Source organism: Sceloporus occidentalis, unplaced genomic scaffold (assembly GCF_023333645.1).
Source record: "Sceloporus occidentalis isolate IW3139 unplaced genomic scaffold, rSceOcc1.0.p SCAF_1, whole genome shotgun sequence".
In the NCBI taxonomy this organism is placed as follows: Eukaryota; Metazoa; Chordata; class Lepidosauria; order Squamata; family Phrynosomatidae; genus Sceloporus; species Sceloporus occidentalis.
The window spans coordinates 4,718,875-4,770,088 of record NW_028316981.1 but is presented as its reverse complement, the minus strand read 5'-3'; the positions used below and the strand labels follow the sequence as shown (position 1 = coordinate 4,770,088).

General features: G+C 43.7%; 2 protein-coding genes across 8 annotated transcripts; both read right to left on the bottom strand.

Moving 5' to 3' along the window:
• Nucleotides 1-995: 995 nt before the first annotated feature.
• LOC149320442 (uncharacterized) lies at nt 996-16,976 on the bottom strand. The gene is made up of 7 exons (XM_089500771.1): nt 16,908-16,976; nt 13,399-14,037; nt 11,156-11,273; nt 10,430-10,533; nt 10,047-10,191; nt 7,578-7,673; nt 996-5,372 (listed from the first exon to the last, which is right to left on the bottom strand). The coding sequence occupies exons 2-7, from the start codon at nt 13,927-13,929 to the stop codon at nt 3,940-3,942; spliced, it is 2,427 nt and encodes an 808-aa protein (XP_089356897.1). The 5' UTR covers nt 13,930-14,037; nt 16,908-16,976; the 3' UTR covers nt 996-3,939.
• Nucleotides 16,977-21,453: 4,477 nt separating this feature from the next.
• LOC149320441 (uncharacterized) lies at nt 21,454-37,677 on the bottom strand. 7 transcript variants are annotated; one of them, XM_089500483.1, is made up of 10 exons: nt 37,570-37,677; nt 36,546-36,650; nt 34,840-34,952; nt 32,790-32,934; nt 29,931-30,253; nt 27,574-27,640; nt 26,632-26,865; nt 24,752-25,068; nt 23,059-24,584; nt 21,454-22,001 (listed from the first exon to the last, which is right to left on the bottom strand). In XM_089500483.1, exons 3-10 carry the CDS (start codon nt 34,858-34,860, stop codon nt 21,611-21,613), a joined length of 3,024 nt encoding a protein of 1,007 aa, XP_089356609.1. In that variant the 5' UTR covers nt 34,861-34,952; nt 36,546-36,650; nt 37,570-37,677; the 3' UTR covers nt 21,454-21,610. The 7 variants fall into 7 exon arrangements, with proteins under 7 accessions (XP_089356609.1, XP_089356616.1, XP_089356601.1 ...); XM_089500490.1 differs by having other exon boundaries at nt 34,840-34,933; XM_089500475.1 differs by having other exon boundaries at nt 34,840-36,650.
• Between the last annotated feature and the right edge of the window lie 13,537 nt (nt 37,678-51,214).

Below are 51,214 nucleotides of genomic sequence, written 5' to 3'. Positions count from 1 at the left end.
ATTAAAGCAAGGGTAGAAATGTTGCTGCCCAGTCCCACCAATAGCAAGTATCAAGTACATTTCGATACCGCTTATCAGTGCACTTAAGCACTCCCTAAGCAATTTACAATAAAGCTAATTGCCCCCAACAAGCTGGGTACTCATTGGAAGGATGCAAGGCTGAGTCAACCCTGAACCCCTGGCTGGTTTTGAACTCATTTGTGAGTGGCTTTAGTACAGGCATTTAACCATTGCGCCACCAGCACACTGGGTGACACCTTCCCATGCCATAGCTATAGTGGTGTTAAGCTGCATTATTTCTGCAGTGCAGATGCAGCCCCAAATCAATAGCATACCACATGCCTTTTCCCACTTCCTCGTTTGGTGGATGGGCTATTGAGACGTGTTGGCACCTGAGATAAAGAACAACATGGCATCCTTTCCCAAGTGCCAACTGGGCTAGTAGTTGAATCTTTTTTTCAACAATGGCAAGAGGAAAGTACTCTCCAGTGTACAAAGCAAGTGCAAAGCTATGTGGTACATGATTCTCACCTCCCAATATCTCTCAGCATCTGTTACTTGAGGCAGCTGCCTCACTTTGCCTAGTGGCAGGGCCAGATCTGTCTGGGTTTAGGTTTATTTTTATTTGTTGTTTGCTATATTTTATTATTTAAATGTCAATGTATATTAATATGTATTAAGTTTAATTATTTTTGTAGAATTTATGTCACAGGCAGATTTAATTTAATTTTATTTTTAACTGATCATATGTAAAGCGCTGTGTAAATATACAGCGCTTTATAAACCATAAGAAGAAGAAGAAGAAGAAGAAGAAGAAGAAGAAGAAAAAGAAGAAGAAGAAGAAGAAGAAGAAGAATATAAATAGGCAGATGGAGCCCCAAAGAAAACACAGCTTACCTGGAGGTTTAAAGGCCTTGAATTGGCTTAGCCTCAAAGGGTCAGGAAGGTCCGAAGGGACATTCTCAACAGAGTAAACAAATCAACAGCTAACATGGTTTAACAGCCAAGATAGTTTAATTTAAGTATAACTCCACAATGTTGACAGCAATAAGATACAAAAAAAAAAGAAAAAAGAGAGCACAAAAAATGTTCTCTTTCAAGGTATCAAGACATACACCAAATGACAGCATAATGAGATCCTCTCTTTTTTTTTAAATGCACCAAACTCTGGATTTCAAGACTCAAACCAAAGGTAAAATTAGGTTGCCTTGTAGAGTCTCATTGGTATGCACAATGCTCCCCAAGGAGGCACCTATCCTGACAGCTTGGGCTCAGATCCAAGGTGGGCAAAATGTCACCCACAAGTCATGTAGGGCCTCTACTACACACTTAAACAACTGAGGGTAAAATAAGTTTTAAAAGCATCTAGGGCAGTGATGGTGAACCTTTTAGAGGCCGAGTGCCCAAACTGTAACCCCAAACCCACTTATTTACTGCAAAGTGCCATATCCCTCTGGCTTTCTAGTAACAAACTCTGACAAACTCTGTGCTGGAGCGATGGCACATGTGCCCACAGAGAAGGCTCTGAGTGCCACCTCTGGCACGCGTGCCATAGGTTCGCCATCACTGATCTAGGGCTTCCTAAGGTCTGGGGGGGGTGTGTGAACAATTTCATATTTTGAGCCCCTTGGCCTGGAGGCTTCACCCTCCTCAAAACTGTAAACTTTCGGTCACTTTCTATTTGGAGAGAAGGTCCAAAAATGGGATTGTAGTGTGAAGGTCTTCTTTCTTTACCTAACTCCTCCTCAAATTAAATTAAATTAAAAAAAACAACACCCAAAAACATTTGAAGTATTTGCAGGGACTCGTGTGACCCTTGGCACTCTGGGTGGGAGGAGACACTTTCCCCCAAGACAACTGCAAATTGCCCACTTTTGAATGACAGTCACGGGTGGGCAAAGTTTTACCATAGGTCACTAGCCCAATTACTAGGGTCAAATTCTATGCTGTGTAAAACACAGGGGCCTAAAATTCTACCTCAGTTCTCACTAAATTATTGAAGCCAGTAATCAACTGGATTTACCTATGTAACAACTCAGTCTTCTACTATTGACTCAGTGGGCCTACTCTACTTGGAACTGACCGACAGGATTCCAACTACAGGCTGACATCTTGTTGGTGACTTACTTCTGCCGAAGGGCAGTATATGGGGACACATGTCTCAATTTGGAAATGACACAAAGAGCTATTCATTTGCCTTGTGCTCCGTTCTAAAACTTCCACTGCTCCACAGTTGTCAGTCCCTGGGAAGGACCCCAATGCTGTCACTTACTGGGTGGAGGAGGGAGGAAGTGATTCAGACCCATGAAGATAACTAGTTGAGGTCCTGGCAGAAGGAAAATGTGGGTGCACTCCTTGAAAACACACACTGGTGGGATACAGACCGGTGAAATGGCCGGCCTGCATACATACTAGGGTTGCCTCGGGGTGTTGCTTATATACTCCCCGCAACCCTAGTACGTACTCCGTACATCAAAATGGCAATGCCCTGTACACATGGGTGCCGCCATTTTGACGCGATGGATGCTTAGCGTCCACATGTCACAGCACGCTTGTGACATCACAAGTGCGCCATTTGTGCACTCAGGCTTTGCAAGCGCAACAAAAAAGAACCCGTTTTTAAGGGTTCTTTTTCCACCAGCGGGAAACTGCGGTTTATGTGCTGCAGCTTCCCACTGGTGGAAAAGGCGGCGGCAGCAGACCGCCCTTTTTGGGCAGTCTGTATCCCGCCACTTATTTCTTCCACCCATGACAGTACTGAGATCATTTGCATGATCTGAATCGCCTTCCCCAGCACCCTTCTTCATTGGTAAGCAATATTAGCAGGGACCCTTCCTGTGAGTTGACAATTGCCTGGCTATGGAAGATGTGCCTGTGGAGCTAGGCATTGATGCAGCATCTTAATTACAATGTGCAGCTAAAGATCAGCTTCCCCTCTCTCTAAACCAGCCTTTCTCAACCTTTTTACCCTGGAGTAACACCTTGAAATCATTTTCAGATCTCAGGGAAGCTCTGCTTAGAAACCTATTATATCTCCAGCTCAAAAGAAAGTTTATTCCCCCGCCCCCAATCATGACCTCTCACAGAACCCTTGGATTCCAGGGAACCTTGGTTGAGAAACCCAAGCTGAACTAAATGCACATAGCTGCAAACCAGTGTATGCAGTTGGAGTATGTTTCATTCCCACCTGCCCATCCCAAAATCTGCCCTTTTCTATATATTAATTCCTCCATACATTTTTTTTTTAAATGGAAATCCTTGTTGGTGCAAATGGAAGTTTGTTTTAATACCAATAAAGGAAAACCTTTTTAAAAGGGTTAACAACAAGCAATGGAGGGAAGGTTTAAATCTCCTGAAACTCCACTGGTCCTGATGAACATTTTAAAATGATCTTCAGCTGGATACTATGACCAGAAGCCTGTTGTTATCTTATGGATGTGTTAAGCTCCACTAAAGAAGCAGTGGGGCATTTTTATCTGATGTGGAATGGCGACAATCATTCAAGGCTGCAGAACTGAAGTTGCACATGCACTGCTTTTTTACATAGATAGGCACTGTGCATTGATGCCCACTGTACATATATTGGGTTACACATTTGGTGTCTTGGTTCAATTTCGTAATATTGGCATTCAGTGCAAGGGGTGCATTGTGCAATGAATGTGTAACTCCACATGTGATCACTTACACTATACAACCCCGGTGTAGGATTGGGACCTACTTGTTTTAATGTTGCATGTAACTTGACCCTGTGTAAGATTCTGGTTCTAGCTGATATTCATTGCTCAATTCAGCCATGCTGACAGCAGTTTCTGGTCCCTTGTGTGAATTACCTCTTGGTTATTACAATTTGCTTAGACAAATACACTCTACTCTAATTATTCACATGCTTTCTCTAGGGTTTTGAAATGAAGAGAAGACTTTAAACTGCCCATATTCTAGTCACTGAGATATTTTACTGGATTCCTCCTTCTTGTGTATTCTTTGATGTGAACTAAGGTGTCTGCTCTGATGGAAGCTTCTTCCGCACTCGGAGCACTTGTACGCCTTCTCGCGTGTGTGAATTCTTAGGTGAGAGTTGAGGTGTGTGCTCTGATTGAAGCTCTTTCCACACTCGGAACATTTATAGGGCTTCTCCTCTGTGTGAGTTCTTTGGTGTCTTTTAAGATGTGGGCTCTGGTTGAAGCTCTTTCCACATTCTAAACATTTATAAGGCTTCTCCCCTGTGTGAATCCTTTGGTGTACTTTAAGGATCCTACTATCGCTAAAGCCCTTTCCACACTCAGAGCATTTATAAGGCTTCTCCTCTGTGTGAGTTCTTTGATGCACATTAAGGCTTTTCCTAACACTGAAACTCTTTCCACACACTGAGCACTTATAGGGCTTCTCCTGGGTGTGAGTTCTTTGATGCATTTTCAGGCTTCTGCTGTCACTGAAGCTTTTCCCACATTCTGGGCATTTATACGGCTTCTCGCCTGTGTGAATTCTTTGATGAGATTTAAGGATCACACTTTGACTGAAACTCTTCCCACACTCAAGGCATTTGTAGGGCTTCTCCCCGCTATGGATTTTCTGATGTATTTTAAGGTTTCCGCTACTGCTGAAGCTCTTCCCACACTCAGTGCATTTATTTGGCTTTTCTCCCGTGTGAATTTTTTGATGCAGTTTAAGGATTATGCTTTGACTGAAGCTCTTTCCACAGTCCGAGCATTTATATGGCTTCTCCCCTGTGTGAACTCTTTGATGTCTTTTAAGGTGTGTGCTATGATTGAAACTCCTTCCACATTCTGAACACGTATAGGGCTTCTCCCCCGTGTGAATTCTCTGGTGTTTACTAAGATTTGAGCTCTGATTGAACAACTTTCCACAAACAGAACATTTATAGGGCTTCTCTCCAGTATGGATTCGTTGATGTGCTTTGAGTTCTGGGCTGCGACTAAAGGCTTTCCCACATTCTGGACATTTATATGGCTTCTCCCCAGTGTGAATTCTTTGATGTCTTTTAAGGCTTCTGCTATCACTGAAATTCTTTCCACACTCTGAGCACTCATAGGGCTTCTTGGCTGTGTGGACTCCTGAATGCAAGCTAAGGTCTGAGCTGTGATTAAACTGGATTCCACACTCTAAGAACTGACATGTTTTCTCTCCTGGGTGAATCCTTCGATGTTTAGTCAGGTATACTTGCTGACTGAAGCTCTTTCCACAATCGGAGCATATCAACAGTTTCTCCCCATCATGAATATTCTTTTTGTTTCCTTCACAACATTCCTCTGGCACTGTAATTTCATGGAAATCAATGCCCTCAAAAGCACTGTTCTCATCTTCAGTTTTCATTCTCTGTTGTGCAACCTCTTTATTATTTTCCCTCCCAGCACCTGAAAATAAATTTTTACAAAACTGATCAGTGAAGCACAGGTCCTCAAATCAAAGAATAAACCTAATCAATTCCTGGTTTTGGTGAGGAATCAAAGAGACAGGAAGCTGTAACTGAGCTCTGGCTTCTTTGCATGCATAAAATTAATACATTCAGTCCGTGGCAACTCTAAATAAATATACTTAAACAGCACACCTGGGAATAACTCCACCACCAACCATGGAGAGCCACTCTTTGTCCTAGTCAAAGTAGGTAACACCCAGAACAGTAATGGGTGGTGGGAATAACATAACCTATGAGCCACATGGGCCCCGTACTCATTTCCTCACTCCCCACCTGTGAGGAAAAAATGGAGGATTGGGGTAGAAAATGAAGAATTGATACTTTTGGAAGGTTCTAGGAGCAACAATTTCTTAAACAAGACACAGCCCCCATTGTAGTGAGCTGAGCCTCTGCCACTAGACAGATGGGTTTTGGAGTCTTTGTAAGATCACAGTCAAATGTTAAGAGTTGTCCAGAGGCATGAAAGAATTAACTTGTATTATTGGCCTTGCTGGATACATTTTGCATTCACTTTGCAGTTTGAGGCTGGGGGAAAACGGTGAAGGCCAAGAACAGCCAGAGGAGTGGATTTTTCTGTGTTCCTAACCTACTTGCATAGCTCTCTTTGCTACTGGGGTGGGGAGATGGGATCACACTTTCAAACTTTGATTTTCTTTGTTTGTTTCTGCACTGTACAGGCTGAGTATCCCTTATCTGAAATGCTTGGCACTGGAAGCATTCTGGATTTTGGAAATTTTTTTGGATTTTGGAATGCTTGTATTTGGATATACATAATGAGACGTAAAGAGGCTGGGAAGAGACTGAGGATATGTGAAATGGCAGAAAGTGTGGAACACCACCATTTCACAGATTCTCTCTCCAGCTGTGTTTCTTTCCAGCCTTACAAATTCAATACAGGCACTACACTATTTGTGTTTGTAGTTCAAAAGTTTTGGATTTTGGACAACTTTGGAATTTGGAATAGGGATACTCAACCTATGTAACCTTCGAGTCTTCCATTGGCCTCAGCCACTCAACTCAAGTGCCCTAGATGCCAGGAGATAGGGATTTTCTAGGGATTTGATTGTCGGCTGAAAGACCAGGTCTGACCAAAATTTGTTTGGGGACCCAATTTTACTTTGGCTGTGAAGGGTGCCGATGCCAATCAGTTAAACTGCAGCTTCTTTGCTGTGTATCATCTGCACCATAATTTGCCACAAATAAAGCTTATGCTGTAGCAGTAAAGTGTGACAGTGCCTGGCACCAAAAGAAGCCCAGGAGAAGCCTGGAATTATGTACAGTTCTTGAAGGAAACACTCACCATTGCCTTTTAATACTTCTTTTTCAAGTCAAGACAAATGACACTTTTCCCAATTGATGCTGTTCCTCCAGCTAGTTCCTGTTTTGACACTTGACCAAAATAACAGGAATGGGGAAGAGAGGGTGAGGAAAAAATGGGTGACATTTTGGTCTAATCTGAACTGCAGAAATATTGCAGATTGACTTTAACTGCCATGGCTCAATGGAATCTAGGGATTTGTAGTTTGTTATGACAACAGAGCTCTTTGACAGAGGAAGTTAAATCTCTTAAAGCTACAAATAGCAGCATTTAATAATAATTATTATTATTTATACCCCGCTCTTCACCCAAAAGGCTATCAGAGCGGCTTACAGTTTGTTAATTAGACATTTCCCTGCCCTCAGGCTTACAATCTAAAAAAGGAGAAGGGAATGGCAGTAAGGAAGGGGAAAAGTCCAGCAGATCTGCTCTCCCTCAGAGGTCTGTTGGAGCTGGGTTGCCTTCCTCTCCCTCAAGATGGTGGATAGAGGGATGGAGTCAGATGCCTTCTGGGAGGGTTCAGTTTCTTTAGGGAAGGCTTGATGATGTTGGGCCTACCTTCTCTCTCCCTCAGAGGCCAGGATGGAGTCAAATGCCTTCTGGGAGGGTTCAGTTTATTTAGGGAAGGCCTGATGATGTTGGGCCTACCTTCTCTCTCCCTCAGAGGCCAGGATGGAGTCAAATGCCTTTTGGAGCCATGGCAGTTAAAACAATGACAACCCACACTTTTTCTGCAGTGCAAATTATACCTTTACAAAAAGTCTGTCAGGAGAACTTAGGCCTGGGCATATTTGACAGAGGAACCCATCACACTTCCCCATTTACCTGCTAATTTCTCGCCTTCCTCAGAACCTTTCACAAATTGATCATCCTCTTCTTCATGCCAGCAGCTGAAGTCTGATTTGGAATCTGGAAGTTCTTCTAAGAAGAATGGAAAAGGGGGAGAAAATTATTACAGATTGAGTCTACCTAATTCAAAATGCTTGGGACCTGATGTTTTTTGGATTTTTGAATATTTGGATATATGTAATGAGATATCTTTGAGATGGGACCCAAGTCTAAAAGTGAAATTCATTAATGTTCTGTAAACATCTGATACACATAGCCTGAATACATAATATAAAGTTTCTGTACGTTGAACCATCAGAAAGCAAAAGCGTCACTATCTCAGTCACGTGGACAATTTTGGATTTTGGGGGATTTCACAATTCCGGAAAAGTGAGACTCAATCCGTACCAACTATAGCAAACATTTAGATGTCCAAAAGCAGTCTGTCTTGTCCTTGCCAAAAAACATTAGGAATAATGCGAAGGGTCACAAGTTACTGCTCAGCACACAGATCTTTCATCTGCCTAAAGAATGATGGCTGCCATGTTATCAAATCATGCTAAAAATGCAAGCCTGGAGAAGATACCAACACTGTTTTTCATGGCCACATCATAGGAAGAGGCTGTCTAGAATATCCTGCTTTCTCCAAAGGTGAACCAATAGCCTCCTTCCAACATCCAAGTCTGAAGCCAGGAATTCTTTTTAAAAACCCATCAGTCACAAAGTATGAAGATACTTTACAACCCTTTCAGTACAGAGGATGTGGGTGTTATACCATGAGAGCTTTATTGTCTTATTTTGACTTAAATAATAGAGTATCTCAGAAACGGATTCAACAGTTTTGTCTCCAATGGCATACTATAATGGAGGGTCAATCTGATCTTGCTGAATTGTGGGAAATTCAGGACAGATATGTACTTCTTCCTATAGTGCCTAGTTAAAAAATAGAATTTGCTACTATGAGCATTGTGCTCAGAAATGAACTAGTAGCCAATGAAGCTCTTTCAGCTGGTGAGTTATATCCATCACCTAGTTAGCAGTCTGGCCCCAGCATTTCTGGAGCCACTAGTTTCCAAAGGTAACACCATGTAGAGTGCATTGCCGTAATCCAAACAGGAGAATACCGTACAGGATATCAGTGCTTACTAGCCATGATGGCTACATATTTCCTCTGATACCAGAGGCAGGATGAGAGAGAAGGTTTTAATGCCTTCACATCCTGCTTTTGGCCCGACTGTAGGCATTTGATTCACTACAGATGCTGGCCTAAGCTACTGCCACACTGCAGAAATAAAGCAGTTTTTACACCACTTGGACTTCCATGGCTGAATGCTATGGAAGCCAACACATTTTAAAAACAGCTGGAACAGTGGCACAACAGAGGATTAACTAGAGGGCATGAATAGGGCTGCCATATGCCAGTCCCTCAAATCTAGGCATCTAATTTGCAAATTCAACACATTAATCATTGCACTTTTTCTACCACTATGTTTCAGCCTCAGTACCAGTACCAAGCTAACAGCAATTTGGTTCTTCTTTCCCCCCCAGAGGTTGTGAAGAGACAGAGGCTTCCGACCATCTTCAGAGAGTAAGGGATTCCCTTTACTCTCTTGAGGCTGTTTGGAAGTGAGGTTCCATTGTGCTGCCTAGCCTTATGCTCAAGCTGCTGACATAGTCACTACACAACACAGTATCTCCTTTCCTTTTCCACCTTCTGGGCCTGTCAGGGGATTGGGCAGGGGGAGAATAAGGTGGCAATGCCATGCATGTGCAGCAGCAACCAGAGCCTGCAGAGTGGGAATAAGCTCCCATCAGTGCCAGTCTTCTTGCACAGTTTCCTGCTTCATTGCCACTGCAGCATTTTAACCTACTCACTGGTCTGCAATGAAGGAGAAATCTGGGATTTACTGCTTCAACTGGTGCAGCTAGCCAGAATTTTTTTTTAGTTTCATCAGTCTGGGATTTTCCAGGTCTTCCGGGACAAATGGCAACCCTAGCCATGAAACAAATGCAGAGAGGGACTGGAAATGGAGTTATGGAGCCCTGATGGCACAGTGGCTAAATGCCAGTACTGCAGCCAGTATTGGAGCCACAAGGTTGTGAGTTCGATCCCAAAGCTCTGGGGTTGAGTCAGCCTTGCATCCTTCTGTAGGTTGCTAAAATGAGTATCCAGCTTGTTGGGGGCAATTAGCTTACAAGTTGTATACTGTTTAGAGACTATGAGTTCTGTATGAAGTGGTATAGAAATATAAATGCTATTGCTATTATGGGTTCAGTTTTGTGAGCTATTTAGCTTTGCTGTCAGAGAGTTCTGATGGCCCTCCAAACTACAAATCCAAGAATTCCACAGCATTGAGCCATGGAAGTTAAAGTAGTGTCAAATGGCTTCAGTTCGGCAGTGTGCAGCAGCCCCAGATGTCCATAAGGGGATTTAAAAAAAAATCTAAATCAGAGAAGAAGCATTACCTAGAGAGGACAGATTTCCACAGCTCCACAGATCTCCTCTGTGATTTACTTCTCTTGACTGCCACTGCCTGGCTCTAAGGGCACCCAGTCCTCCTCGGTGAAATGCAGTGAAATGCACAGCCATCTCCTCAAAGGTTTCTAGACCCTGAAATAAGGTGGAAACATTCTATGTTAGCAGGTTGTGAACCAATTCTTCCCTAAGACAGAGGCAGCTGGAAGTTCACCAAAGCTTTGCCAGCCGTGTTCAACAGCCCTTCAAGTGGGCCATTTTCACAGGCCAGAATACAAAAACACCAAATCGCCTTCAGTCTCAGGGAGACACTCACAGGAAAGAGACACCCAGGCTGTTCCCATATGAGGTACCCAACAATCTCTAGTCATACCTGATCTGTTTTCACAGAAACTGTGTCAATATCTCCACAAAGTGAAGGTGATCTAGATGGAACCCCTGGCATCATTCTGCTGTCTTGGGGCATCCTTCTGTTTCCTGCGAGAAGACAAAGAAGGTGGGAAAGAGGGTTGCTACATCTCAAGCCATCTATCCTGACTCTCCAGGTTTCATGGGTTACCTTCATTCTGGTGGCGTCAGGGGAAGGTGTGTGAAATTCTCTTGACTGGGAGAGCTTTCTACCAATCACATACCTGGATTTTGGTATCCATAAGGGGCCCTAGAACCAAAGGCCAATGGATACCACTGGAAGCCCTGCTGGCGCAGTGGTTAAGTGCTTGTACTGCAGCCACTTACTCGCAAATCGCAAGGTTGTGAGTTCAATACTCAAGCTCGGCTCAGACTTGCATCCTTCCGAGATTGCTAAAATGAGTACCCAGCTTGTTGGAGGCAATTAGCTCACACATTGTAAACTGCTTAGGGAGTGCTTAAGTGCACTGATAAGCAGTATAGAAATGTACTTGCTACTTGCTACCAAAGGCCCACTATATTTGAGATACAAATATTTTGAGAAAAAGCTGCTTTCTAAATGTTAAGAGAGGCTGGAGAGAATAACCACCTCTGAAAGAGACTCAAGAAGAACAATACAGAGCAGTCCGTGGATTTCAGGCCCATTTGCGGAAGGAGATGATGGGCAAATATGCCTTTCTATCTTCCTTACCTACAGAGGTGGAAGCTCCACTGATCTCCTGCCCAACCTGCCTTGACAGCAGTTTCCATGTGATGTCTTTTGGAGACTCCTCTGCATCTGAGAAATTGGTGGTTGCTCTTGACAGCTCCTGGAACAGAAAGAAGGATCTCAGGAAACAGAAAAATTAGGATAGGAAAGAAATAGGGCAAACAAACGGCACTAACAACGCTTCTCAATATAGAATCATAGAATTGCAGAGTTGGAAGAGACCACAAGGGCTATCCAGTCCAATCCCGTCATGCAGGAACTCTCAGTCAAAGCATATCCGACAGATGGCCATCTAGCCTCTGTTTAAAGACTTCCAAGGAGGGAGATTCCACCATTCTCCGAGGGAGTGTGTTCCACTGTCAAACAGCTCTTACTGTCAGGAAGTTCCTCCTAATGTCAAGGTGGAATCTCTTTTCCTGTAGTTTGCATCCATTGTTCCGGGTCCTGTTCTCTGGAGCAGCAGAAAACAAGCTTGCGCCCTCCTCAATGTACTTGAACCCCTGTCTCTTTACTGGCAGTGATATTTCTTCATCAGTGAAACGGACTACCTTGGAAGGCGGCAGATTCTCCACTGGAGGTCCTGAAACATAAGTCCAATCCACAATGCAGAAACAATCCAGTCTGACACCACTTTAATGGCCCTGGCTCAGGGCTAGGGAATACTGGTATTTGTTGTGGTCCCAGAGCTCTCTGATAGAGGCGGCTAAATTTCTCACAAAACTACAGTTCCCAGAATTCCCTAGTATTGAGCCAGGGCAGTTAAAGCGGTCTCAAACTGGATTATTTCTGCACTGTGTTTTGGCACATAGATGGATGGTTATCTACTTCAGATATGTTAGCTTGAGATTTAAAGGAGTTTGGTGGACATCTATGGCAGGTTCACGGACCACTTTCTGGGGTGGTCAAGTGCTTGAGGGATGAGCCCCTTATTTTTTTTTAAGTTGTAGTTTTGTGCCTTCAAGGCATTTCCAACTTAAGGCAGCCCTAAGGCAAACCTAGCATGGAAGCTTCTTGGTAAGTTTAGTCCAGAGGGGGGTTGCCATGGCCTTTGGAGCTGAGAGAATGAGACTTGCTGAAGGTCGTCCCTGGTCAAACAGGGATTTGAACACTGGTATTCTGGAGTCTTAGTTCAACACTCAGACCTCTATAGCATGTTAGCTCTTTACACACTACAAAACACCAGGCCTCAAACTACAAACCAGGCCCCACATTATGAATTAATAACCTTGAAACTAAGCTCCAAACTACCCACACTACTAGACCTCACACCACAAAGTTTGTTCTTATGTCCCTTCAAGTCAGCTCTGACACATGGCAACTGTATCATTTGGGGGGCGGGACAAAATTTATTTAGAGGGTGTTTGCCATTGCCTTCCTCTGAGGCTGAGAATTGTGACTTATCCATGGTCACCAATGGGGTTTCCATGACTGAGTAGGGATGTGAACACTGGTCTTGTGGAGTCCTAGTACTACACTCAGATCGCTACGCTATAGTGTCTTTTGGTTGTTTGTTGATGTTGTTATTTATTATTATTTTAAGTTCTTATTTTGTATTTTACAAAAAAGCAAGTACAAGCAGCCCCTCTTTTTCACAGATTCTTTATCCTCTGGTCCAAGCACCTACAACCTGAAAATATTAATATTTTATACCTATATAACTTCAAAAAGTGAACCTTGATTTTGCCATTTTATAGAAGGGAAACTATTTTATTATCCATTGTATTTAATGGGACTTGAACATCCACACATTTTGGTATCTACGAGGAGGCTCTTGAAGCAAACCTCAGTGGATTCCTAGAGCCTACTATACATATGACTAAAATCACCTACATCTAATTCTGTGTGTTATGTGCCTTGAAGTTACCTGTCAACTTATGGGATTCCCCCTGAATTTCAAAGGGTTTCCTTTCTTGGCTCGATAAGTAATCTTTCACTTCTTTTTAATAAACTGAATTTTGTATTACACATTTGTTCCTCTGAGAGCGCTACTCTAGTATTAATGGTCTAGATGAGCCTGCGGTGGCAGCAGTGTTTCAAGGGTGGTGGGGTTATATAAATAATGTCTCAGAAAGGAACCACATGGACATCAGAAAAAACTCCTCCATTAGGTGCTGTAGTGGTGAGACATGTGGAGGTCTGCACAATTGGTGGCAGAGGTAGGATTGGTGGTCAGCCCTAGCAAAGACCATTCCGCAAACTGGAACTATGAAAGGAAACCCTCTCACCTGGGAATCTTCTTTCTTTCTGTCCTTTGACCGATCGAGGAGGAAACCTTCTGCCAAGGCTACTGCCTGGGAACTCGTCTCTGGCACACACCCTCTGACCCAGTTCTCCATCTCTGGCGGCAAGACAGCCAGGAACTGCTCCAGGATCACCAGGTCCAGGATCTGAGACTTGGTGTGCTTCTCTGGCTTCAGCCACTCAGAGCAAAGATCGCGGAGTTGGCTGCAAACCTCACGGGGCCCCTCAGCCTCCTGGTAGCCAAACTCCCGGAAGCGTTGGCGCTGGACATCAGAGCTTGGGTTGTCTTCACCCAGGACCTTCTGCACTCTTTCCCCCCAGATATCCCCACTCTTCCCCATCCAGATGGGGCAGGGACCTTTCCCTGTTTCTGGGTCAGCCAAGGTTTGCTCTGCCATCTTGGCTCTCTGCTGAAGCTCTGCCTCCCAAAGGGCCTGGAGGACCTCCTTGCTTGGTGCCCACTTACTTTCCTGAGTCAAGGACGGGCTCCGTTTTGGGTGAGAGGGAGGCCACATCTTCCAAAGGGCTGGAGTCTTTACAGGTGCAAGGATAACGCTGGCTCAAGCAGCACAGCTCTCTGGAAGAAGCTCTCAGGGATTCCAGCCTGTAACCACAGCTTCTCCCTGCAAGGAAAGACAAGCAGACATCTTGTGACTCATAGAATCATAGAGTTGGAAGAGACCCCAAGGGCCATCCAGTCCAACCCCTTTCTGCCATGCAGGAACTCACAATTAAAGCATCCCTAACAGATGGCCATCCGGCATCTGTTTAAAGACCTCCAGGGAAGGAGACTCCACCACTCTCCATGGCAATGCAGTCCACTGTTGAAAAGCTCTAACTAGAGATTCTTCCTCATGTTGAGGTGGAATCTCTTTTCCTGGAGCTTGCATCCATTGTTCCATATTCTAATCTGTGGAGTAGCAGAAAACAAGCTTGTTCCATCCTCAATATGACATCCCTTCAAAGACTTAAACAGGGCTAACATATCACCTCTTCACCGTCTCTTATCCAGGCTAAACATACCCAACTCCCTAAGTCTCTCCTCATAAGGCTTCGTTTCCAGGCTTTTCACTATTTTGATGGCCCTCCTTTGGACACCCTTAAATTTGTCAACATCCTTTCTGAACTGTGATGCCCAGTACTGCACCCAGTACTCCAGGTGAAGCCTGACCAAAGCAGAACAGAGTGGCACTATTACTTGCCTTGATCTAGGCGCTATACTTCTATTGATGTAGCCTAAAATTGCATTGGCCTTTTTAGCTGTTGTATCATAATGTTGACTCAAGGGATTCCAGTGATGGCAAGCAAAGAAGAATGAAGTGTGTGTGTATGTGTGTGTGTGTGTGGGGGGGGTGCTTCTCCTAAACAGCCACAGACCCAGACTTGCAAAATTATGGAGACTCTTTAGCACAGCTCCAGTGTCACAGTGCAGTTGGCCCTCCGCATTTGTTGGAGCTAGGGGCACAAGAGCCCTAAAAAGCCACTATGTTTTTACCTGAAAGAACACCTCTCTAGGAATCTCTAGGTCATCCACTGCAACTCTATAGTCAACGTCTACCAGAAGCTGACCAGAGAATCACCCTGGAGGACCTACAAATAGCTAGAACAATGTTTTCTCTACTAACCTCTATGTCCTCCAGCACAACTCTATGGTCAATTTCCAACAGAGTTGCACTGGAGGACCTAGAATTTCCTAGAGAGAATGTATTCATAAAAACCGTGAATAATAAAATCCGCAAAAATCACAGCCGCCAATGTGGAGGGCCGACTGCAGTAAAAAGCATACAAAATTAAGATTAAAGCACTGTTAAAATCACAGTTAAATTAGAATTAGAATTTAAAAAATGCAATTGCTTTAAAACAAAGATTAAAAATAGTCCAGCACCACAAAAAGCCCTTCTCTCATTAAACATCCATTCCTTCGAAAAGGAAGATCTTACGCTGCCACTAAAAGGATGAAGAAAAAGCCACCTGAGCTTCCAAAGTGTGGGAGCAGCCACCAAGAAAACCTTCTTCTGTTTTCCCTCCAACCTCTGTCTGTGAAGGCAGTGGGACAGAGAGAAGGGCCTCCCTTGAAGATCTTAAAGCTTGGACAGACTTCCAAGTAGTTTTTGACTTATGGCAACCCCAAGGCAAACTATCACAGAGTTTCATTGGCAAGTCTCTTCAGAGTTGGTTTCTCATTGCTATCCTCTGAGGCCGAGTGTGACTCGTCCAAGATTACCCAGTGGGTTTACACAGCTCATCTGGGATTCGAATCCTGGTCTCCAGAGTCATAGTGCAACGCTCAAGCCACTTGGGCATGCTGGCTGTAGTTCACCTTAAATATGTAAACATGTAAATAAGGAAACATGGCTACCATGTCACCTATTAACCTTCTCCTCCCCCAGGCTATGTGCCAAAACACACTGCAGAAATAATTCAGTTTGAGACCCATTTAACTGTCCTGGTTCAATGCCAGAGAATTCAGGGAACTGTAGTTTTGTGAGATATTTAGCCTTCTCTGTCAGAGAGCTCTGGTGCCACAACACTACAGTTGAAGGCCAGGGTGGTGTAGTGGTTTGAGTTTTGGACTAGCAAACTGGGAAACCTGAGTTCGAACCCCGGCACAGCCATGGAAACCCACTGGGTGACCCTGGGCAAGTCACACTCTCTCAGCCTCAAAGGATGGCTGTGGCAACCCCCCTCTGAACAAAACTAGTCAAGATGAGGGATAGCCACAGAGTCATCATGTGTCAGAAACAATGGAAGCAGAGGAGAACAAAAGGAGGAAAGTGGGAGGAAGAGGAAGGGAAACTGACATTTTGACAGCAGCTAAAAAGCAAGAGGACAGAGGATTAATGAGTTTAATGATTAAGAATATGGCATTGAAGCTGGGTATGTTTAGCCTGGAGAAGAGATGGTTAAGGGGTCATATGATAGCCCTGTTTAAGTACCTGAGGGGGTGTCATGTTGATCAGGGAGCAAGCTTCTTTTCTGTTGCTCCAGAGAAAAGGAATGGATGTAAGCTACAGGGAAAGATATTCCTCCTCAACATTAGGAGGAACTTCCTGAGAGTAAGAGCTGTTTGACAGTGGAATTCACTTCTTTGTGGTGTGGTGGTGTCTCTTTCTTTGGAGGCTGTTTTTAAACAGAGGCTGGATGGCCATCTGTCAGGGATGCTTTGATTGAGAGTTCCTGCATGGCAGAATGGGGCTGGACTGGATAGCCCTTGTGGTCTCTTCCAACTCTAGGATTCTGTGGTTGAGACACCTCCAAGCCTCCTTCTGTGATCTATCATCTCCTAATGGGGATATGCTGGAAGGGTGGGGGGAACCCATATACCCAATTCCATGGGGGGGGTGTCTGGGAGGGATGTGAGGTGTCTGCCTCCCCTCTGTCCAGGTCCAGCTGACCCCCCTTTTGTCCCTGGCTGCATCCCACCCAGCCTTTCCTTCCACTCCCATCCCTGGGGATCCATGCACCCCAATACTCTTTGAACTCACTCACTCACCAGACCTTCTTGTTTAATGTTTGCAGGATGCTGCTCTCCCAGGGGAGGGGAAGATGGCAGCCCTCTTTGGCTGGAGGTGGGGAGGGGGTGGCAGGGGAGAAGGGACAGGAAGTGAGCTCCTCAGGGCCCCTCTAGGCATTTTGGACTCTCTCATCTTAACCCTTGGGATGGATTTTCTATTGCTTTCTCATTCTTTTTTCCTCCTTCCTGCAAGAAGCCTCCCTCTTCCTCCGCCTTGACTTGAAAAAGCATGCTGTTGTTGATACAGATAGCCTTGTTGATTATATAGCCAATGGAAAACTAAAACTGTAATATGAGAGTGAAGGATTACAATTAAACAAAGGGAGGAAGCTTGAAAATATGGAATTGGTGTACTACTATTGAACAGTTTGAGACAGGAGGTTAATTAAATATTTAGTAGGAATGACCAAAGAGGAACAAAGAAGGAAGTCAGAATGAATGGATTAAAAGAGAGAGAGAATGAAGGGAAGAGTAGGTATTACAAGAGTGAAGGTTGTAGTATGTTGGAAGAGTAGGAGGAAGAATGAAGACGGATGTACACTCGTCCCTCCACATTTGCGGCTTTGACTTTTGCGGATTTGATTATTCACAGTTTTGATTAATATGTTCTCTCTAGGAATATCTAAAAGTTGCGCTGAAAGACCTAGAGATTCCTAGAGAGTACACTCCACTGGGCATTTGTAGCTCCTCCAGAGCAATTCTGTGGTCAGTGTCTGGCAGATGTTGACCACAGAGTTGCACTGGAGGACCTAGAGATCCCTAGAGAGGTGTTCTCTTAGGAAAAGAATAGTGTTTTTGTTATTTGCATTTTCCCCACATTCACGGAGGTCCTGTGCCTCTAATCCCAGCAACTGTGGAAGGACAAGTGTTAGACTGGATCACTTTGAGTTTGTAAATACCGATGAAGTGGACAAGCTTCTAGAGAAGGTAAGGAGGACAACGTGCCCCCTCAATCCTTGCCCATCATGGCTGACTGTTCAGGGTGGAGATGCATTAAGAACACTATTATAATCCATAATTAATGCATCCAAATTAAAACAAACAGTGGTTAAACTGCTCTTTAAAAAACCCTCCCCAGACCCCCTGGTGAGAAATAATCATAGACCGGTCTCCCTTTAAAGTGATTGAGAAGGCAGTTGCCCTCCAACTCCAAGCTGTCTTGGATGAAGCCGATTATCTAGACCCATTTCAAACTGGCTTCAGGGCGGGATACGGAGTAGAGACTGCCATGGTCGCCTTAGTTGATGATCTCCATCTGGGCATCGACAGGGGAAGTGTGGCCCTGTTGGTGCTCTTGGACATCTCAGCGGCCTTCGATACCATCGACCATGGTATCCTTCTGGAGCGCCTAAGGGAGTTCGACTCCATTGCTACCTCTCGGGCAGATTACAGATGGTGAGGCTGGGGGACAGCTGCTTTTCTAAAAGAGAGCTGACAACTGGCGTCCCTCAGGGCGCCATCCTGTCTCCCATGCTGTTCAACATTTACATGAAGCCGCTGGGTGAGGCGTTACTAAAGATGGCATCTCTCCTCTGAATGCTTGCCTGGAGTCAGAAATGGACTGGATGAGGGGCAACAAGCTCAAATTGAATCCAGAGAAAATGAAGGTACTCATAACAGGTACCCTAGGTCCGGGGAAGGAAATTTGTCAATCTGTCCTGGACGGGGTCACACTTCCCCTAAAGGATGAAGTTCACACTTTGAAAGTACTCCTGGACTCATTGCTACAATTGTCAACTCAAGTGGATGCGAAAGCCAGGAGTGCTTGGTACCAACTTCAATTGATATGCCAACTGTATCACTACCTGGACCGAAAGGACCTTGAAGCAGTGGTACATTCTCTGGTAATCTCTCATCTTCATATCTGTAATGCGCTCTACATGGGGCTACCCTTGTACCAAGTTCAGAAGCTTCAATTAGTACAAACTATGACAGCTAGACTGGTCACCGGTTCTTCAAGGTTTGACCATATAACACCAGTCATGAAAGACCTTCATTGGCTACCGATTAGCTTCCAGGCGCAATACAAGGTGTTGGTTATTACACAATACAGTGAGCCCTTAGTATCATTGTGTTTTGGTTCCAGGACTCGATCTGTGGATACCAAAATCTGTGGATGTTCAAGTCCCATTACATATGTCAGTGTAGTAAAATGGCTGAGAGCCAGTGTGGCATAGTGGTTTGATTGTATTGGACTACAACTCTGGAGACCAGGGTTCAAATCCCAGCTTGGCCATGAAACCCACTGGGTGACCTCGGCCAAGTCCCATTGCCTCAGGGGAAGGCAATGGCAAACCTCCTCTGAACAAATCTTGCCAAGAAAACCCCATGATAGGGTTGAAAATAACTTGAAGGCACACAACAAGTAAAATGGTGTCCCTCATACAACAAAAGAACATAAGGACAGGTTGCTTACCTGTAACTGTGTTTCTTCGAGTGGTCATCTGCGAATTCACACGAGTATTCCTGTGCAGGCGCAGAGTAAACCCATTTGTGTGATTCGCAGAGACCACAAAGAAGAAACAAGTTTCACTTTTGGAATTTTTGTGGAGTGGAATATTTTGAAGTCACGGAGGGTTGGATCTGTGGATACAAAGGATCGACTGCATTCCAGGTGAGAAATGAACAAAGATAAATAGAATGATAAGTTATTTTATGTTGCCATAGATTCAGATCTAAAGCAAGGGGTGAATGGAGACCATGCATGGGGAATAGATCCTTCTTTTAGAGAACTAGAAACTTGGGGTGAGGAGGCAGGAATCTTAAAAATAATATTGGCTTTCTTTTTTAGAAAGTGGCGGTCGCAGATGAAGGATGGTAGAAACTGACTGTTGACATTTTACACATGCTTACATACAGTATGTCTCTGTCTAAGGTATGAGATCTGCTATATGTATTTCAGATTTATGACCAGAACCTGTAATGGGTTTTTTTTGGCAGGGTTTGTACAATGGGGGTTTTCTATTGCCTTCTTGAGGATGAGAGATAGTGACTTCTCCAAGGTCACCCAGTGGGTTTCCAATGTCAAGGGGGAACTTGAACCCTGTTTGCCTAGTCCTACTGCAGTACTCAAACTATCATGATGGCTCTCTAGACTAACTATATAAAGCTATGTAAGAAGAGCAGTTGGTGTAGCATTGGAGCTGTGAGACTCAGCTACATATATGGAAATCAAATTTTGCCCTGCCAAGAAATCAAATGGACGGCTGAGTTGCTGTTCTCTCCCAATTTCTCAAAACTAAAACAGGTACGTTCCAAAACGTATCTGAATGCTACCAGCCAGTGAAGGGGAAGGTAGTGCCAGGAGCAGACATCTATGAAATTTGATGAAGAAAAAATTGGCAAAAGATACCTATAAAATAATCGCTTCCAGATGAAGATGACCTATTGTTTGGGCCCAACGCCAACAATTAAATCCAAGTGAAATAGCTGTATACAGTGGTGGTGTTGCAGGTGGAAAATACAGTACAACCCCCTATTTGCAGGACCGGTACATGCAGTTCCACTTACCTGCAAATAAATAAAATTAAAAAAATATCTCAGGCATTTTCTGGTACCTTCAATGCAATTCTGTGGTATACTTCCATTGGAAGTTGATCACAGAGTTGTGCTGGAGGACACAGAAATGTCTAGAGATGTTCTCTTTAGGAATCTCTAGGTTATCCCGTGTGTCTTTATGGTCAACTTCTATTCGAAGTCATTCATTTCAATAGGGTTTGCTATTATCCATGGTTTCATTTTTCCATGGTAAGTCTATGAATGTATGCTCCATGGATATGGGGCAGGGACATAAAGGTAAAGGTTTCTCCTTTGGCAGGGTTGCCAAACTGTAGGGGGTGGTGCTCATCTCCATTACTAAGCCAAGGGAGCCAGAGTTGTCAAAGATGACTCCATGGTCACGTGGCCAGCATGACTGCATGGAATGCTGTTACCTTCCCACTGAAGTCCTACCTATTTCTCTAGTTGTACTTTTACATGCTTTTGAACTGCTAGGTGGGCAGAAGCTGGGACTAGTGATAGGAGCTCACTCCATCAGGCGGTGCTTGGGTATCAAATTGCTGACCTGCTGATCTTGCAATTGTTAGAGTCAGCATCTTAACTGTTGCGCCACTGTGTCCCTGTAGGGGCCATACTGTACACTAAATAAGAAAGTGCTGAGAAAAATGGGAAAGAGCAATATGCCTATGGTATAGAACACACCTAGAACATTGTAAGATAGGGTGAATCGCAGCCAAGGGCCAACCTCCCCAACCCTCTCAGTGGGTCACCTGTTGCAGCATGTTTTCCTTTCTGAGGATTCTAGGTGCTTGTGGGAATATTTGTGGTTGTTTTCACACATTTGATGGACTTTCTGTGTATTTTGGGGGCCAAAAATTGCCACATTTTTAAAAAATAGGGAGGTAGGGATGAATTCATCTGGAATAAAGTGGCAGGGAGCTTCAGGAGCCCAAAGGTGGGGGCTAAGGGCAAATGCACCCTGGCCAAAAATAATAAAAAAAATGAATAGGCACACACAAAGGACTGAGTAGCAAGTTTATCCATAGGATTAATAATATGATAATGGCATAACAATATGCCCAGTCCTTCCCACCCCCACCTTCCAAGTATCAATTCCCCAGAGCAATGCACATAATTCATTTTAAAACTCAAAAAAGAAAAGAAAAAACCCTAAAAGGCTGTTTTTAAAATACCGCCCTGTTCTGCCTCAGGAGGACCAGCTGCTCAAAGAGCTCATCGGACAAGGAGTGTCTCTTGACAGTCATGACTTTGCCGCCTGTGCTGAAGAGCTGTTCGATGGCTGCACTCGAAGGCATCCCGGTGTTGTACTGCAGGAAACTCTGCATGACACGGGGAAAGGCATGGAGCAAGGACACCTCTCTGCTGGGGGACTTCAGGTACCTTGCCACTTCCTCGTCCACAGAGTCCTCATTGGCCGACTTCTTGCCCTGGGGCTGGATGTTGAAGAAGTCCTCTTCCAAAATGACTTCTTCTGGATCTTTCTCCAAAGATGATTCCCTGGCCTCTTCAACTGTGCCCTTTATCTCAGCTTTCAACAAGGCTTCCATCATGTACCTGTTAGGACAGCAGATTTGGCAACACAAATTAGGAAACAATGGAAATTCCTTCCCCTCCCTTCCATGCAGTTTCTGGAATGAATTGCTATCAGAATGTAGTGAAAGCCATTCTCCTTGAGAGCCAAACTGGCATATGTGGGCCTAGATCTGGGGAAAATCCTGACCCTGCCTCCCTGTGGGCCACATTGGTGTGACTGAGTGAACCGGAAGGGATGTCATTTGATTTCCAATTGCCATTTTCACCTAGCCTTTGGTCCAAAACAAGACTTCTGGAGAGGTTAAGAATGCTAAATCACCACAACCTGGGGTGGCTTGATAGCAATTGGAGTCATTTCCAGGCAACCCCTCTCCGATCCAAATGGGAGAGCTTTGGGCCCATAAAAGCACAGTAGAATAGCCACATGCCACCACACTTTGCCCCTTCCTGGTCTATAGAATTTCTTCAATTTTTTTTCTTAGAAGAACGTAAAGTGAAAAAAGATTCTTTTGTTAAGAGAATTGGTGCACTGCTGTCTGATGGTACACGAGAATTGCTGGAACCTCTGGCTGAGAGGTACTGCGTCATCCTGGGCCAGCACCCTGTGGCTCCACAATAACATAATAATAAATGCCATGAAGCAAGTGGTTGCATATTCTTGGAGGTGAAAGGGTGGTATCCTAAGCAAGGCTGCACAGCTTCTAAACAGCTAAGACAGATGGGCTGTGAAAGCCCACAAGTGCTGTCAAGGAGGTTCCAGAATGAGGCCCTCAGGGTTGGATGGGGAGGTAGAGTCATGGCTGTGCAATAGGAAAAGGCACAGCTGTGCCATTTGTTATGCAGTGGTGCAATCCAGTTCTGCAGCATAATGACAAGAATGTCAATTTAAGCTATACAAATTATAGTGGTAAAAGGTCTAGAAGCTATGCCCTATGAGGAGCAACTTAGGGTTTAGCTTGGGAAGAGAAGGTAAAGAGGTGAAAAGTCATTTGGGTTAGAGCAAGGTTTAAACAAGCAAACCTGCCTCATGGCCCACTTTTCTGTGACCCACCTGAGGGGCTCCTCCTTCTTGCCTTACCTATTTGCCTGGGCGTTCTGGGCTGATTCCAACCAGTCTACTTTGAAGCGAGGGTGCAGGCAGGCCGCCAGCAGAAGTTTCTTGTCCTCCCAGATATGTGCAAATCGTTGTCGGAGGGCTTTCCGTACCCCCTTCAAGAGGGGAAGACAGTAGGTGTATCTGCCAGACTCCTTCTCCAAGCCCTGGAGCTTGCGGTCCAGGTTGTAGAGAGTGGGAAGCAGGTACCCCATGAACATGCCACTGTCCTGCTGCAAGATGTCAAGGGCTTGGGCCAGTGGCCCCATGACCTCTGTGTATTCCTGCAGAGCCAAAGCCTCGGCTGGTGTGATTCTCTCCAGCGAACACTGGTCCATGATGGCTTCCAGTTTCAGTGGCACACTCGAGAGGAGCTCACTTAGCTGCTTCAGGGCCTCAAAAGTGGAGTGCCACCGAGTCTTGTCTGGCACCATCAGATACACCCCGTATTGCTTGTGGATGTACTCCGCCACCTGTTCCGACTGCTCTTGCCTGGCCCATAGCTTGCTGCATTTTCCCATCAAGGAACAAAAATGTTTCCTGAAAGGACCCAGAGGACTATTTGGGGAGGACTCAGCAACTATAGCTTGGACCTCTTGGGTGGCCACTAGATTGAGGGTGTGGCTTGCACACTGCTGGTGAGGTGGCAAGCCAAAATCTTCTGAGTCCCCTGCTTCTTCTTTTGCCTTGTTCCCCAGGTTCAGCATCTCAGAGATGGGTACAAACTCCACCTCTGTCTCCTCCTCCTCATCGGTATCTTTGTCATCACAGTGATGGTTGTCATCATCATTGTTGTCGTCATCATCATCGTCACTGTCATCATTGTCATCTGTACTTGTGTCTGCTGCATCTGCTGGTTCCTTGGCCTCAAAAAACCGAAATGCCTTTACAAAGTTGAAGCCATTGTCTGTGGTGGTGCACACGACTTTGCCATGGATCTTGTATTCTGCGTAAACTTTGCACAACGTTTTCTCGAGAGATTTGTAGGTGTGACGCCCTTTCAGTCGCTTGCAGGCCAAGGCCCCAAACTCACGCTCCAGAGTCGTTGAGCTGATCCAGTGGGCTGTGACCCCCAGGAAACGCCTCTTGCCATACGCCCAGCAATCAGCAGTGGTTGCCACATATTCCACAGCCCCCAGCCTCCTCAAGAGTCTTTCCCGCATACTAGCCACTCTCTTCTCGATGCTGTCCCTCAGTGTCTTGGAGCACATGATGGTGAGGCACTTTGGCAGACCGAGGCGGACCAGCCCGACAAAGGATGGCCGGTCCACAGTGTGAAGTGGCAAGGTCTCGTCCACAATGAAATCCATGATTTTCCGGTCAAGAATCTTCTGGGTGATCTGCTCTTTGCCTGATCCCCACCTCTCAAGGGTGGCCTGCTGCTGCTGCTGTTGCTTCAACATCTTAATTGAAGGCGGGTCATCGTCATCATCCAACAGCTCTTCAAAAAACCCACGCTTCTTCCCCTTTCCTGCATTTTCAGCTGCTCCCAGTTTTTCGGGGTGTGCTTTCTATGGAAGAATGAGGGGGAAAAGGTATTAATTGTAGGGGAGAAAAGGAGATGGTCCTTGCAACTAATATTGAGACCAACATATCTAGTTAACAAATGCAGTCACTGGAAACATACACAACAATCCTTCATTCTTCACTTACGAGGACTGGTATGTCTAACACTCACCTCCAAATGTTTCCTCAAGTTAGTGGCTGAGTTAACCGCTGAGCTCACATTTTTGATCACTGGCAGGCAGTAGTTGCATTGCATCAACACGCTTCCCCCTTTCTGGCGCACAAAGGTAAATGCTTTCTCTAAGCCAGCAAAGGGGTCCTGTTGGCGTGAAGCTGGGGTGCTCGATGGTGTCTCCGTCTCCTCCTCATGCGCAGAGCCTTCATGTGGTTGCGTCTCAACAGTCTGCGACTCGCCACTGTGGATTATTGGTGGGATCCTAGCCTCTGGTTGGCTGGTACCTGCCTCGGCAGAAGCGTCGGAATTGGTCTCTGCAGTAAAAGAAATGAGGGTTGCAATTTTAAAATTACGACACTGGTATGGCTTCGTATAGTATCTTGGTCTTTTTAATATCTAATCCAAAAATTGACAAATTGCAGCTGGTGGGATACGTATGACCCCGATTCCATTTTTGTGTCCCCTCAAGCCCCCATTACTCTCCCAAATTAAAAAACTGGCACAATTTTCATTTAATTCTGCCCCAAACCACAGAAAACCTGCCAACACATGAAACCATGCAAAATTACTCTCATCCTGGTAATCTGTACAGTGGTACCCCGGGATACGAATTACCCGGGGTACGAATTTTTCGGGATACGAATAAATCCCATAGGGATTTATTGTTTCGGGTTACGAAGGTTTTTTCGGGTTACGAAAAAACCCCGGCGCTGTTTTAAATGGAGCCGCGGCAGAGCCGCGGCTTTTTTTCCATTAGCGCCTATGGCAATTCGGCTTACGAAGGTTTTTCGGGTTACGAAATTAGCCGCGGAACGAATTAATTTCGTAACCCGGGGGACCACTGTACTATCCCCCTTATGCCTCTGTGTTCCTCTACAGCCCTTTGCAAAATAGGGATAGGAAGTAGCGAGTACATTTCTATACTGCTTATCAGTGAACTAAGCACTCTCTAAGTGGTTTACAATATGTAAGCCAATTGCCTCCAATAAACTGGGTTACTCATTTTACCAACCTACAAAAGGATGGAAGGCTGAGTCAACCTTTGAGCTCGCCTCTAGGATCGAACTAACAACGTTGTGGCTGCAGTACTGGCATTTCACCAGGGCACCACCAGGGGTCCTTAAAAGTGATGTGTAGTCACTGCTGTACAGGAAAACAGAGATATTGAGCTTTGCTGTGTGTGTGTGTGTGTGTGTGTGTGTGTGTGTGTGTGTGTGTGTATGTCTGGGGGCATGTGGGGGGTTAGGGTAAAACTGTGCCCCAGGTTCCAAACAGTTGATCCCCAATCTAAACAGCCTTAACAATTGTAATTAAGAAATTAGGATTATTTATTAAAGCTCTTTTTGATCAAGGTGAGAATCATGCAGACTTCCAGAAGATATTGGACTGCAGCTCCCAGCATTCCTTACCTTTAGATATGTAGCTTGGGATGCTGGGAATTACAGTGAAACCACATCTGAAGGTGCTACACATTCCCTTCAATTTTAATTAACTCCCCCGCCCCTTTTTTTTTTCACTTAGTGGATCCAAAGTTCTTCAGAAAACCAAATTATTATTATTAATTTAGACTAATTTGGTTTTAAAGTTAATATGTACTGCACACTCATATACTGGAAACCATCCAAGAATGTTTTCACACTCTAACACAGCTACTCCTCTCAAACTGGCTACCAATATGTTGTTATTAATCATTGACAACTGCAAAAGAATCAATGAATGCTTGGTACCAGCTTCCAGCCTTTCCTTCTTCCAGCTTAAAAACAAAACAAATAACCCTGTGAGGATCCAAGATTTGGGTCTGTCCAGGATATTTTTCCGCCTAAAGCCAAGCAACAAATGGTCCCCCCACCTACAAATTTTGGAAAACAGATTTTAACCTGAGGAAAGCGCTGGCTCCTTCTCTGTGCCTGAGCATGGTTCCTGCTGCTGGGCAGCTGGGGTTGTGGGTGGCTGCTCTGCTTCTTCTTCATTCATAGAGTCCTCCCGTGACTGGGCTTCGGCAAGGTTTGGTGACTCAGTGGTCTGTGCTCCTCCTGGGGTGGCCCTCTTCATCTGGCCAGCAAGCCCCTCGGCAGCAACATCTGCAGCAACTGCAGCGGCCGCAGCAAGGCCTATGGGAAAGAGAGAGGCGGGCACTGCAACTAAGGAATTACATTGCTGGCATAGCTTCTCCCTGGCATTCCTTGCTTTCTTAATACCCCAATCAGAAGTTGCTCAAGGTTACCCATTGGTTTTTCTTGACTGAACAGGTATTTGAACCCTGGTCTCGAGAACCTCAGGGTGCATCTACAATGCAGAATTAATTCAGTTTGACACCACTTTGTCATGGCTCAACACTATGGAATTCTGGGAACTGTAACTGTGTGAGGTATTAGTCACAGAGTTCTGGTCCCACAACATATTATAAATCCAGGAATCTATAGGATGGAGCCATAACAGTTAAAGTGGTGTCAAACTTCATTAAGTCTGCAGTGTGGCAGGAACTTCTGTATAAAGCAGTTTTCTATGTCTATAATACCCAAAAGATACTAAATCCTGTCTGATTTTGGAAGCTAAGCAGGGTCAGCCCTGGTTAGCAGTTGGAGGGGAGACCACCAAAAAAGACCCAAGTGCTATAGGCTAATTTTCAGAGGAAAGAATTGTCAAAACCACCTCTGAGGATTCCTTGCCTAAGAAAATGCTTTAAAATTCATGGGATCTCAGTACGTGGGCAGGCAACTTAAAGGTGTGCACGAATACACACACACACACAAACCAGTAATATCAAAAATAGTGCAAATTGTGCCCCCACCCACCCCCAAGACAGCGAAGATTTTAACCTGTAAGGCCACGCTTCTTTGCCTTTTTTAAACTTCTGATTACTCTCAGCATCCCAGGGTGTGCTCTCTGAGGAGGAAGAAGAGAAAAACATTAATCCAAGAGGGGAGGGGAAATCTTGCTGACAAGCATTGCACAATCTGAAACATAAAATAGACAAACGTGTTTTAAATCATGACTGCTTCTCAGAGGGACAAAATGTAAAGTATTTAAATCATATTTTAAATCACTAGTAAGTAAGATTCTATTTTATCATCATTATTAAAAGGAAAAGTACACTGCTGTTATTCTTAATACCTATTCAGAAATGTAGGTATCGGCAGAACATAGGTACATGCATTTATTCAGAACTGTTGTCAGATTTATTTTAAATCCACTTCAAAGGGGATCTCTTGCATTCTCCGCCTCCTTGTTCAGATCTACCACACCTCCCCCAATTCTCTCTCCACTGACCTTTTCTACTTTTGCATTTTGACGGAAACAAAGGTGTATGTGTATGTGTATATGACAGAGAGAGAGAGAGCTTCATGTAGACAACCTCCAGAATAGGAGTGATGAGATTTACCTCTTATCGATATAAACTACCATTAACATATTCAGAGATCATAATTTTGTTAACTGTCATCAAGTTCACTTCAGATTAAGGGAACCCTATGATCCCATTCGGATCCATCAGCCTCCTGGGGCGGACTATCCTAATCTGACCCCCACCCCTGCAGAAGTTTCAAGTCCCAGTGTGTTTAAACCTGACCAGATAATGGGGTTGATAAGCTCAGGTCTTGCAAACTCAAGGCAGATGTGGTTCCTTTAATTGAGTATATCCACCTGTAATGTTGTCTTCCTCTTTTCCTACTGCCTTCTACCTTGCCAAGCATTACTGTCTTTTCCAACAAGCCCTGTCTTCTCTTGGTATGTCCAAAATACGGCAGCCTCAGTTTAATCATCTTGGCTTCCATGAAAGTTCAGGCTTGATTTGGTCCCAGACCCATTTATTCGTCTTTTTTTGGCCGTTCAATGGTAGCACCATGGTGGGAGATGACAATTAGATAACTATATATAGCTACATTAGATTACAGATAGATACAGACATCAGATAATATTTAATTAGTAGTATTAATGACATTCTTTGAAATATGCTGTTTTTACTGTTTTAAGAAAAAACTAATGTCAATTTCAAAAATTCTAATTTAACTGTTTAAAAAATCTGATGCAAATAAATAAAAACTAAAACACAAACTACTATGTTAATCTACCCTGGCAGCAACCTCAATTAAAATTCGGTCAAGATAGTCATCAGACGTAATCCTTCATTTCTTTCTATGTTACGCTTTCCAGTGTGGAAAAAAGCCCATTTATAAAACAAACAAGTTTTAAACTATGTGTTGGGGGTTTGGGTGGTTTTTTTTTTTTTTTTTTTTGCATTAATGCTTTAATTAAAAAAAAAAGAATGCTGACTATTGCATGAATACCATGCAACATTATTTTATGTATTAGAAAGCTTGGTCAAGCATGTTTTAATGCTTTCTAACATTAACAATCCAAAGTTATTAAGCTTTGAGATGCTTTACACCTTTCAATAAAATTTTGGGAATTATATTGGCAAGTTGGCTGCCTATACACAGGTCTATAGGACTGCACTAGTATAGGACTCAATCACAAAATTAAGTAGCAAAATGCAGTTCAGATGGTATGGCCACTAGCTTAAATAATAATTATTTTAAAATGTTTTAAAATGCAAGTTGTTTTGGTTAACTTTATGTCAACTGAAGGATTTGTTTCTGAAATGCTTTTCTTGCACTATAAAATAAAGTGATTAAAAAGAAGCAACTGACACTGGATCCTGGTTTAACCATGAACAGTTAAAGTTAAAATGTCTGAATTCAGTCACTGTTGTTCCAGTAAGGTTGGAAAAAAGAAATATTAGCCAGACTATAATGTGTGTGTGTTTTCACGCGTGCGCACACACACACACATATATATATACACACATGTGTTACTATGTGCCTTCAAGTCATTTCCAACTTATGGTGACCCTGTCATGGGGCATTCTTGGCAAGATTTGTTCAGAGCAGGTTTACCACTGCCTTCCCCTGAGGCTGAGAGAGTGTAACTTACCCAGGGTCACCCAGTCGGTTTCCACAGCTGAGCAGAGAATCAAACCCTTATCTCCAGAGTGAAAGTCCAACGCTCAAACCACTATGCCACGCTATTCCTCATAAATGCCTCATTGATCTATCTATCTACCTATCTGAATAAACAATTAAAAAAACAGAATTTTTTCTTAAAAAATGACTTGGTTTAAAACAAGGTTTAAACCAGTCAACACTGATTTCCAAAGACAGGTGTGACTTAAACTCACCTCCAAATGTTTCCTCAAGTTAGATGAGGAGTTGATGGCTGAGCTCAAATGTTTTATCGCTGGCAAGCAGCAGTTGCATTGCACAACTAAGTTTTTCCCCTTCTGCCGCACAAAAGTGAAGACTTTCTCAAAGCCAGCCCATGGTACTTGCTGCCGCCCCCCCAGGGTGGCTGACTCCTGCTCCATGTCCTCCTCATCGGTGGAATCCTCATGGGGCGGCACCTCGGGGGCCACTGGTGAGGCAGTGCCAGGTGTGACCGGCGGGATCCGAGTCTCCAAGTGGCTGGTGCTGGCCTCAGCTGCAGCAGTGGCAGTAGCACTGTCTACAAAAAGAGGAAGGAGCAGGGTGGTAGTAAAATTACCATACTGGCAATTTAGCGTCTCTCAGTATCTTCCATCTTTCTCCACATTCCCCTCTAACATCTAAATTAGCTTGAGAGGTGACATGATTGCCAATTGTAGAGATCTGAAGGGATGTCACACAGAAGATGGAGCTGGTTTGTTTTCTGCTGCTCCAAAAGAATAAGGCTGCATCTGTGCTGCACAACTGATGCAGTTTGACACCACTTTAACTGCCATGGCTCAATGCTATGGAATTGTAGGATTTGTAGAGGCACCGGAGCATTCTGACACACTGCAGAAATAATCCAGTTTTAAATTACAGTACTTTAATTGTTATGACTCAATGCTTTGGAATTCTGGGAATTTTAGTTTTATGAGACATTTAGTCTTCTTTGTCAGAGAGCGCTGGTGCCACAACAAACTACAATTCCCAGAATTCAATAGCAATGAGCCCTGACAGATGAAGTGGTGTCAAACTACACTCATCCCTCCATATTTACAGCTTTGACTTCTGCGGATTTGATTATTTACAGATTTTATTAATATGTTCTCTCTAGGAATCTCTAGATCCTCCAGGGCAACTCTATGGTCAACTCTAACCAAAAGTTCCACTAAAAGACCTGGATATTCCTAGAGGGAACACTCTGCTAGGCATGTGTAGCTCCTCCAGCGCAATTCTATAATCAATGTGTGGCAGATGCTGGCTAAAGAGTTGCACTGGAGGACCTAGAAATTCCTAGAGAGGTGTTCTCTCAGGTAAAACCAGTGTTTTTGCTATTTGCGGGTTTTGCACTTTCATGTGCTGATTCAGGTGAAAATGGGCTTGAAAACAGTTTAATAGCATCAATAGTTAATTAATAGTAATAGTTAATTAGTCAGTAGTAAAACAATAACCTCCTGTATGTTTCTATACAAAAGGCACCAAATCCTAACTGATCTTGGAAGCTCAGCAGGGTCAGCTGTGGATAGAAGACTGCCAACAAATAGCAGTTGCTGTAGTTTCTATTTCAGAGGAAGGAACTAACAAATCCACCTCTCCCTATCCTTTGCCTAAGAAAAGCCTGTGAGATTTACAGTGTTGCTGTAAGGCAACAGGCAAATTGAAAGCACACACACAGAGACTTTTACTGATATATGTGCTTTTACTGTGCTTATTTACACAAGCTACCTTGAACCTAGGTAAAACGGTGTGATATATCTAAATAACGAACAATAGCAACATCCTTCTCAGAAGTAAGTGGAGGGACAATTTTCATCCAAAGTAATGACAATATTTCAGACAGTCTGGGGCTCAGGAGTGACTTGGGGGCTGCTTAAAAATAAATGAAGGCCAAACACAGATGACATTTATGCAGGTTCTGACCTAAATGCTTGTTAAATACCTATGATCTAAATGTTCAAAAATAAAATTTTAAAAAGTCATCCTACTTAAATTATGCCTTCCTAAATTACAACAGTAACAAGATGTGGTGACATTTATATGGGAAATGGGTTAACAACAAATAATAACTCATTGTTTCTAACAGTGTAGTGTGATAACAATCTTATTCTAAAAGTTCATTAAATTATCTCAAAAATGCTACAAGTACAGCATGGAAAGTCTCCTTGGCTACATAGGCCTTTGGTCTAATCCTGCTGGGCTGTTTTTGATTATGTGGAGGGAATGGGCAACTGTTGTTTTTCATCACCATGGACCAAGCTAGCTAAAGAGTCAATGTTTCACTTCTAGCTGATTTTTGTCTGCTGTTTCCCACTCTTTTTTCAGCGGGGGATGACTGGGAGACATAAACTGCTGTATTTGTAGCATTTTGAGATAATTTAATGAGCTTTTAGAATGATAAGACTGTTATCACACTACACTGTTATAGTGTCATTATTCCACTTTAACAGCCATGGCAACGTCTTGTGGAATTCTGGGGTTTGTAGTCTACTGAGGCCCAAGAGATCTCTGGCAGAGAATTCTAAATAATGTATTTCTTCCACAGAGAGAGCCAATGTAGTGGTTTGAGTGCTGGACTACAACTCTGGAGACCAGGGTTCGAATTCCCACTCAGCATGGAAACCCAGAGTGACCTTAGATGAGGCACACTCTCTCAGCCTCAAAGGAAGGCAAAGGAAAGCCCTTCTGAACTAATCTTGCCAAGAAAACCCTGTGATAGGTTTGCCTTAGGGTTGTCGCAAATCAGAAATGATTTGAAGGCACATGACAATAACATCCTCAGAACCGCAGGTTATCATAGGATGTTGCCATGGCAATTATAGTGGAATGACAGTACTTTAACAGTGTAGTACGATAATCACTTAAGAAATGGAAGGGGCCACAAGGGCCCTCTACTCCAACCCACTGCCATGCAGGAATACACACCTAAAGCAATTTTCAGATCTTTTACAAGCAAAAGATAATTGCAAAACAGATACTTTAAAAAAATTGTGGTAGGTTTGGGGAGCATTGGGAGCCACATGTGGCCCATGGGAATATTTTCCCCACTCTGTTATATGGCAAACAAGGGGCCTTACCCAGAGAAGCAAGACTGCTACAGCTCCACAGTTCGCCTCTGTAATCTCGGCCTGCTGAGCCCTCTGCCCTGGATCGAATAGCACCAAGTCCTGCTCCATGGAAGGCAGTGAAATGCACAGCCATCTCCTCAAAGGACTCTATACCCTGAAAGAAACCATAAACACAGTACATTAGCAGACAACACAGCAGTACCAAAAGGAAGAAGGGGTGAGATAGCTGCAGGTTCTCCTTCGGGATCTTGCGCCCCTCTGAGAAAATACCTCTGTCCCTAGCAAAACTCCTTGGTCTGAAATTGGGCAGCTTTCCAGCAAAGAAATGGAAAGTTGCAGGAGGTCAGACTTCTTCTCCTGTTCCCTTATCTGTTGGAGTTCCCCAGGGCTCTGTTCTGGGTCCCCTTCTGTTTTCTCTCTACACACTGTCCTTAGGAAAACTCATTAGCTCTTTTGGTTTTTCCTACCATCTGTATGCCAATGACACCCAGTTGTATCTTTCCACCCCTAACCTTTCTCCAAGGCTTGAACAGCAAGTTCCGTCTTGTCTCACAGTGGATGCGCCATTGGTGTTTGAAGCTCAACATGTCCAAGACGGAGCTTCTTGTCTTTCCTCCTAAGTCCACCCTTCAACACTCCTTTTCTGTCTCTGTGGACAACATTTCTATTCAACCAGTCCAGCAAGCCTGCAGTCTTGGTTTTATCTTTGACTCTTCTGTCGTGTATCCCTCAGATCCAGACCACAGCCAAGGCTTGTAGATTCTTTTTATACTATATTGCCAAAATCCGACCATATCTCTCTGCCTCTACTGCCAAGATCCTGGTCCATGCCCTAGTGATCTCACGACTTGATTACTGTAACGTCCTCCTGGCTGGGCTTCCTCTTTCTCACCTCTGTCCTTTAATCTCTGTCCAGCATTCAGCTGCACGCATTATCACTTCCACCCACCGCTCTGACCACATTTCTCCCGTGTTGGCATCCCTTCACTGGTTCCCCCTCCCTTTTCGCATTCAGTATAAGCTCCTATTGTTGACGTTTAAAGCTCTCCATGGGCTGGCCCCTCCTTACTTATCAGACCTTATTTCTCCTCACCTTCCCACTAGGGCCCTCCGTTCTGGTAGTCAAGGTTTGCTGTCTCAGCCCAGGATTTCCTCTGCCCCATCCCAGATTCGCCCCTTTTCACTTGCTGCCCCTCACTCCTGGAACCTTCTTCCCCCACAAGCAAGAGCCATCACTTCTTTAACCAGCTTCAAACCGGAGTTGAAAACCATCCTGTTCAGGGAAGCCTTCCCAGGCATTGCATAATTGTCACTTACTATTTGATGTTATTTTGGTGCCTGTTTATCGAACCATTTCCTGTATTGCTATGTACTGTATATGTATTATCCTATTTGAGAGTATGTATTTTCCCTGGAAGAAGATTAACCATCCATTATGAAGCCAAGCCCTCCCTCCAGTCCATCTGCCTTGGTCCAGGCCTCGGAGGTAGAGAGGAACTGCTGGACCTCTTACCCTTTCCCTCCACCTTTCCCTTCTCCTTCTGTGTCATGTCTTTTTAGATTGTAAGCCCGAGGGCAGGGAACCGTCTAATTAAAAAGATTGTATGTACAGCACTGTGTAAACTTACAGCGCTTTATAAATAAAGGTTAATAAGAATAATAAGAATAATAAGAGCAAATCTCTTTCCAGCCAAGGAGACTTGCTAAGAACAGAGGTCTTTTAGATCCAAGGAGACCTGGAAAAGACAGATATTTTGGCCTTCATAAGAATCTGGCCTTTTCATTTCCTTGAGAGAAATCAATCTTTTTCCATTTCACTTCTGAACATAGATCAGAGTACAAGCTTGGATTTATATAGTGAGAATCTACAGAAACAAAACTCTGTGTATTACGTTTGAAAGGCTACCAAGAACAGCTCCTCCAAGTCAGGCTCAATTGGCATAATTTACATTACTCAGAATATCCTTATTCAGAGCGGAATGGGAACAACAAAGTAATCTCTGGTTTTCAAGCACATTTGTAAAAGCAAGACCATAGGCTTCCCTATATAGCCCCTTACCCAGTGCGGTGGTGCCTCCATCGCTCTCTCGCACACTTGTCCCAAACAAGTCTTGTCTGATTCAGGGAAGGAATCCACAGTCAACTCTGATGAACTGAAACAGGAATGAGGAGCTCAGGCAAGAAAAGGGAGGAAGAGGGATTAGCAACAGGGAAGAAACAGGACAAGTAAAGATAATGAACAACTTTTCTCAAGATCCTTGGAACTGTATCTCCTTCTAAACTTATTTGACTGTCCAAACCCTGCAACATATTCATGGCTGGGGCTTAGGCACTGAAGGTGAGAATTCAAGTCTGACATTGGAAAAAGGTGTCTCAGGCTTCCTCCTAGATGTTCCCTGATCCTGATGCCTTCCATTGTCCAGCCTGGGAGTTTACATGCCTGCAAAAGCTACTCCTGTTTTGCTCAGAGGGTAGGGCTTATGGCTCAAGAAGGAGTCGCTAAACAAGCAAAAATGCATAGTATTACAGTATCACTCTTTTACTATATAATAATGCTAACAACAATAATATGCATCCGAGGAAGTAGACTGAAGTCTATGAAAGTTCATGCTGCCAACTTCTTTATTTCAGTTAATCTCAAAGGTGCTACAGGGTAGCACTCTCTATGTACCGATTCTACAGACTAACATGGCTCTATCTTTGAACTCTAGCAACAATAATACCAAATATACTCGTCAATAAGTTGAAAAAATTAAGCCCAAAAATGGCCTCCAAAAACCTAGGTAGACGTGTATATGGGTTAATACAGTAATACAGTACTTCTCTGTGAGCCTTGGTAAAGCTGTGGAGAACGGAGGAAGGAGAGAGAGGAGAGAAATCAGAGGTCTGTGTCCCCCTTTTTGGAAGCCATCTGCTTTGGGGAAAGTTGTGGGGAAGGAAGGGAAATCGGAGGTCTATGTCCCCTTTTTTGCAAGCCATCAGACTTGGGGAAAGTTGTGGGGAAGGGAGGGAAATTGGAGGTTTGTGTCCACATTTTGCATGCCCAGACTATGGCCCTTGGGAGAGGTCCAGAGACGGAGAAGGAGGGAGTGAAGTGGTGTTTCCCTCCTCTGTTTAGATCCTTTGTTACAAGCCCCAGGGTTTGACCCTCGACTTATCCATAGGTCATATCAAAATCTAAACCCTAAAACCTGCCCTCGACTTATACATGAGGTCAACATATACATGAGCATTTGCGGTGATGCTCTTTTTCAATAATAAGAGACGGGGTCCTCCCAGGCAGTGGAACTCAACTTTTGTTGTTAATTTGCCAAAAAATTTCAGAAAGACATTTGGCAACTGATTGGTTTTTGAAGAAGGGACTTTTAACCTGGACAGGGAGGGAATGCTTCAAAGGTATAGCCGTGTTAGTCTGTAAAATCAGTATGTAAAGGGATCTTGTAGCACCCTTGAGACCAACTTCTTTATTTCAGATAGTTTAAAAGGTGCTACGTTATTTCCTTACAGGAGGGAATGCTGTCCTTTGTTTCCTTTTACTTCTTAAACTAGAATCATATAATCTTATAGTTGGAAGGCACCCCAGGGGCAGTCCAGTCCAGCTCCCTGCCATGCAGGAATACACAACTAAAGCATTCCTGAAGAACAGTTATCCAACTCCTGTATACAGACTGCCAAAGACAGAGAATCCCACCACTCTCTGAGGCAGGCTATCCTACTATCAAAGAGCTCTTACAGCAAATAACTTTCCCCCAATATTCTCTTTACCTGCTTTTAATTAGCCTGTTGCTCCAATACAACTTGCTTCATGGTGCTTTACAGTACTGTGTTGTTATTTGCTCCTGTTTATTTATTTCTTATTCAAGTAGTGAGCTGTTTTGGGAGAACGGTGGGATAGAAATTAAAATAAAGAAACAGAAACACAGCATTGGAAAGGTTCTCAAAAGCTCATCAAGTTCAACCTCCTCCCAGGAGAGAAAGCCACAACTGTATAAAAGTTCCTTTACTATCTATCTATATATACATACACATACACACACATATATCATTTTTATTGGCATGCTAATTGAATAGCTAGATAAAATTATTTTAGATAAAAATGATATACATCTGTATTGCACAAAACCTAAAATTGACAGTACGCTAACTAAACAGCTAGGTAAAAATGATTCTAGACAAAAATGGTGTGTGTGTGTGTGTCTATCTATCTACCTATCTCTCTCTCTCTCTCTGTGTATTACACAAAAACTCAGATTGACAGCACCCTAGCTGAATACCTAGGGGAAAATGGCTGCAGATAAAAATGATCCTTATTTATATCTATCTATATATTATATGGCAGAAATGCTAAAACGTAGAGGGAAAAATGATTGCAGATAAAAATTATATACAGGTATACACACAAATATATATATATATATATATACACACACACACACACACATATGCTGCACAAAAGCTAAAACTGACAGCAAGCTAATTGTATAGCTAGTTTACAAACTGATTTCAAAACAACAACCAACTCCAGACAACAGAACTTTTCTATGGAAGAAGACACTATATATATATAGTCCCAGCAAAGGGCTTCTGGAGGGGAAGAGGGAAACCTCTAGCTCTCCTGGGCAGGGAAAAGGGGTGCAGGGGAACCCCAATGCACCCTTTTTTGGGTATGGAAACGCCCTCCCCTTGCCCAGATGAAGCTGCCTCCCTCTTTTTCTATTTCTTCTATTCCGCCCCCCTCTCCACAACTTGGTACGCTCCAAGCTCCCTTTTAGTCCCATTGGGAACTTACCACTTGGCCCTCTTGCGGGGGGGAGGGAGAGGGGCAAAAAAAGTCCGTGATCCCAAGCAGTAGGGAAAGATCCTCCAGGCCTCTTCGTAGGGAGGGGCGGAGGAGAAGGCGGGACAGGAAGCCAGGCTTCTCCCTGCCCCTCTAGCCCTCAGGAACTCTTGGTTTTTGGCGGAAGTCAGCAACTTCGCTGCCGCTCTAGCAATCCCGACTCTCTCATTTTAACCCTTCAATGGCTCCCTAAATATAAATAAACACACACACACACACACACACACACACACACACACACACAACTTTGGTCCTTTGAAAATAATAATAATAATAATAATAATAATAACAACTATTAATTAGATGTATTATCAATATATTATTATTATTATTATTATTATTATTATTATAATATACCGCCTTCCCAAAGGATCAAGGCGGTTTACAAAATTACATAAGCAAATACGTAAAATGCATAAACAATGTACATAAGCAAATACATTAAAAATGCCTAAACGATGCGTAACATACACAAACTAAAATTCCAACCCTTACCCCTTAATATCCCAAAATATAATCATCAAATTACAATTTAGATTCATTCAATATTTGAAATAGATAAAACTTCAACTCCCAGAAGCCCCCAGCCAGCTTGGCCAATGGTCAGGGATTCTGGGTGCTGGAGTCCAAAACACTGAGGCTCAAAGTTTGGGAACTACTGCAAAGAGAGGTGCTCTCATTTTAAGCCTTCGGTTGTTCCCCAAATTATTATTATTATTATTATTATTATTATTATTATTATTATTATTATTTTATTAATAGAAATTAAAATACAATACATGCAAACAATAACATAGACAACAATATATAACAATACATACATATCAGTTGTTCCAACTACTAACTAACTGACTAACAAACATAAATCTCTATGACCTTGATTCACATAACTATTTCTGTATATTAAATATAACCAAAATATCCAAATAATCTTCTTTTTTACTTTATTTGAATGTCTGTTAACTATTTGTCTTCATCTTGTATTTAAGCGTTATCCTTTACTGATAACGGTGGTTGCCCAAAACTTTGGTCCTCCAGGTTTTTTATTATTATTATTATTATTATTATTATTATTATTATCTTGAACTTCAACTCCTAGAAGCATCACCCAACTTTGATAACAGTCAGGGGTTTTGGATTCTGAAGTTCAGAGCCTCTAGGCTAGAGGACCAGAATTTGGGAACTCCTGCAAAGATGGGCTCATCTATCTCATAGAAAAGAAGAAAGGGAACCCAAATTACCCTGTCCCTTTAATGGTTGTGCAGAGGAGGGAATTTCAGTAGGCATTGCTTGCATCTGGTTGTGTGACAATCAATGTGTGTCTGCGCGCACTTGTGTGTATATGTGCCTTCAAGTCATCAGTTGATGTATGGTGGTCCCAATGAAAATAATCCAGGATGAATCCAGGTTGAACCTCAGTTGTTTGAATGCTTATGAATAAGTTTTCTGGGGGGCTGCCAAAAACCTCACTTAGCCCAGGATAATAGATATTGGTCGTCCCCCCCCATTTTTTTAAATGATTCATATTGTTGGCAGTGTTAACAACCAACGTGAACAGACCTGAGGGAAAAAAATCTTCATGCCTTGAATAAATTTGCATCGCTGACACCATCCCTGACTTAGGATGTCTTCACAAGGGAGGAATGTCTCCCAATTTCAAAAGAAAAGAAAGTAGGGCCAGTTCGAAAATGAACGCTATTAGGCGAATGGTTATCAAACGCACAGAAGAACACAGCACCCATCCCATGCCAAAGTTGGGCAAATGCAAAAGAAATTATCGTAGTCTAGAATTCAAATTAGCATCCTTGCACATGCGCAGTGAGGGCAGAATCGGATTGTGACCTTTTACACTTCCTGGCGGGGGTTGCCTCTGTATCCTGTGGTTTTGCCTTATTTCATGTTATTTGTTCGTTCATTACCCTTTATTTCACGTTATTTAAGCAATTCACGTTATTTATTCATTCGATACCCTTTATTTCATGTTATTTAGGCAATGCACTTTATTTCTGCATTCATTACCCTTTTAGTTCACGTTATTTAGGAAATTCGCCAATTCAAAATCAGTCCAAAGCAACCTTGTACTTGCTTTGAGCATTGGACTATGACTCTAGAAGGCAGGGATCGAATGCCACTGGGGGACCTGGTGCAAGTCACACTCTCTCAGCCTCCTCAGAAAATGGCAACAGCAAACCCATCTGAATAAACCTGCCAAGAAAACCCAAAAAGTGGGATGGGGGATGTTTGTGTATGTGTGTGTATGTGTGCCCTTAAATCTCCAGCTATGGGGGGAATGGGGGGAGAAAAGGAGTCCCACCATTTGTGAAAGCTTGGCTGCAATGAGGGGGCCTGGGTCCTCTCTGGTTCTAATGGCCCATTGGAGTCCCATGGAAGGCAATGGGGCTGCTTCCACGCCATAAGTCAGAAGAGGGGGAAAGACAAGGGAAGCTGTGCTGGAACCAGACTAAGGCTACATCCACACTGGAGAAATAACCCAGTTTGGCACCGCTTTAACTCTTTGTGGCCCAAGGGTATGGAATTCTGGGAGTTGGAGTTTGTTGTGAGCCCAGCAGCAATGCTCCTGAGGGGAGGAAAACAGACCCCCATTCCCCAGGCTGCCCCACTACATCCTCTTCCAAAAGAGGAGGAATGAGGGAAGAAGAAGAACTCTTTGGGGCTAATCAGAAGGGGAGGAAGGTTTCTCTCTTTATGAAGCCCCCTGGCCCTGGAGGAAGGGAGGCAAATAGGTCCCTGAGGGGCACAAGGGGCCAGGAGCAGGGCAAGCCCCAAGCCCACCGTTTTGGGCAGAGAGAGCTTGCAGGGCGCCTAATGGAGAGCCACTCTTTCCTCTGGAGAAACAGCTGCTTTTCCTCCCGGCTACCGGGGAAGACCTAGGAGCTCCAGAAGCCAACACAAAATGGAAGATCATGGGAAGTGATGCGGGGGGGGGGGGGGAGAGATACCAAGGCCACAGCAGACATGCATATCACACCAAACAAGACCGCATTGAATGCGAAGTAGCCTGGCAATAGGATTTGTGAATTCCCTAGTTCATCGAATTTACAGTACTTAAGTGTGGATTGATGTGTGATTGCGTTTGGAGTACATTCGGAATGCGAGCGAATGCGTCTGATAACCTTTCACGCAATAATGTGAATATGCATGATGTGTTCAGGATGACACTGGATTATATTTTCAATTTCAGTCGTGTGATATTATCCTCAGTTTAAGCTTGATGCCAACAGTAGTGGAGCAAGAAAGGCTGTTCTGTCCCATTGTGGTGATAGTCAGGCGACAGATTGATCGAAACAGTGTTCAGGATGCTACCAATACAAATATCATTTGTATTTTTTGTAATGGGAATAAAAAAGCGAGGATTAATAAAATATACTGTAAAACCTCCCCAAAAATGGAGGATTGGGACTCCTAAATTTAAAATGGTATTATAACGCAAGTCAATTGAGAAATATTATAGATGGAATTACACAGAAACAATTGAAATAGAGGGAAAAATGGAAAATATATAGGTATTTCACCATGAAAGAAATGAAAGAAATAGAAAACCCCTTTCTAAAGAATATATAGACATTTGGAAAAAATATAAAGAAAAATCAATGTCTGGTATCTCCCCATTAATTCTAGTTGTAATGTTAAAAAATTTTCCCAATGAATTTAAAGGAAGAACTAGGGAAAGAGTTAACGAAACTAGAAATATATAGGATAATAGAATGAAGATAATGAAGGATAAAGGGAAAATAAAGGAGAAATTGCAAAGTCTCAAACTAACCTGGTTTAATTGTATTCAATTGGAACAATGGACAAAAAATTGAAATAGGAAAATTATAGAATTTAGAGAATATACGAAATTTGAACAAATAATTAGGCAAAGAGATAATATGGAGGCAAATGAAATTTTAAAAGGTGTTCCAAGATAAATATACAAATTATTATCATTCAAAACGCAATGAGAAAGAGGAATATCAATATGGGAGTTTGACTTAGCATAGATGTTCAAGAATGGGGAAAATTTTGGAATCAACATCATTTTAAAAAATTATCTATATGGATAAGAGAGAATTATTATAAATGAATGTGGAGATGCTATTTACCACCAGTAAAGTTAAACAATATAAATAACAATTATTCAAGGATATGCTGGAGAGGGTACTGATATCCATTTGAACCTGGCTTTAGGACAGGATATGGAGTTGAGACTGCCATGGCTGCCTTAGCTCAGTGATGGCAAATGTTTTAGAGACTGAGTGCCCAAATTGCAACCCAAAACCCACTTATTTATCTCGAAGTGCCATGTCCCTCTAACGTACTAGTAACAAATGCTGGTGAACTCTGTGCTGAGGTGATGGCGTCTGTGTCCCCAGAGAGGGCTCTGGGTGCCACCTCTGGCACTCGTGCCATAGATTTGCCATCACTGCCTTAGCTGATGACCTTCACCTGGCCATCGACAGGGGTAGTGTGACCATGTTGGTGCTACTGGACCTCTAAGTGGCTTTTGATACAATTGATCACAACATCCTCTTGGAAAGCCTGAGAGAGTTAGGAATCGGAGGCAATGCATTGCAATGGTTTCATTCCTTCTTCTCAGGCAGATTCCAGAGGATGATGCTCAGGGACCTTAGACAGCTCAGCGAAAAAGGAGCTTAATTGTGGCATCTCTGAAGGCGCCATTCTGTCCCTGATGCTATTTAATATGGGAGAGATCCTCTGGAGGCATGGGGCAGAGTGTTATCAGTACGCTGATGACACCAAGATATATTTCTCCATGTCTTGGTCTACAGTTTTGTCTTCAGATGGCGTCTCTCTTCTCAGTGAATGTCTTAAAGCAGTAATGGGTTGGATGAGGAAAAACAGATTAAAACTGAATCCAGACAAAACAGGGGTATTTACAATAGGGCCCCCAAACCCAGGTATTGGGATACAAGCTCCAGTCCTAGATGGGGTCACAGGACTGTGTCCGCAATCTGGGGGTACTCCTAGATCTGTCGCTCCAGATGACAAATCAAGTAAATGTGACTCTGAGGTGCACCTGTTATCAGAGGGGTTTCTTGTCAAGATTTGCCACCCCTCAGAGAGGGTTTGTCTTTACCTTCCTCTGAGGCTGAGAGAGTGTGATAAGCATAAGCAAGAACCCTGGTGGTGCAGTGCTTAAATGTTGGTCCTACAGCCACAACTTTCTCAGTTTGACCCTGGAGGGCTCCATGGTTGTGTCAGACATCCATACCTTTGTAGGTTTCTAAGCAAATTGCTTATAGATTATAAACCGCTTAGGGAGTGCTAGTTCACTGATAAACGGTATAAAAATGTACTTGCTTTTGCTATAACCAGATTTTCACGGCCAATGAGTAATCAGGCTTCATGCCTGTTGCCTTTATAGCAACCCATGGTACCTGCACATCTCTCCTGCAGCATCACATTTCAAATGGGATCACTTTCTTCAATGTCCTGTTTTCACATGTGTACAAAGACATTGGAAAATATGTGGTAGTGGGAGCCCAGAGCTCTTAGCAATAGCAATAACAGCTTCATTGATATATCGCTTCATACTGCCTAAGCAGTCGCTAAGTGGTTTACCACTGTATGCTCATTGCCCTCAGCAAGCAATCTCTGAAGGATACAAGCCTGAGTCAACCTTGAGCCCTGGCAGGTTTTGAACTCGCAACGTTATGGTTTGTGAGTGAGTGGCTGCGGGACAGGCATTTAACCACTGCACCACTGGAGCTCTTCTCTTTTCTGATGTAGGGAACCAGTTAGCCCTCCATATCTGAGGAATTTTTTTATCCATGGAATCAACCATTGATAGGTTGAAAGTACTAAAATAGATACAGATAAATTCCAAAAGGAAACCTTGATTTTGCCGATTTACATAGAATCACAGAATCGTAGAGTTGGAAGAGACCACAAGGGCCATCCAGTCCAACCCCCTGCCATACAGGAAATCACAATCAAAGCATCCCAGACAGATGGCCACCCAGCCTCTGCTTGAAGACCTCCAAGGAAGGAGACTCCACTACACTCCGAGGGAGTTTGTTCCACTGTCGAACAGCCCTTACTGTCAGGAAGTTCCTCCTAATGTTGAGGTGGAATCTCTTTTCCTGCAGTTTGCATCTATTGCTCCGGGTCCTAGTCTCTGGAGCAGCAGAAAACAAGCTTGCTCCCTCCTCAATATGACATCCTTTCAAATATTTAAACAGGACTATCATATCACCCCTTAACCTTCTCTTCTCCAGGCTAAACATCCCCAGCTACCTAAATCATTCCTCGTAGGGCATGGTTTCCAGACCTTTCACCATTTTAGTTACTCTCCTTTGGACACGCTCCAGTTTCTCAATGTCCTTTTTGAATTATGGTGCCCAGAACTGGACACAATATTCCAGGTGGGGCCTAACCAGAGCAGAATAGAGTGGCACTATTACTTCTCTTGATCTAGACACTATACTTCTATTGATGCTGCCTAAAATCGCATTGGCCTTGTTAGCTGCCGCATCGCATTGATGACTCATGTTCAACTTATGGTCTACTTGGACTCCTAGATCCCTTTCACACGTAGTTTCATTCAGCCAGGTGTCCCCCATCCTATATCTGTGCTTTTCGTTTTTCCACCCTAAGTGCAGTACCTTACATTTCTCCGTGTTGAATTTCATTTTGTTAGCTATGGCCCAGTTTTCTAGTCTGTTCAGGTCATTTTGAATCTTGATCCTGTCCTCTGGGGTATTAGCTACTCCCCCTAGTTTGGTGTCATCTGCAAATTTGATAAGTATGCCCCCAATGTTGTCATCCAGGTCATTGATAAAGATGTTGAATAGCACTGGGCCCAGGACAGAGCCCTGTGGGACCCCACTGGTCACTTCTAAGGGACACCATTTTATTATGCCATTGTATTTAATGAGACCTTGAGTATTCATGTATTTTGGTATCCATGGCTGATCCTGGAACCAAACCTCAGTGGAGACCAAGGGCCCACTGTATTTCCTCTTTCATCATGATCTGCTTGCCAAAATAATCTTTTTTCCCCCAAAAGAAAAGGACTGCTGCTGCCATTATTACAAAGTGAGTTCCTGCTCTCAGAGTAAATTATTGTATTTTCCCCCCAAATATCTCTTAAATCTGCCACCTGGGAATGGGTGGGGCTTCTCTTTTTTATTGTACTTTGTTACATTAAAGGTAGAAATTATACGTAGAAACACTTAATTGCTCATTATTTATGATCTGTTTTCTTGCCTGGTTAATAAGTCAATTAGTTTCACAGAGTTTAAAAAATCAGTGAAGGAACATCTGAAAATGGTACCATTTGTTTTCTTGACTCATAGTGAGCATTTGGGGAGACCTATTAAATGGAGACAAGTAACTTGAAAAGGGACACAAGCTTTCCATTAAACCAGGCAGACCTGGCGGAAAATCCTCCCAATGTCTTGGGCTACAACTCCAAGATGTCTTAGGATCATGGAGTTGGAAGGGAGCGCCATCCTTTGTTGCGTAGGAGTACACAACTAAAGCACTCTTGAGAGATGGCCATCCAGTCTCTGAATAAAGACCTCCAATGAAGGAGCGTCCACCATCTTCTTAGACTGCATCTTCCCCCAGCCAATTTTAGTAAACAACTGCAGTTAGCTTTTGACCAGCCAAGTAATGCATGCAGGAGATTAAAAGCAATTGGAACTTTACTTTTTGATAATCTGTTTTGTTTCTTTCAAAAATAGGTCCTGGCCTCCTTTCTGTAATTCATCAGAGGGACCTTTCAAAGATGAAAGAAGAGATCAGCCTGAATGTGGAGCAGGAAATTTCACTGACCTCCAGCCAGCCAGAAGATCTTTGGAGAGCCAAAGGACAAAAGAGGCAAGAGAATGAAGAGCTGATATCTGAAGACATTTTGGATGACCCCTCAGAGCCTCTGCATAAATAGTTGAAAATGGATGCTCTTCATAGCTCCCCAGGGCCAACTTTGGATCTGGAAATGGTGAAGGAATATAAATAGTAGAGAAAGTGTGTTCCTGCCATTTTAAATCAGATGGGGTAGGATGCAGAGAAGGGACTTGTATGTTAAAGAGCCAGAAAGGGAGAAAATGAACCAGAGTCAGGGCAGTCTGAGATGGGGAAAATCTGAAGAGGGTTTTGTTAATGAGAAAAGAGTTCAGGATATTCATGTTTATCTTCTTGTTATATAACAAATCTTATTAAATTAGTTTTTAATATAAAATATACATAATATCAGCAATAATAAGTAAAAAGAAAAGGATGAAAGAAGAATAAAAAGAAGAAAGTTGAAGGGAAATAAAGGGGAGAAGGGGAAAAAAAGAAAAGGAAAAATAATAAAAAACCAAAAGAAACCCCAACAAGATTACACAAAGATTTGTCTAACAAACAAAAGGAACAAGAATACAGCATCGCACATAAATATCAGCATGTTAAATTGAATACTGTATAATGAACCCCCAATTCTCTAATATCTAGATGCATTCTTTGAAAAATCTATAAATGTTTCTTTGTCAAGATTTACCAAAAGAAAAGCTAGTTACTTTAGTTTATCCTTCCTTTCCATGAAAAATCACAATTTCCCTTTATTCTATTTGTTCTATGATACGTTGTAGATAAGTACTTCTATATTTAGGTAAAAAAAATAAAGCTTATCATTTAATCTACACCTTGTTAACACATAATACAAAAATAGTTGCTGTATTACTCCAATTTCTGGTCTATAATGAAGAGGAACAAAAACATTATCATAAAGCGTCTTCATATGAGGGTCAGTTGTATCACCACGGACCATTTTTCCTAGTGTTTTCTACTATTCTCTATTTAATTTTAGTTACTCAAGATGAAATAATCTATGACCTTACTCCAGTTATATAATATATCTTTACTTATCTTACTTACTACCACTGTATCCAACTGTTTCATTTGAGAATTGAGAAGTGGTGAAGTTTTATTCTGAACCCGGTGCCTGGCCTCCTTTCTGTAACTCAACAAGGGGACCTCTGCATAAAAAGCTGAAAATGGATACTCTTCATAGCTCCCCAGTGCCAACATTGGATCAGGAAATGGTAACAGAATATAAATAGTATAGAAAGTTTGTTCTTGCCATTTTACATCAGTATAACTCACTATAAGTCTAAAAGTGGCAAACTGTGGATATGTTTAAAGCAGTCCCCCAGCCAAACCAGTGCCTTAAGAGATACAGAAGTGAAGGCTCTGACTTCTAACTTGAAAAAGAGTGTGCCTTCCTGAACTGGTGTGACTGTATCTGGGATCTACACAAAAACAAGGATGATCCATAAGATGGAAGGTTGTCATTTCAGAAAAGAGTGAGAGGCTGGTGTCATATATTTTATATTTGTGAAACCCAGTTTCTATCTGGAGCAGTTGTTCCAAACTTTAGTCCTCCAGGTCTTTTGCACTTCAGCTGCCAGAAGCCCCAGCCAGTCAGGAATTCTGGGATCTGAAGGCCAAAACTCCTAGATGACTAGGGTTGCCATATCCCGCCGGGGGGCAGGACAATCCCGGTTTGGGAGGGGCCAACCCGGTCCCGGTCCGGTTTGGCACCCAAACCGGGACGGCCCCGCCCACCGCGGCCACCTCAGGCCCCGCGGCGGCTCCAAGGCCTTGCTGAGGCCTGGGAAGGCTCTCCGCGGTTGGAGCTCCAGCCGCGGAGATGCTCCCTCCCGGGCCCCAGCGAGGCCTTCGAGCCGGCTCCGCGGTCGGAGCTCCGACCGCGGGGTCCTCCAAGGCCTCCGCAAGGCCAGGGAGGAGGAGGAGGCCGCTTCCCCTTGCGGCGATCGCCACGATGAGGAGCATCCTCCGCCTCTTTCCCGGCCTGGGAGCCGGCCTAGGCTTCCTCTCAGGCCGGGAGGAGGAGGAGGAAGCCTGGCACCGCGGCGATCGCCGCGATGCCAGGCTTCCCCCCGCCCTTCCCGGCCTGGGAGCCGGCCTAGGCTCCCTCCCAGGCCGGGAGGAGGAGGAGGAAGCCTGGCACCGCGGCGATCGCCGCGATGCCAGGCTTCCCCCCGCCCTTCCCGGCCTGGGAGCCGGCCTAGGCTCCCTCCCAGGCCGGGAGGAGGAGGAGGAAGCCTGGCACCGCGGCGATCGCCGCGATGCCAGGCTTCCCCCCGCCCTTCTCGGCCTGGGAGCCGGCCTACGCTCCCTCCCAGGCCGGGAGGAGGAGGAGGAGGACAAGGTTTAAAAATGTAGGACTTTTTTTTTTAATTTCCTAGCCAGGAAATTAAAAAAAAGTGTCCTACATTTTCAAACCTTGTCCTACATTTGTCCCGGTTTCGAGGTCCTCCATTATGGCAACTCTATAGATGACCAAAGTTTGGGAAGTACTGGTTTGGAGTATCATTTCAAATTTACATCACACAAAATCACCTTTCCTTTGTGATGTGAAACCCCAAAGTGGCCTACCTTGGAAAGGCCTCTATGTGAAGAAGAGCCTAAGCAGGGAAAGGATGCAGAATACAGGCTCTCATTTCACGTTATTTAGGCAATTCGCTTTATTTATTCATTCTTTACCCTTTATTTCATGTTATTTAGGCAATTCGCGTTATTTGTGCATTCATTACCCTTTAGTTCACGTTACTTAAGAAATTCGCCAATTCAAAATCAGTCCAAAGCAACCTTGTACTTGCTTTGAGCATTGGACATTGGACCTTTCCACACAGGGCACAGAAGTAGGGTCAGTTCGCATTGGTCGATGCGTATTCGCGTTATAACGCATTGGTGTTCCACACCTGTGAGCTCAGAATACGTATTGACTAATGCGATATAGCGTGAATACGCTTTGGCCAATGCGTATTCACAGCTGGGTTCCGAACTGAAGGCTGCCGGCTCTTCCGTTTTACGAGTCCGCAAAATTAGTGAATTCACGGGAACCGTATTGATAGCCAGTGCGAAACCTCTGCTGCTTTGGCTGGTGTGTACATCCAATCCGCTGGTTCTCCTGAAGACCAACGGGTTACAAATTTCCCATGATGCTGCGCTGGAATTTCCCCCTTCTCCTTCCATTGGCCCTTTCCCCTTTCAGGACAACTGCTGGGGCTGGGGAGCTATTTTTCCACTGACCAAGATAAAGCAGAAACCTTTTGTGTCGGGGGGGGGGATGTATATGTATATGTGTGTATATATGTATATGTATACACACACACACACAAAAAGATGTGTGTTTAAGCATATACATGCAGCGTTACACTTTCGGCTGCTCCGCAGTTTGTGTGTGTATATATATATGTGTGTGTATATGTATATGTATGTGTATACACACACACACATAGATGTGTGTGTAAGCATATACATGCAGCATTACACTTTCGGCTGCTCCACAGTTTGTGTGTGTGTGTGTGTATATATATATATATATGTGTGTATATATATATATATATATATATATATACTATATGTGTGTGTGTGTGTATGTATATGTATATGTGTGTATATATGTATATATATATATATATACACACACACACACACACACACAAAGATGTGTGTGTAAGCATATACATGCGGCATTACACTTTCGGCTGCTCCACAGATTGTGTGTTTATATATATATATGTGTGTGTGTGTGTATGTATATGTATGTGTGTATATATATATATATATATATATATACACACACACACACACACACACACACACAAAGATGTGTGTGTAAGCATATACATGCAGCATTACACTTTCGGCTGCTCCACAGTTTGTGTGTTTGTGTATATATATGTATATGTATATGTGTGTATATGTGTGTATATATGTATATGTATGTGTATACACACACACACACACACACAGACAGCTGTGTGTGTACACATATAAATACGTCTTCACACTTTTGGCAGTACCACTATGTGTATATGTGTGTATATCTGTGTGTGTGTGTGTGTGTGTGTGTGTGTGTGTGTGTGTGTATAAACACTCATACAGACAAATGTGTGTGTACACATAAAAAAAGGCATCTCACTTTTGGCTTTACCATTATGTGTATATATATAAGTATGTATGTATATATATAAATATGTATGTATGTATTTATGTGTGTGCATACACACACACACACACACACACACACAGATGGTGCATACCCCTTTCGTAAGTGGCTAAAGGCAGCAATTCTCGCGATATTACGCGCTAAACAGTGACCTCATTCTTCACCTTGGAAGTTAAAAATGTTGCCCCCGTTCAGAGCCCCACAGAGCATGCGCAAGGCTGCCGATGCGAATCAGCCAATACACATTGTATTGGGCTGGTGTGGTTATCCAATCTGCACTTGCCTCACTTTGCCTGAATACGCATTGGCCGATTTGCAAAACCTCGATTCGGAAGGCCGCCCAGGTTTGAATGAACGATGCGATATGACGCGAATACGAATTGGCAAAGCGTATTCAGAGAGCGCGGGTGTGAATGAACGATGCGATATAACGCGAATACACATCGACCAATGTGAACTGACCCTATTTCTGTGCCCTGTGTGGAAAGGTCCATTAACTCTAGAAGGCAGTGATCAAATGCCACTGGGGGACCTGGTGCAAGTCACACTCTCTCAACCTCCTCAGAAAATGGCAACAGCAAACCCCATCTGAATAAATGTGGCAGGAAAACCCAAAAAGTGGGGTGGGGGGTCTCTAGATGGTTGTGTGTGTGTGTGTGTGTGTGTGTGTGTGTGTGTGTTTGTCTGTGCCTGTGCCTTTAAATCTCCATCTATGAGGGGAATGGCGGGAGAGAAGGCTTCCCTCCATTTGTGAGAGCTTTGCTGCAGTGAGCTTGTGGGGTCCTGGGTCCTCTCTGGTTCTAACCATTGGGAGTCCCATTGAAGACAATGGCGCTGCCTCCTCGCCATAAGTCGGAGGAGAAGGAAGGGAAAGGAGAGTCTGTGCAGGAACCAGAGCTGATGACGAAGGCTACATCCACACTGGAGAAATAACCCAGTTTGGCACCGCTTTAACTCTTTGTGGTCCAAGGCTATGGAATTCTGGGAGTTGGAATTGTTGTGAGCCCAGCAGCGATGCCCCTGAGGGAAGGAAAACAGACCCCCATTCCCCAGGCTGCCCCACTCCATCCTCCTCCAAAAGAGGAGGAATGAGGGAAGAATTTGGGGGCTAATCGTGCGCTAACAGACTCCCTAGCCGAGCTGACACAGCTGGTCTCGGAACTGGTGTTGGAGTCTCCCAGACTTCTTGTTCTGGGGGCCCTCAACATCCCTTTCAAGGCCAGTTCACGAAATCTGACAGGTGCGGCTCGGGAGTTCATGGCCTCCATGATGGCCATGGGCCTGTCCCAACTAGTCTCAGGACCAACGCATTGTGCAGGTAATACACTTGATTTCGTCTTCAGTACGGATTGGGATAATCCGTGGGCAGAGGTTTGTAGTACCTCTGCCCTATCATGGACGGACTATTTCCTGGTTGAGGTCCGACTTAAGGCATCTACCCAAATCCCCCCCGGGGGTGGAGGACCTATTAGAATGGTCCACTCTCGAAGGCTGATGGAACCCAATAGGTTCCAAAAAGCCTTAGAGGGGTTTATGGTTGGATCTCACGGTGACACTGTTGATGCCCTGACTAACATCTGGGATAATGATCTCTCCAGGGCTATACAC

Excerpts from the sequence above, each read along its gene's own strand:
- LOC149320442 (XM_089500771.1), bottom strand. The coding sequence starts at position 13,929 with ATGTGGCCTCCCTCTCACCCAAAACGGAGCCCGTCCTTGACTCAGGAA. Across the intron at positions 10,534-11,155 it reads TGGAGCTTCCACCTCTGTAG|GAAACAGAAGGATGCCCCAA; the intron begins GTAAGGAAGATA and ends GTCTTCTCGCAG. Across the intron at positions 7,674-10,046 it reads TGGAAATCTGTCCTCTCTAG|AAGAACTTCCAGATTCCAAA; the intron begins GTAATGCTTCTT and ends CATTCTTCTTAG.
- LOC149320441 (XM_089500475.1), bottom strand. The coding sequence starts at position 34,860 with ATGGAGGCACCACCGCACTGG. Across the intron at positions 26,866-27,573 it reads AAAGAAGCGTGGCCTTACAG|GCCTTGCTGCGGCCGCTGCA; the intron begins GTTAAAATCTTC and ends TCTTTCCCATAG. Across the intron at positions 22,002-23,058 it reads CAGAACGCCCAGGCAAATAG|GTACATGATGGAAGCCTTGT; the intron begins GTAAGGCAAGAA and ends CTGTCCTAACAG.